Raw genomic sequence first — 72,089 nt, 5'->3', positions numbered from 1 at the left:
CAAGTGAGCTTGACTAGCTTCTCTACTTAATGGTCTCGCAAAACCAATGTCAAAGTGTTGGCTACACTGGTCTTTTCATGTTATTGGCATGTTATATAACATTCATGTTATTGGCACAGTTTAGTTCCTTGCAGTTGTAGTAATGAGGTTCCCATTTCTTTGTTGACTATCAGCCTGTGGTGGTTGCTCTGTGCTTCTAGAGGCCAACTGCATGCCCCATCATGTGGGCCTCTTTGTCTTCAAAGTCAATTAGGATGTGCCAACTGCTTCCCATGCTTCCAATTTCTCCAGCATCTGTGTCACCAGCAGGAGAAAACTCTGCATTTCTGAAGGGCTAATGTACTTAATTAGATTAGGCTCACCTGGATAATCTCCTTATTTTAAAGCAGACTGATTAGTACCCTTAATTATATTTGCAACTAATTTGCTATATAATTATAATCAAGGAACTGTATCTCATCACCCCTACCAGTTGACCCACAATCAAGGGAAGATGTTTATATAAGCTGAGAGGGATATTGGAGGCCATTCTTAGAATTCTGCCTCCTGCAATCACATTGTGCTATTTTCTTTTTTTTAAACATAAATTTTAATTTTATCTATTAAAATTTATTTATTTGGCTGCACTGGGTCTTCATTGCAGCACATGGGATCTTCCTTGTGTCATAAGGGATCTTTTGTTGTGGCACATGGACTCAGTAGTTGCAGAGCACAGCCTCTCTAGCTATAGTGCATGGGTTATGGAGTGTGCAAGATCCTGGGCTCAATAGTTGCGGCAAGGGGTTTAGTCGCTCTGCAACATGTGGGGTCTTAGTTCCCTGATCAGGGATCGAACCTGTGTCCTCTGCATTGCAAGACAGATTCTTAACCACTGGACCATGAGGAAAGACCTCCACTACATTCTTATTCCCAAATATTCCACTGGCATTGCTCCATTGATGATCCCCATTGGCAAATCTCTCATCTCATAAATGTCTGTGTGTGCTCAGTAGCTCAGTTGTGTCCGATTCTTTGCGACCCCATGGACTGTAGCCCTTCAGGCTCTTCTGTCCATAGGATCGTCCTGGCAAGAATACTGGAGTGGGTTGTCATTTCCTTCTCCACATAAATATCTACTTATTAGAAAATCTTTCATTCATAAACCTATTAGGGAGAAAAATCACCCCATTAAAAAAAAACCCTTAAAATATCTCTTTTCATGACCCCTCTTGACAAACCTCTTCAGTGAGAAATAAAAACAATTGACATATCGGCAAATGTCTGCCAGTGAAAAATCTTATGCATAAACACCCATTGGATTCTTTATTTATAATCCTTATTGAAAAATCTTTTTATAAATAACCTCCATAATACATACTTCATTGTTGTTTGTCCATTGAAAAATCTCTATAGTCTTAAACACCCACCTGATGGTGTAATCTATGTATGACCTTTGATGACAAATTTCCCTGTTTTTTAAACACTTGTCTATTGGCATATGTCCTATTGCCCAGCTCGTTTTACAAATATACCCATCATAAATATCTTTGTTGACATATACCCCATTGACAATATCTATTGTATATCTCTCTATTTGTATTCACCTATCAAAGTATCCCTCATTGGCAGCTCCATATTTACCAGGATTATATTCATAAAAACCTCTCCTCACAACCAAGTATAACTTCATTAATGATTACTGGTGACAAATCACTTTATTCTTAAATACTCACCAAAGGCATATCATTCATTGACAACCCAATTTACAAATCTTCTGATTTGGAAATACCTGTCCGTTGGAATTTTTATACATTGAGAATACCAGTTGAACGTAAATTTTCACCTACTGGAGAATGTCTTACATTAAGAGCCTATATTGACATATCTCCCCTTTCTTATTAACAATATTTTCTTAATAAATACTTCTCAATCTATCCCACACTGATGAGCACTTAATGGATTCAAGTTTCCTGTTTATAGATACAGCCTCATTGGCATTCTTGTCTCAAACTCAGGTTATACTATTCCTCACTCATAAAAATCACACCAACTCAAATATATCTCTTACTGATGACGTCCATGGACAAATCTCCACATTTATAAATTCCTGCCTGTCACTTCCAGCCAACATGGAGTCCCAGGGCCTGGATTTACCCTCATGCCAGGAACAAACAGAACAAAAACCAGACAAAGTACACTGAGAAAAAAAATAAACTGTTTTCAATACACTAGAAATCAGGCAATAAAGAACAGCGATCCCTGAGAAAAGGGAAATAAACTAAGTGAGTCCTATGATTTGCCCAATATACTTCCTCGAGAAAGTTGCCAGGGCACTGCACAGAGAGGGGAAACTGAGGAAGATACTGGGGAATTCCCTGAGTTGAGAAGGAAGTGAGACTCTAGGGAGAAAAATGCAGCTAGAATTTGTAGGACATACCACCACAGTGGAGAAAACTGCACTGAAAGAAGATACAGGTGATCCGCCCAGGGTCCTCCTTGAGTATTCTCTATCGAGTACCAATCAACACATGTGTGTGAGGAAACTGAGGCCAAGAGGAGAACCATCTGAAAGAATAAGAAGAAATGGTGTCTAATGCTCACATAGGGCTGGAAATAGCGCCTGTTCTCAATAGCTGGACAAGAAAAATAGGGTATTGTGTAGAGAATTCAGGAAGCTATTGCCTCAGTAATGGGGAATAATTAGCCCTAGGCTGAGCACTGCTCCAGGCTTCCTTCATAGCTCAGTTGGTAAAGAGTCTACCTGCAATGCAGGAGACCCTGGTTTGATTCCTCGGTTGGGAAGATCCCCTGGAGAAGGGAAAGGCTACCCACCTCAGTATTCTGGCCTGGAGAATTTCATGGATTGTATAGTCCATGGGGTCGCAAAGAGTTGGACGTGACTAAGCGACCTTCACTTTCACTTTGAGCGCTGTTCCAGTTACACCTAAAAAATTATATTAGCAATATCTTCCAAGGGTCAAACTCCTTCCAAGAAACTTAGCTGTGTCCCAGAACAAAACTCCAGGTGACTTCTAGAAATGCATAAATATCTAGTACCCAACAAAATAATATTCACACCTGGCATTCAATTAAGAATTATCAGGGATGAAAAGAGTTAAGAAAATAGAAAGTGTAATAAGAATAATCAAGCAACCAACGAACCCAGAACTGACACAGAGGTTAGTATTAATAGACAAGGATATTTTAAAACTTCTTGTAAATGTATTCCACATGCTCAGAAAGTAAGTAGAGACTTAGGAAAATATTTTAAAATATCCAATTACAGGACTTCCATTTCTGGAAAAAAGGAGCAGATGTATTTTTTTCCTATTCCCCCTGCTAAGTACAATGAAAAACTTTGAAAATGATGTTTATAAAACAAACATAAGCTGACTCAGAAAGGTGGAGTGAAGGAGGTAGACCAGGAACCTCAGGACCCCAAAGAAAAGAGCATATTGGGAGTTTCCTGGTTGCCTAATGGTTAGGACTCGACACTTTTACTGCTGAGGCCTCGGTTTAATCCCTGGTTGAGGAACTGAGATCCCGCAAGCTGCACGGTGAGGCAAAAAACAAACGAAAAACAGAACACACCATCCCCCACCACAACAAACAAAACACATTGGTTCCATGGGTTTTCTTTTTGCCTTATATTCTGACAGTGGTGAAGAACTTGGCAACCTAGAAATACCAATGGACCCAGACAAGATAAAAGACCCTACAAAACCTAGTAAAGGAACCAGGAAATGGGTAGCCGTCTATGGGGTTGCACAGAGTCGGACCCTACTGAAGCGACTTAGCAGCAGCAGCAACAATATGGTAAACTTTCAGAAAATAGTTGCTTTACTGCATCTCAACAGTATAGAAAAAATGTGGCCAAATTCCCACCCATGCCAACAAATGCCAAGTGAGGAGCTTATATTTTCCCCTCAACAGACTGTAAGAGTCATTCCAAACTCCTGCTGAGGTGGTATCAGAAAAAATTGACTATGAAATCAGTACTCTTGTCCCCACTGGGTGGTAACAAGTCCTCCCCTATATGGTATCAGTGGAGACCATATGGAGAGCCTAGACTTCTTTCACATGTCAGCATGAAGTCACTCCTCCCTTTTTCCCCAGGATGGTGTCATCGGAGGCCATGTGGAAAGAAATAGGGAGGCACTGCTACCTCTTCCAGCCAGGGAAGTATCAGTGAAGCTCTACTTGTTTGTGGAACTCCCAGCCCTGCCAAGCAGTAGCAAGGAGCCTCTACCTTCTGTTATCAACTGAAGTTGAGTGGGGAAACAAGACTTCTCCTCATAGCTGGCATTAGCAAACTGGCACCCTCCACTCCTTTTCCATCTGGAGTGGTGGCAGAAAAAGCCACCTTAGTAGGAAAGCTTAGGGAATTTCCTTGTGGTCCAGTGGTTAGGACTCAGTGCTTTCACTGCTGTGGCCTGGGTTCAATCCCTGGTCAGGGAACAAAGATCCTGCAAGTCACATGGCTATATTTAAAATGGGTAACAAACTCAGTCCTACTGTATAGCACATCACTTCAGTCATGTCCGACTCTTTTCGACCCTATGGACTGATCCTGCCAAGCTCCTCTGTCCAGGGGATTCTCCAGGCAAGAATACTTGAGTGGGTTACCATGCCCTCCTCCAGAGGGTGCCCCCTACCCAAGGATTAAACCCACGTCTCCTGCAAATGCTGCATTACAGGTGGATTCTTTACTACTGAGCCACCAGGGAAGCCCTTATAGCACAGGGAACTCTGCTCAATGTTATGTGGCAGCCTGGGTGAGAGGGGAGTTTGGGGGAGAATGGATACATGTATTTGTATGGCTGAGTCCCTTTGCTCTCCACCTGAAACTATCACAGCAGTTTTAACTGGGTATTCTCCAGTATAAAATAAAAAGTTTAAAAAAGCAAAATAAGAAGTTTTAAAAAAAGAGAAAAGAAAGAAGGCTTAAGAAAACCAGGATCTTATAATAATGAAAATGTTCATCTTTTTTTAAATTTTTTTTGGCTATGCAGCTTGTAGAATTTTAGTTCCCCAGCCAGGAATTGAACCTGGGCCACAGCAGTGAGGACACAAAGTCCTAACTAATGGACTGCCAGGGAATTCCCTGAAAATGTTCATCTTTCAGTTGGAAATCACTTGTTATACCACAAACCAGGAAGATATCAAATCGAATGAAAAGAACAACCAATACATGTGAACACCAAGATTACAGAGTTGTTAGAGTTATCTGACAAAGATTTTAAAGTAGCCATAATAAAAATGCTTCCACTTGAAACAAATGACAAAATTGAATCACAGAAAACAAATAGAAAGATCCAGCGAAGATATAAAATAAAAACCAAATGGAAATTTAGAACTGAAAAATAGAATGACCATAATAAAAAAAAAATCAAAAGATGACCTCAGTGGAGAAACAGATGAAAGAAGCAATGAATTGGAAGAGGAAGAACAGAAGTTACTCAATTCGAATAACAGAGAGAAAACAGAATTTGAAAATGACTGGATCTTCAGGGACTTGTAGGATTACCATAAAATATTCAATAGTCCTGGAGGAGAGGAGAAATAGGGCATGCCTGAAGAACTACTTAAAGAAATAATTGCTGAAGACTTCCTAAATTTGGTAAAAGACAAACCTACAGATTCAAGAAGTTGAGTGTTTATCTGCGAGCATGTTTATTCTTCCTTCATTTTTAAAAGAAATTTTTGCTGGATATAAGATTATTACTTGGTAGGTCTTTTCTTTTGGTACTTTGGATATGTCATCCCATTGCCTTCTAGCCTTTGTTGTTTTTGAAAAGAAGTCAGTTGTGAATGTTATTGGGGTTTTCTTCTATATGACGGGTCATTTTTCTCGCTACTTTCAAGATTTTCTCTTTGTATTTGCCCTTCTGCATTTTTATTATGAAGTATCTGGGCATGGATCTTTTTTAAAGATTTATTTATATATGGCTGCACTGGATCTTTATTACTGTGTGTGGCTTTCTCTAGTTGCTTTGAGTGGGAGCTACTCTTTCACTGTGGCTTCTCATTGCAGCAGCTTCTCTTGTTGCAGAGCATGGGTTCTAGGCATGTGGGCTTCAGTAGTTACAGCACATGGGCTCAGTAGTTGCGGCTTGTGGGCTCTAGAGCACTGGCTTAGTAGTTTTGGCACTTGGGCTTTTAGTTGGTCCATGGCATGTGGAATCTTTCTGGACTAGGGATTGAACCCATGTCCCCTGCATTGGCAGGCAGATTCTTAACCACTGGACCACCAGGAAAGCCCTGAATCTTTTTAAACTTATCCTACTTGGAGTTTGTTGAGCCCTTGGTTATGTAGACTAGTGCTTTTCAACAATCTGGGAGTCTACAAATGGGTCCTGACAGGAATACACTCTGAACTGAGCTGTGTATATCTGGTGGTAAATGCAAATGTTCATAGTACTATAAAAGGACCAGAACAGAGCACAATGTATTGATTTGTACCACTGAGTTACATTCTTCAGACCAAGGAACACACTTATTTAAAACTGTATTAGTCTGCTTGGACTGCCATAACAAAACAGTACAAATTGGGTGACAAAAACCAGATCTATTTCCTTACAGTTCTGGAGACTGGGAGTCCAAGATCAAACTGCCAGTAGGGTTGGTTTCTGCTGAGACCTCTGTTTCCAGCTTATAGATGACCACCTTCTCACTGTGTCCTCACATGACATTGTCTCTGTGCATGCACACCATTGATGTCACTTCCCCTTTTTATAAGGACATCAGTTCTATTAGATTAGGGCTCTACCCTTATGAGCAGCGAGTGGCGGCTGTGCGGGGCTGGAGCAGCGAGTGCCTGAGAGGAGATATCTGACGTCCAAGGTCAGGAGCGAAGGCCATGAGGAGGAGATACCCCACATCCAAGGTAAGGAGCAGCAGCTGCACTTTGCTGGAGCAGCCATGAAGAATACCCCACGTCCAAGGTAGGAGAAACCCCAGTAAGTCAGTAGGTGGTGAGAGAGGGTATCAGAGGGCAGACAGACTGAAACCAAATAACAGAAAGCTAGCCAATCTGATCACATGGACCACAGCCTTGTCTAACTCAATGAAACTAAGCCATATGGGGTAGGGACACCCAAGACAGATGGGTCATGGTGGAGAGTTCTGACAAAATGTGGTCCACTGGAGAAGGGAATGGCAAACCACTTCAGTATTCTTGCCTTGAGAACCCCATGAACAGTATGAAGAGGCAAAGAGATAGGACACTGAAAGATGAACTCCCCAGGTCAGTAGGTGCCCAGTATGCTACTGGAGATCAGTGGAGAAATAACTCCAGAAAGAATGAAGAGACAAAGCCAAAGCTTTGTTTCCAACACCCAGTTGTGGATGTGACCAGTGATAGATGCAAGGTTCGTTGCTAAACAAGACCAACAACAACAACAACAAAAAAGAGCAATATAGCATAGGAACCTGGACTGTTAGGTCCATGAATCAAGGCAAATTGGAAGTGGTCAAACAGCAGATGGCAAGAGGGAACATCAACATTTTAGGGATCAGTGAACTAAAATGGACTGGAATGGGTGAATTTAACTCAGATGACCATTATATCTTCTACTGTGGGCAAAAATCCCTTAGAAGAAATGGAGTAGCCATCATAGTCAACAAAAGAGTTCGAAATGCAGTACTTGCATGCAATCTCAAAAATGACAGAATGATCTCTGTTCATTTCCAAGGCAAACCATTCCATACCACGGTAATCCAAGTGTATGCCCTGACCAGTAATGCTGAAGAAGCTGAAGTTGAATGATTCTATGAAGACCTACAAGACCTTTTAGAACTAATACCCAGAAAAGATGTCCTTTTCATTATAGGGGACTGGAATGCAAAAGTAGGAAGAAAATAAACACTGGAGTAACAGGTAAATTCGGCCTTGGAGTACAGAGTGAAACAGGGCAAAGGCTAATAGCGTTTTGCCAAGAGAACACACTGGTCATAGCAAACACCCTCTTCCAATAACACAAGAGGCGACTCTACACTTGAACTTCACCAGATGGTCAATACTGAAATCAGATTGATGATATTCTTTACAGCCGAAGATGGAGAAGCTCTATACAGTCAGCAAAAATAAGACTGCGAACTGACTGTGGCTCAGATCATGAACTCCTTATTGCCAAATTCATACATAAATTGAAGAAAGTAGGGAAAACCACTAGACCATTCAGGTATGACCTAAATCAAATCCCTAACAATTATACAGTGGAAGTGAGAAGTAGATTTAAAGGACTGGTTCTGATAGACAGAGTGCCTGATGAACTATGGACAGAGGTTTGTGACATTGTATAGGAGACAGGAAGCAAGACCATTCCCAAGAAAAACGCAAAAAAGCAAAATGGTTGTCTGAGGCGGTCTTACAAATAGCTGTGAAAAGAAGAGAAGCAAAAAGCAAAGGAGAAAAGGAAAGAGAAACCCATTCGAATGCAGAGATCCAAAGAATAGCAAGAAGAGATAAGAAAGCCTTCCTCAGTGATCAGTGTAAAGAAATAGAGGAAAACAGTAGAATGGGAAAGACCAGAGATCTCTTCAAGAAAATTAGAGATACCAGGGGATCATTTCATGCAAAGATGGGCTCAATAAAGGACAGAAATGGTAGGGACCTAACAGAAGCAGAAGATATTAAGAAGAGGTGGCAAGAATACACAGAAGAACTGTACAAAAAAGATCTTCAAGACCCAGACAACCATGATGGTGTGATCACTCACCTAGAGCCAGACATCCTGGAATATGAAGTCAAGTGGGTCTTAGGAAGCATCACTATGAGCAAAGCTAGTGGAGGTGATGGAATTCCAGTTGAGCTATTTCAAACCCTAAAAGATGATGCTATGAAAGTGCTACATGCAATATGCCAGCAAATTTGGAAAACTCAGCAGTGGCCACGGGACTGGAAAAAGTCAGTTTTCATTCCAATCCTAAAGGAAGGCAATGCTAAAGAATGTTCAAACTACTGCATGATTGCACTCATCTCACATGCTAGCAAAGTAATGCTCAAAATTCTCCAAGTCAGGCTTCAGCAATATGTGAACCGTGAACTTCCAGATGTTAAAGCTGGATTTAGAAGAGGCAGAGGAACCAGAGATCAAATTGCCTATATCCGTTGGATCATCGAAAAAGCAAGAGAGTTCCAGGAAAAACATCTATTTCTGCTTTACTGACTATGTCAAAGCCTTTGATTGTGTGGATCACAATAAACTGTGGAAAATTCTTCAAGAGATTGGAGTACCAGACCACCTGACCTGCCTCTTGAGAAACCTGTATGCAGGTCAGGAAGCAACAGTTAGAACTGGACATGGAACAACAGACTGGTTCCAAATAGTAAAAGGAGTATGTCAAGGCTGTATATTGTCACCCTGCTTATTTAACTTAAATGCAGAGTATGTCATGAGAAACGCTGGGCTGGATGAAGCACAAGCTGGAATTAAGATTGCTGGGAGAAATATCAATGACCTCAGATATGCAGATGATACCATCCTTATGGCAGCAAGTGAAGAAGAACTAAAGAGCCTCTTGATGAAAGTGAAAGAGGAGAGTGAAAAAGTTGGCTTAAAGCTCAACATTCAGAAAACTAAGATTATGGCATCTGGTCCCATCACTTCATGGCAAATAGATGGGGAAACAGTGCCTGACTTTATTTTTTTGGGCTCCAAAATCACTGCAGATGGTGATTGCAGCCATGAAATTAAAAGACACCTACTCCTTGGAAGAAAAGTTATGACCAACCTATACAGCATATTAAAAAGCAGAGACATTACTTTGCCAACAAAGGTCCATCTAGTCAAGGCTATGGTTTTTCCAGTAGTCACGTATGGATGTGAGAGTTGGACTGTAAAGAAAGCTGAGTACCAAATAATTGATGCTTTTGAACTGTGGTGTTGGAGAAGACTCTTGAGAGTCCTTTGAACTGCAAGGAGATCCAACCAGTCCATCCTAAAGGAAATCAGTCCTGGGTGTTCACTGGAAGGACTGATGTTGAAGCTGAAACTCCAATACTTTGGCCACCTGATGTGAAGAGTTGACTCATTTGAAAAGACCCTGATGCTGGGAAAGATTGAGGTCAGGAGGAGAAGGGGACGACAAAGCATTAGATGGTTGGATGGCATCACAGACTCAATGGACATGAGTTTGAGTCAATTCCAGGAGTTGGTGATGGACAGGGAGACCTGGCTTGCTGCAGTGCATTGGGTCGCAAAGAGTCGGACACGACTGAGGGACTGAAATGAACTGAACTGAACCCTTACGACCTCATTTAAACTGTAATTACCTCCTTGAACTTCAAATATAACCACATTGAGGGTCAGGGCTTCAAAATATAAATTTCATGGGAACCCAATTCAGTCCACAATAATAATTCATAATGTGCAAAAATGAACAGAGATATTCTTTTTTTTTTAAATATTATTTTATTAGTTGGAGGCCAATCACTTCACATTTCAGTGGGTTTTGTCATACATTGACATGAATCAGCCATATAGTTACACGTATTCCCCATCCCGATCCCCCCTCCCACCTCCCTCTCCACCCGACTCCTCAGGGTCCTCCCAGTGCACCAGGCCCGAGCACTTGACTCATGCATCCCACCTGGGCTGGTGGTCTGTTTCACCCTAGATAATATACTTGCTGTTCTTTCAAAACATCCCACCCTCACGTTCTCCCCCCGAGTTCAGAAGTCTGTTCTGTACTTCTGTATCTCTTTTTCTGTTTTGCATATAGGGTTATCACTACCATCTATCTAAATTCAGTATATATGTGGATATTCTTAAGAGCAGTGCTTTGATGGAGAGCAGGCAATTGAAACATTTGTTGTCTAAAACTGGTGGAGAGGGACTTCCCTGGTGGTCCAGTGGCTAAGACTCCGTGCTCCCAATGCAGGGGTCCCAGGTTCGATCCCTGGTCAGGGAACTAGATCCCACATGCCACATCGAAGAGTTTGCATGTCATGATTAAAGATCCTGTATGCCACAACTAAGACCTGGTGCAGTCAAATAAAAAAATAAAAATGATAGATATTAAAAAATAAAACTGGGAGAGATAAAAGCATGAAGGGCTGACTTTCACGTCTTCACAAGTGTGTGCTCACACTCAACATGAGGATGGCCAAGGGGAGTTCTCCAATAGATAGATTCCTTCACTTTTGGGAAGAGTCTGGGGAAAAGAAGGAGGGGGAGGATACCACTATGACCATACATTTCTCCCTCCGTCCCCAACAGCAGCTCAATGTTGTTTTATTCCTACCTGATGCAGTGGTCCCAGGACCAGGGCCACAATTGCAGGGGCCAGAAGCAGGGATGATTCCTAAGCAAGAAACTTTCATTGTAGTTTCAAACTTTAATATCAGAATTTGTAATGGCCTAATGTGATAGACTGTGCCTTCACTCAACTTGGAAAATTGGGGTCGATGGTGAAAACAGCTGTATTACTGAGTGGTTAAGACAAACCATGAGTTCCACACCTATGCAATGATACCCTATACAAATGGGAGTGGGCTGAAGGGGAAGTATTTGCTAGACTGATATGGCTGATGACCATCTGAACCAGCACAGTGGCTGAACCTACTGTCTCTATCAAAGATGGAAAAATTTGGGTCAAATTCAATGACAAATGGAGAGAACAAGAAATATAGTTGAAAGTAAAAGAATGAATAAATAAGTTATGTAACAAGGGAAATCCATTACACTGGTGCCCTGAGAGGCTCAGAATAAGAGATAATACTGTCTCAATTCAATTAAACCAGATACCAGAGAGAATGAAGCCACTTGTTGCCAAGACTACTCTTATTTTTGAAACCTGAGAAGGTCAAATGGAAGTCTGCAAACCTGAGCGATATTGTTCTGGGTGATGAACTGGACTAATTGTTGATGACCTAGTGGGACTCTAGTAATGTGCCAGTATCTTTTGATATACTTTATTTTGGAAAAACACTTAACAGGACATCTACTCTTTTGAAAAATTTTAAATGCAGAGTATATAATGTTGACTATAGGCACAATATTGTATGCAGGTTACATATATTATCAGTGTTGTATGCAGGTTACACTACTATCACGGTGTCACTGGCATTGTTGCTAAGATTATATTTGTATTGATGGTCAAATATATGGGGAAATTGAATTAAAGGGTTTTTCAGGATATAATACTGATGGCAAATGACTAGCTTGAGGAACAACTGGATTTAGCTAATCATAAGCTAAATAGTTCCACATAAGTTTATCATAAGGTACAAACAGAGGCAGAACAGAGAGGAAGAATAATCATTGTTATAACATATGAAAATGTATTTAATGGCTTGACAGGATGGATTGGAATGATTAAAATTGAGGGTGTTCTTAAAGACCCTTGAACTTGCAGTTGGTGTTGGAAGTAAGGGCAGTCTTATGTAGGGACTGTTCCCTCTAACTTCTGCCCAAGATAAGCATACAAACATCAGTTGCTTTTCTGCGTACATGCTAAATAAGTCACTTCAGTTTTGTCTTACTCTTTGCGACCCTATGGACTGTAGCCCACTAGGCTCCTCTGTCCATGGGATTCTCCAGGCAAGAATACTGGAGTGGGTTTCCATGCCCTTCTTCAGGCAATTGCTTTTCTACATACTAGTAATTAACAATAAGTAATTGAAAAAAATAAGTAATTGAAAAAAATGAATGCTATACAATAAAGTGGAAATAAAACATCAAGTAAAATAGCATCAAAATATGAAATACTTAGGCAACAATTTGTCAGAAGATGTAAAAGACCTGTACACTGAAAACTACAAAATACTGTTGAGAGAAATTAAATGGAGAGATGTGCCTTATTTATCGGTCAGAAAACTCAATATTGTTAACATTTCAATTCTCCCCAAATGGATCTATAGATTCAAACCAATCTCAATAAAAATCACAGCAGGTTTTTATGTTGTTGAAATGAACAAACTCATTCTACCGTTTATAAGGAAATGTTAAGGACCTAGAGAGCCAAAACAACTCTGAAAAAGAAACAACTTTATTGAGGTATAATTTAGGTTCCATATTTAAATTGTACAGTTCAATGACCTTTTTTAAAAAGCTTATTTTTAAATGTACAACAGGCTCCAAGCCAACACTTCATTCTAGATATGGGTGGCAATAGATGTTATGGCAGGGAACCCAGATGCTTAAACAGGAGTGGAATTGAGGATCACTTCAATGACCTTCATTAAACTTACCTAGTTGTGCAACCATCGCCACAGTCAAGTTCTGTAACATTTTTATCTCCCCAATGAGATTCCTCTTACTAATTAACAGTTAGTGATGATTCCCATTCTTTTTTTTATTAGTTGGAGGCTAATTACTAGCAAGCATCACCCTCAATGGTGAAAAATTGAAAGCATTTCCCTTGAAATCAGGAACAAGACAAGGGTGCCCACTCTCAGCAGACACCATGATTCCCATTCTTACCCCTATGGTCAGTAGCTCAGTCGTATCCTATCTGTGACCACATGGACTCCTCTGTCTATGGAATTTTCTAGGCAAGAATACTGGAGTAGGTTGCCATTTCCTTCTCCAGGGGGATCTTCCAGACAACCACTGATCTACAGAGCTTTATAGATTTTACTTTCGTGGGCATTTCATATAAATGCAATATTCAAATATAATACTATATGTTTTGCATTGCACTTCTTTCACTTAGCATTTTTTAAGTTCATCCATATTGTAGTATTTGTTTTTTTATTGCTGAATATACCATATTTTGTCTACTTGTAAGTTGATGGATATTTAGATTGTTTCTACTTTTCTGTCTTGTATGAATAAGGCTGTTATTAATATTCAAGTGCAAGCGTTTGTATGAACACATGTTATGTATCTTTTGGGTAGATAATAGAAGTGGCAGCACTGGGTCCTCTGGTAAATTTATCATCAACTTTTTAAGAAACTGCCAAACTTTTCCAAAATGGCTAAGTCATTTTAATACAGTCACACCAGAAATGTAGGAAAGTTCCTGATTTTCCCTATCTGTGCCAACATTTGTTATGACTATCTTTTCTTTATAGCCATTTTAGTACATATAAAGTGGTATCTCATTGTGGTTTTAGTTGCTGTTGCTTAGTCACTAAGTCATGTCTGACTCTTTTGTGACCCCATGGACTAGCCCACCAGGCTCCTCTGTCCATGGGATTTTCCAGGCAAGAATATTGGAATGGGTTGCCATTTGTTTCTTCACGGGATCTTCCTGACCTAGGGATTGAATTCACATCTCTTACATTGGCAGGCAGATTCTTTACCACTGAAGCCACTAGGGAAGCTTGTGGTTTTAGTTAGAATTTCTCTAATGCCTAATGATGTTGGGCATCTCTTCACATGTTTATTCATGTATATATATATATACATATATATATATATATATATACATACACACACACACACAAATATATATGCTGTGCTGTGCTTAGTTGCTCAGTCTTGTCTGACTCTTTGTGACCCTGTGGACCGTAACCTGACAGACTCCTCTGTCCATGGGGATTCTCCAGGCAAGAATACTGGAGTGGGTTGCTATGCCCTCCTCCAGGGGATCTTCCCAACCCAGGGACTGAACCCAGGTCTCCTGCATTGCAGGCGGATTCTTTACCATCTGAATCACCAGGAAAGCCCAAGAATACTGGAGTAGCTTAGCCTATCCCTTCTTCAGGGGATCTTCCTGACCCAAAAATTGAACCAGGGTCTCCGGCATTGCAGACAGATTCTTTACCAGATGAGCTACCAGGGAAGCTGGTAGCTTCCAAATATAGTTTACCAAATACATATCTCTTCAAATCTTCTGCCTGATTGTAAACTGGGTTGCGTGTCTTCTTTTTATTGAGTTGTAAGAGTTCTTTATATATTCCAGATACAAGTTCTTTATCAGATAAATGTTTGCTCCCAGTCTGTGCTTTGTGTTTTCATTTTCTTAATGGTATCTTTTGAAGTTTGAACCTTTTTGGTTTTGATGAAGTCTAATTTATCATTTTTTCTTTATGGATCATGCTCTTGGTGTTGCATTTAAGAATTCCTTGCCTAAAACAAGATCACAGAGATTTTTCTCCTGTTTTCTGCTAAACCTTTTGTAGTTTTAGCTTTTTTATTTCCATCTCTGATACATTTTGTTAATTTTTAATATGATCTGAAGTAAGATTTAGATTCATCTTTTTGAAAATGGATATGTAATCATTCCTGCACCAAATGTTGAAAAGACTTTTCTTTTCCCAATGAATTGCCTTCACATTTTTGTAAAAAACTATGTTTACCCTAAGTATCAGAGTTTATTCCTGGATTCTTTTCTATTCCATTGATCTCTATCTCTCTCCCTACACTAGTACTAAACTGTCTTGATTACTGTAATCAAGAAATTGGGAAGTTACTGTTCTTCTATTTTGCTTTTTGGTAAATTCTTATTTGCTATTTTTGGTCTTTTTTATTTCTATATAAATTTTAGGATTAGCTAATCAATTTCTGGGGAAGAAAGCCTGCTGGAAATTTGATAAAGTTGTATTCAATATGTAGATTATGTGCTTTATGTAATTTTTCTTTTTTTTTACCTTGTATATATAATACGGTAGGTTGCATCGACTGATTTTTGAATGCTGAAGCAAGCAGTCTTGCATCACTGGAATAAATCCCATTTGGTCATGATGTATAATCCTTTTATATGTTGCTGGATTCAATTTGCTAATATTTTGTTGCAGATTTTTACATCTATATTCACGAGAAATGTTGCTTGTACTTTTCTTGTGATACGTTTGTATGGCTTAAGTATCAGGGTAATCCTGGCCTCATAGAATTTGGGAGTGTTCCTTCCTCCTCTATTTTCTGAAAGATTCTACTCAAATGTTTAATGCACTCAACCAGTCAAACCATCAAGCTTTGGGCATTTTTGTGTGGGAATATTTAAAGTTACTAATTGCTTACTATTGTTGGTGAGATGTAAAATGGTACAGTCACATGAGAACCATGCATAAGTTTCAGATCTGAGATATCAGGCAACTGTCTTGGCAAGATACTATGGTGGGGTTGAAGGATAAGAAAATAAAAATTAAATCACACTGAGATATCACTATACATCCAGCATAATGGCTATAGTTTAAAAAAAAGATGGAAAATACCAAGTATTGACAAGGAGTAACTAGAATTCATATACTATGCTGGTGGGAGTGTACATTGGTGCAGTCACTTTGGAAAACTAGTTTCATAAACTAGCTGAGCATATGGATACAATATAATCTGGCAGTTCAACTCCTAGATATATGCCTAACAGAGTTCATAAATATGTTCACCAATAGATAGGTACTAAAATATTTATATAAGCACTATTTTCAATAGCTCTAAGCTGCAAACAACACGTCCATTAACAATAGAATGGATAAATATATTGTTGAATATTTACAGAGTGTAATTTAACATGACAATAAGGATGAATTATCTACAACTACATTTAGCGATATGGACAAATCTCACATTTATAATGTGAATGAAAGAAGACAGATACTTAAGAGTACATTACCAATATATGAAATATAACTACTGAATGAATTTATACAAAATACCAAGCAGACAAAACTATTTAAGTCAAGATAGTGCTTACCTAGTGGGGGAGGTGGACCTGGAAGGGAGAACAGGGAGTTTTTCTGGGGTGCTAGTCATGTTCTGTTTCTTGATCTGAGTGTGTTCAGTTTGTTAGAATTCATTGAACTGTATGCTTATGATATATGCATTTTCAGTATGCATTATACTTTAATTATAAAGTTTAAAAACAAAATAAAACTACATGATAGAAAGAAAGCCCCTTTTGAGTATTGTAAAATTTTTTTAATTAAAAACAAGAAAGTGTTTACATATCAGTGCTTAAAAGAAGCAGTGTTCTTTTTAGAGAAGTCTTCCAGTTATTCAACTATAATTATAATCATATCTTAGGCTAAATAACTAATGCAACATGACTTTATCCCATAGCAATCCACATAAAATTACTCTCAATGTGCACATAAAATGAATATATCAAATTAACTAACTTGGAAGAAAACCCACCATTTTATGTATTGAAACCCAATTTCTTAACTGTTGTTTTTCAAACAGGAATCCCAAAGAAAGCAGAAGCTTCAGTGGAAGTCCAGAGTGCTGGGGCTCAGTTTCATTGTCTTAGGTTCAGTTACTAAGGGGATTAGAAGTTTATGGTCTGCAGCTTACCTAAATGATAGCTTTGGGAGTACAGATTAGAAGGTATGCTCACTACTTTCAAGTGTGAATCACCTGCTGCCATGGCATGGAATTGATAAGGGAACAACTGCCACCTTTAGGCATATGTAACATTTAATAACTACATTCCTGTAACATAGGTTAGAGCTATGCTTAATTTGCCAATGCATAAAGTCAGAGATTAAATTTAAAAATTTTATTTCATATTTTAAAATATGGTGATGTCTCAAAGGGAAGAAAAAGAGCGCTTCCTCAGGGCAATCTTTTCTGTATCTTAAATGTCAATTATCAAAAAACTTCCAGCTTCTACTCATAGATCTATTAATATATCCCCAAATTGGTTTTTGCCTTGACTTCAATGCTTTAGAAGTGTTTGGACAATGAATGCTCTTCTCCCCACACTAGAAATTTGAAAAAAAAATTGGTCAGTATTGAGTAGTTTTACATTTTAGGGTGTGAAGAACAAATCAGTGCTGAATTTATAAAGCCCTTTATCCAAAAAGTGAAGCATAAGAGATTACAAGTCATCTCCTGGGGTCTCTATTTCTACCATTTGCAGGAGAATGAGAGTGTCTGTGAATCATGAAACCAACCAGGGCTATTGCTCAAATGCTTTACCAAAGTGGCTCCCTACACATATAATTGCATATCAACTTGTATTCCACCTGACTGAAGAATACTTGGCTTTGTTGACCTTCTGTTCACTTAAGCCATTTGTAGTCTGTCATATCTACTCCCCCTGTGCAATGATTGCAGCATCAGGCACTCCTTGTTGTCACTGTGAGACAGCTGATGCACATTCCATTATGATTTTCAGCTGAAGGTATTTTCAGTCACTGGATTTATAGTTTTTCTTCACTATGAGCTTTCTGATGTGTAATAAGATTTGATCTGTCTGTGAAGGCCTTCTGACATTGTGTGCAAGCATAAGCTTTCTTTCTTGTGTGAATTATCTGATGCATACTTAGTGTTGCTTTCTGGATGAAAGCTTTCCCACATTTACTGCATTCAAAGCGTCTCTCTCCAGTATGAGATTTCTGATGGATAGAGAGGCGTGACTTCCAGGTGAAGGTTTTTCCACAATCACTACATTTATAGGGTTTCTCTCTAGTATGGATTTTCTGGTGTGTTATGAGATTCGACCTGTCAGTGAAAGCCTTTCCACATTCAGCACATATGTTGGGTTTCTCTCCTGTGTGAATTTTTTGATGCACTCGGAGTTGTGACTTCTTTGTGAAGCATTTCCCACAGTCACTGCATTCATAAGGCTTCTCTCCAGTATGAATTCTATGGTGTGCAATGAAGTGTGATTTTTGGATGAAGGCCTTCCCACATTCAGGACAAGCATAGGGTTTTTCTCCTGTATGGATTCTCTGATGCACATTGAGTGTTGATTTCTGGATAAAGGCTTTTCCACATTCATTGCATTCATAGTGTCTCTCTCCAATATGAGATTTCTGATGTATTTTGAGGCGTGACTTCCATATGAAGGCCTTTCCGCAGCCATTGCATTTATAGGGTTTCTCTCCAGTATGAGTTTTCTGGTGTTTAATGAGATTTGACTGATCGCTGAAAGCCTTCCCACATTCGGCACACATATATGGCTTTTCTCCAGTATGAGTTTTCTGATGTGTAGTGAGATTTGTCCTATGAGTAAAGACCTTTCCACATTCTGTGCATATATAGGGTTTTTCTCCTGTATGAATTCTTTGATGCACATGGAGCTGTGATTTCTTAATGAATGATTTTCCACAGTCACTGCATTCATAAGGTTTTTCTCCAGTATGAATTCTCTGATGTGTATTGAAATGGGATTTCTGGATGAAGGCCTTTCCACATTCAGTGCATATATAGGGTTTTTCTCCTGTGTGAATTCTCTGATGCATCCTGAGTGCTGATTTTCTTGTGAAGGCTTTCCCGCATTCACTGCATGCATAGTGCTTCTCTCCAGTATGAGTTTTCTGATGTATACTGAGGTCAGAATTCTGAGAAAATCCTCTTCCACATTCATTGCATTCATAAGGTTTTTCTCCTGTATGAATTCTCATATGTCTAAAGAGATATGATCTGTGGAAAAAGGCTTTTCCACATTCACTGCATTTATAGGGTTTCTGTCCAGTATGAATTTTCTGATGTGTAATGAGGTTTGACCTGAGGGTAAAAGCCTTCCCACATTGAATACATATAAAAGGTTTCTCTCTTGTGTAAACACTTTGAGGTACCTCAATTTGTAGCTTCTGAGTGAAGATATTCTCATCCTTATTGCATTCATGGGATTTTTCTCCAGCATGAATTCTCTGATGCTCAAAAAGATGTGACTCCTGGGTAAAGGTCTTCACATATTCAGTACATACACAAAGTTTCTCTCCAGTATGAATTTTCTGATGGTGGGCAAGAACTTGTTTGTGGTCAAGATGTTTTTCACATTGATTAAGTTCATAGGAGCTTGCTCCTGTATTAGCATTCTCATTCTTAGTAAAGGAAGAGCTATGTGCAAAATTGTTACCATTTCCAAAAATCTTATCAAAGTTCTTTGTTGCATTGCTTTTATTGTGATTATATAAATTTAAAGTATGCTTCAAACTTTTTCCAAATGTATCAAAGTTATGGAGTCTTTTAATTGAAGGAACAAGCCTGGTACTCACATGAATTATTTTTTCAATGTTTTTAAATTCATAGTCCCTCTCCTTAGTCAATACTTTCACATGACTTAAAGGGTTATTTTGGTTTTCTTGATTTCTTTCTAGCTGGTCATTACCTTGCCACAGTTCTTCTAAAATGGAACACAAAGAATCTTTTCCTATGGATTGACCAATTTTCTCACAGTGGAATGAAACTTCTCCAGAAATTATCTGTTGTTGAGTTTGCCCAATATCCTCATCTAAAAAGAAAGAAAAAAATGAAAATGACTTCAGAACAGTTATCATGAAGTTTGAACAGGATGAACAAAGAAATGGAAGAGTCCATATGACAATAATGAAAATTCTTCTAGAACACTTAATATATGCAAAACAATTATATACCATTTATTATGTACCCAGTACTATTTCCAAATGTTTTACACAAAATAGCTCATTTAATCTTCACTAAACCCTAATGGGTAGCTATCATTATCAATCATGTTTCACAGATGAGAGAACAGAAGCACAGAGAGGTTATGTAAATTGCTGAAGATCAAATAGCTAAATAAGTAAGAGATGGGGTTTGAACCTTGGGAATCCATATCCACTATGTAGGAAGTCAGGAGAGTGAGTAGGGTAATCAGAAGAAGAAACTGAAGTCTGTTATGGGTGAAGCATGAAAGGAAGAAATATTCCAGAATGCATGTCCTTATTATACATTAGCTCTAAAAACTTAATAATCTCTCTGCTTCCTTTTGTTTTTCCCTCTGAATTATTATGAGCATCTCCATTAAATTTATAGTCCTCAAATACCAATTCCTCTATATCTATAGGAAAAACATATGCTTTCAACAACTGTCAAATAAGGCAAGCCATCCATCTATGGTACAGATTGCAAGCCATCCACCAGTTATCTATTCACCTCTTCTTTTACAGAAATAGAACATAGCTGGGCATTGCCTTTATCAGTCTCACTTTGTTCTTACCAGTAGAGTGTGAGCAGAAGTGAAATTTGCTGCACCTAGGCCAGGCCTTAAGATAGTGGGCAAACCTCCATTTCTCCCTTCCCCAGCCCAGAGGACTCAACAATGACCCAATATCAACTACCCAGCTGACAACAATGGCCTAGGAGATGGCAGAGCAATAACTTGGAACATGGTTCCCGAATAACCCAACAGGATCAGAGTTGATTTGTTGAATGGACCCATTCACCTGAGATTGCTTATGTAAGAGAGGATATAGCTATATTAAGCTTGTTGCTTTGCTCCTCTGTGCATATTCAAAACGTATTGCCCTTGATATCAGCTCTAATTTCAGTACACCTCTAGGGAAGTGTATAAATGAATGCCTGTTATGAATGTATAAAGCAGATATGGTACCACTCATACTGATACTCAATTTGGCACAATTCTGTTATAACATAAGGAATTAACACACAAAGGCTGAAATTATGAACATTTCATGTAGTTATCTTCCCTTTCTAAATATAATCTATGGTCTTTTGAATTCCTCTGAGCATACACTTGGAGAATCCTTCTGAAAGAGAACAAAGTACCTTCCTCTGACTCTCTCCAAATTCAATAAATTTAAGTTTAATAAATATTCTCCATGCTTTGCTTCAGAAAAATTGAAGAATAAGTGCTCCAGCTATCAATTTATTGCCTTTTAACCCCGAATCACACCTCCTTGCCCACTCTACAAAAATGGATCTGAGTCTCTTTTCCTTTGGTAGCTGGCATGATGTTGAACCTTGTCAATACAGGGTGATGGAGAAACACTGGAAAAAGGGGTTTTGCTTCCTGGTTCTAGTGAGCTCACTCAGCAGGCTCCTCCAGCAAGGGCAGCTTGTTTAGCACCAGGCTGCAGAAGTGTGGTGGCTTCAGCAGCATCTGGCTCCTGATGCACATGCAGTTTCCCAGGCACTTAGATCTTGAAGTGCAGGTGATTTCTTTAGCACCCAACTCCTGCTGCTCCTATGGCTTCCCAAGAACCCAGCTTCTGCAATTCTTTGCAGCCAGAAGCACCCAGCACTTCTGGCACTCCTCTCAAATGATTTGCAGTGGAATATTTCCAATGAGACACTGCCCCATGATCAGCTTTTTCTGGAACCAAAGAGGACAGGTTTCCAGCAAGTTCCACCAGCGCAGCACAATAGCAACTCTTCTGCCATGCCATGAGCCATGGATATGCCCTCCCTATACGGTCTGTATTCATCTGTGGGAAGCAGAGAAGGCTCTTCTTTGGGTGTTCCTTCATAGCCCTTGAGGTACTCTCACACACTCATCTGCTATTTCTTTATTCATTAGAGTTCTCTTTACTCTTGCTGGCTAATCCCTTATTACTTCAGTCCCACAATAGCCAATAATTAATGCTAAACTTTTCCTGTTCAAGTTAGTATGTGGTTTCTTGCCCTGATTAGGCCCTAAGTTATGCAATAAGAAACTGGCTTTCTTTCTTCGTGTAAGAATGGATTTTTTAAAAAATTCTTTTTTCATTATGGTTTATCATAGGCTATTGAATATAGTTCCAAGTGCTATACAGTAGGACCTTGCTATTTTTCCATCCTATATATAATAGTTTGATCTGCTAATCCCAAACTCCCAGTCCACCCGTCCTCCACCTGGCAACCACAAATATGTTCTCTATGTCTGTGAATCTGAGAAGTAGGCTCTTAATTCTGGGAGCTTTCTAAAAACATACAAGTAAAAGCCTTAGTTGGGGGCCTACCTGGTGGCTCAGATGTAAAGAATCCACCTGTAATGCAGGAGACCCAGGTTTGATCCTTGAGTTGGGAAGATCCCCTGGAGAAGGGAATGGCTACCCACTCCAGTATTCTTACCTAGAGAACTCCATAGACAGAGGAGATGGCAGGCTATATATATAGTTCATGGGTCTGCAAAGAGTCAGATATGATTGAGCAACTAACACTTCACACAAAAGCCTCAATTACCACACAGCCTAAAATCCTATGTTTTCCCTGAGTTCCTGTGGGATGGAGGATGAGAAAAAAGAAAAAGCCATACATTCTGGAATACTTAAGAGCAATTTCATGAAATAGTGAAATCTGATCACAAGGTGAAAATGTATCATCTGGATAGAGAGAGCACAAAGTAGGATCAGATTAGGGAAACACTATCAAATACGGCAGACATCAAGAAGACATTAAAAATGTACACCAAAAGAAACAATTAACAAAATGAACAGGCAACCTCTGGAATGGCAGAAGATATTTACAAATCATATATCTGATAAGGAGTTAATAAGCAAAATATATAACGAACACACACAGCTCAATAGCAAAAAAGCAAAAACAAAAAAGCCAAACAAACCAATTAAAATGGGCAGAGAAACTGAATTCACATTTTTCCAAAGAATCTGTGCAAATGACCAATAGTTACATGAAAAGGTGCTCAATATCAGTAATCCTCAGGGAAATGAAAGTCAAAACCACAATGGATATCATTTCACATCTATTAGAATGGTCATTATCAAAAAGACAAACAATAGCAAGTGTTGGCAAAGAGGTGGAGAAAAGGGGACCCTTGTGCACTGCTGGTGGGAGTGTAAATTGGTGCAGCCACTGTGAAAAACAGTATGGAGGTTCCTCAAAAAATTCAAAGTAGACCCACGATTCCACTTCTGGGCATATATTCAAAGGAATTGAAATCAGGATCTCTCAGAGATATCTGCTCTTCCCATGTTCACTAGAGCATTATTCACAACAGCAAGTTATGAAAACAACCCAAGTGTCTATCAACACTGAATGGATAAAGATGTGGTGTACATATAAAATGGAATATTACTAATATCATATATGAAAAAGAAGGACATTGTACCATATGCTACAACTTGGCTGAACATTGAGGGCATCATGCTAACTGAAATAAGTCAGAGAAAGACAAATATTGCATGGTATTATCACTTGTATATGGAATCTATAAAAGCCAGACTCAGAGAAACAGAGTAGAGTAGTGATTCCTGAGGACTGGAGGGTGGAGAGAACGGGGAAATATTGGTCAAAGAGCACCAACTTCCAATTACGAGATGAACAAGTTCTGGGAACCTATTATGCAGCACGGGGACTATAGATAATGATATTGTATCATATCCTTGAATGTTGCCTAGAGAGTAGATCGTAAATGTTTTTACCACAAAAAAGAAATAGTAACTGTGATAAGATGGAAGTGGTAGCTAACCTTATGGTGGTAATCAGTTTGCAATATATAAATGTATCAAATCATTTATATATCTGAACTGAAAGAGTTGATAATATTAAGATGTTAATTCCCCTCCAAACTGATTAAATTTAATCACAATCAAAACTCACTTTCATAGCAACAAAAAAATGACTATAAAATTCAAATGGATACACAAAGTACTTACAGTAGCCAAAAGAATTTGAAAAAGAACAAACTTGGAGGACTAATACTACATGATTTAAAATTTATTACTTAGCTACAGTAATCAAGACTGTGTGGGAATGGTGTAAAGACAGATGAATACTTCAGTGGAGCAGAATGAAGGGTCTAGTAAGAGACCCACACACATATGACAACTGATTATCAATAAAAGTGCAAAGGCATTTCAGTTGAAAGGATGGTTTTTAAATAAATGATGCTGAAATGATTGAATAGCTATGTGCAAAAACAAAAAACAAACACAAAACTTTGATCCATACTTTAAATTACATACAAAAATTAATGCAGGAGGGAGGTGGGAGGGGGGATCGGGATGGGGAATACATGTAACTATATGGCTGATTCATGTCAATGTATGACAAAACCCACTGAAATGTTGTAAAGTGATTGGCCTCCAACTAATAAAATAATATTAAAAAAAAAAAAAAAATTAATGCAAAACGCATCATAGAACTAAATGTAAAACCTAATTTTTCTGTGACCTTGGATTAGGTGAAGATTTCTTAGATGCAATACCAAAAGCACAATCCATAAAACAAGAAAAAAGATAAATTAGACTTTGTTAAAACTTTAAATGCCCCATGAAAGATATTGATAAGAAAATAAAAAGAAAAAATTTGCAAAACACATATCTGATAAATAACTTGTGTCCTGAATATACAATGAACTTTAAAACTCAACAATAAGAAAACAATGTTTCCTATAGAAACTAGGCAAAAGATTTATAAAAACACTTCACCAAAGAAGATATATAGATGTCAAATATTAGATATTATGGAAATACTAATTAAAACCTCAGTAAGATACAACTATCTTACTGTTAGAATGGCTAAAATTTTTTAAATGGACAATTCCAAGTGCTGGTGAGAATGTAGATCAACTGGAACTCTCATACATAGCTGGTTAGAATTTAAAATCGTATAGTCATTTTGGAAAACAATTTGGCAGTTTTTAATAAAGTTAACATATCCTTATTATACAACCCAGCAGTCTGACTCATAGATATTTACCCATGTGAATGAAAACTCATCATCACATAAAATATGTAAACATATTTATAGCATCTTTATTCATTATCACCCAAACTGGAAACTATCCAAATATCCTTCAGATTATTGAAGATGGCAGAGTAGAAGGGTGTATGCTCATCTCCTCCTGTGAGAGCACTGAAATCACAACTAGATGTTAAACCGTCATTAACAGGAGGACACTGCAACCCACCAAAAAAGATACTCCATGTCCAAAAACAAAGAAGCCACAACAAGATAGTAGGGGGATTGCAATCAGGATAAAAATCAAATCTTATACCCACCAGGTGGGCAACCCACAAACTGGAGAACAATAATACCAAAGAAGCTCTCCCACTGTTGTGAAGGTTCTGAGCCCCATGTCAGGCTTTCCAGCCTGGGGATCTGGCAAAGGGACTAGGAATCCCCAGGGAATCTCACATTGAAGGGCAGTGGGATTTGACTGCAGGACTTACACAGGACTGGGGGAAACATACTCCACTCTTGGAAGGCACACACAAAATCCTGTACACAGCAGGACTTAGGGGAAAGGAGCAGTGACCCCACAGGAGACTGAACCAGACATACCTGCTAGTGTTGTGGGATCTCCTCTGCAGGTGTGGGTCGGCAGTGGCTTTCTATGGGGATGGGGGCACTGGAAGTAGCAGTCCTGGGAGTTACCCCTTGGTGTGAACCCTCTTGGGAGTTTGGCATTCGTCCTACCATAGAGCTTGGGTTGGGTCGCCACAGCCTAAACAACTACCAGGAGGGGAGCACAGCCCTTACCCATCAGCAGGCAATCAGATTAAAGTTTTACTGAGCACAGCCTGCCCACCAGAGCAAGACCCAGTTTTTCCCACCACCAGTCCTTCCCATCAGGAAGCTTGCACAAGCCTCTTAGCCTCATCCACTGGAAGGCAGACAGAAGAAACAGAACTACAGTACTGAAGCCTCCAGAATGAAAACCACAATCACAGAAAGTTAATCAAAAAAATGCAAAGGCAGAGGATTATCTCCCAGATGAAGGAATAAGATAAAACCCCAGAAAAACAACTAAACACAGTGGAGATAGGCAACTTTCCAGAAAACGAACTCAGAATAATGATAGTAAAGATGACCCAGGATCATCCAGGATTTTGGAAAAAGAATGGAGAAGATGCAAGAAATGTTTACCAAAGACCTAGAAGAACTAAAGAACAAACAGAGATGAACAATACACTAGAAGGAATCAATACAGAATAACAGAGACAGAAGAATGGATAAGTGACCTGGAAGACAGAATGTGGAAATCACAGCCACAAATATAGAAATATAGAAAAAGAATACAGAAAAAGAATGAAAAGAAATGAAGACAGCCTAAGAGACCTGTGGGACAACATTAAACACACCAACATTCACAATATAGAGTCCCAGAAAGAGGAGAGAGAGAAAGAACCACGAAAATATTTGAAGAGATAATAACCAAAAACTTCCCTAACATGGGAAAGGAAATAGTCAACCAAGTCCAGGAAGCACAGAGAATCCCAAGCAGGATAAACCCAAGGAGGAACACACCAAGACACATACTAATCAAACTGACAAATATCCTTCAGTTGGTGAATGGATGAACTGTGGTACATCCATGCTATGGAATACTACTCAGCAATAAAAAGGAATCAAGCTATGGAAAACACAACAGTAGGAGTAAGTTTGAATGCATTATGCTAAGTAAAAGAAGCCAGACTCAAAAGGCTTCATACTGTATGATTCCATTTATATGACATTCTGAAAAAGACAAAACTAGAGAGACAGAAAAGAGATCAGTATTTTCCAGGTCTGTAAGCAGTGGGAAGGAGTGACACAATAAAGGATCTGAGGTAATTTTTGTTCTATATCGTGGTGGTTACATGACTGTATGCATTTGTCAAAACTCATAGAATTATTATTTTATTTTGTCCACACTCTGAGGCTTGTGGGATTTTTATTCCCCGACCAGGAATTGAACTCAGGCCTTCAGCAGTGAAAGCACTGGGTCCTAGCCACTGAACTGTCAGGGAATTCCCCAAAACTCATAGAATAATTAATAAAAATAAACCTCATAGAATCATAAGATATGTTAAAAGTGGAATTGTGCAAAGGTTATACAAAACATACAGACACACGTTTGAATTGGAAATACATGGCCATGTTGTTTGTCTTTTTGAATGAACAGTTATATGTGAGTAATATTAGGATTTTTTTCATAAAGCTAATGTCAAAATAAATAAAAAGATTTTAGGCAATGAAATCTGTCATTAGCATTTGAAGTGAACTAATAAAAAGAATGGAATCAGCAACTATAATCAGTAATAGAAAAATTATAATCCAGGCATAAGAAAATATGGAGCTGGTTTTGGATGGAACTGAGAGGGTAACAGGCAGGAAGGCTAGGGGTCTCCAAACGGAGGAAATAGGCTGCAAGTGTCAGACATTTTTTATCTCTGTCTTAAGCTGCAGGAGGAAACAAACTATAAGTGTCAGGTTTTTTCCTTTTTCTATACAAATTTAAAAGGGGGTTTCTTTTAAAATTCTGTGCTGCCATGACAACACCTGGTTCCACATGAATTTAACTTTTCTCAAATGTTGAGCTTATGGAAATGTTTTTCTTAAGCTATGTTAATGAATGTATTTACCCTAGACTCTGTTTTTATTCAAGTCAGTTCTGTCTAAGCCTCAGAACCGACTTGACAAACCAGTATGTTTTACTCATGCAAATGTTCTCTTAAGCTATGTTAATGAGCCTATGTCTTTGCTTGGAAACGTGCCTTTCTTCAAGATTCATGTCAATTGTTTTATGGCTCGGGACAACTCACCTTGTGCCAATATTATCTCAAAATGCATGTTGTGGGTGAGGGGCCTGGTGCCAGTCTCTGAGTTTTGAGACATTTCCTTTCTCTAATTAGCAGCTTGCTTAGTTCAGTTCAGTCTCTCAGTCATGTCCGACTCTTTGCTGGTAGCTATATAACTTCCGGCTAAAGACTAGAAGCTTTCTCTCTTTTATACTTTAATAAAACTTTATCACACAAAAGCTCTGAGTGATCACACTGACCCTGGATTGAATTCCTCTCCTCCAGAGGTCAAGAATCTTGGCATCTTTAACGGCTCAGCAACAACCTTTCAGAACTAAGAAGATGGGGACTAAGAAGATGAATTGAGAACTAAAAATGATATTTGCAAAAATGAAAAAGCAGTAGGAACTGTAGAGTGATTAATTTAAAATGACAAAGATTTAAGAAACACTGACAGAATATGACAAAAGTTGGAAGGTGAGAATGGCTTTTGATATATGAGGTAATGATTTCAATTTCTGATATACTGAGTAGTAAGAGAAACATCTCAAGGGAACTTTCTGAGTAGCTGAATATAGTACTAAAAAGTACTAGGGAAAAACAGACTTGAGATGTCAAAAGCAGAGTCATCAGAATTTCAGGATGGATGAATCCCTGCATATATATAAGACTGGTGAACAGTAGACAGTCTCCATAGGGCAATCTCATTTATAAGGATAAAGAGGAGATGCCTGGAAAAGTGAGAAAATAAAAAAACTGGGTGCAAATCAGTATGAACCCAAGTAAATTTAATCAAAACAAGGGGAAGATTAGCAAGGTCACTCAAAGGGGCGAAACTCAAGAGACCACAACAGGTCACTGACGAAATGCTCAAACTAAGTACTGGAGAAATGAGAAATAAAAAATGAGATTCCACTTTATACCCACTGTTGGCCAAAAAATGAGAAACTTTGGTGCTATTAATTGTTGGCAGAAACTTGAGGAAAGCAAGAATCCTGTGCCCTACCCTGGGAGTATAGATTAGTGTAGCCAATTCAAGAAGAATACAGTGGTGCTTGGTCAAATTCAGGATGAGAGTATACAATGATCAGGCAAACCCTCTTTTCTATATACATACCTGAGAAAATCTCACACTCTATAAAGGAACATTTGTGTAGAAATTTATTGTAGAATTGTTTATCTTAGATGGGCATTAATGAAAACTTAGGTTCCACCATTGGATGAATGGTTCAATAAGATGTGGTCCCGGCACACTGTGGGATACTATGCAGCATAGTATTCTACTGTAAAAGACCCAGATGTTGGAAAAGATTGAAGGCAAAAGGAAAAAGGGGTGGCAGAGGATGAGATGGTTAGATAGCATCACCAACTCAATGGACATGAATCTGAGCAAACTCCAGGAGATAGTAAAGGACTGGAGAGCCTGGCATGCTGCAGTCTATGGGGTCACAAAAAGTTAGACACGACTTAGTGGCTGAGCAACAACCACAAGTAACCTCATACTTTAGGCTTTAAGAGAATACCACACAAATTCAAAGATCAAATACATTAGATGTGTTACCAGTGGGAGGAGGCATAAGGGATGGATATGAGAAATTAGAATAAAAGGGAAGAAAAATCAAAATACCTGAATGTACAAGGAAAGAACCTAAGATAAGAGGGTGGGAGTGGAGTCGGAAGAATAAAAGTTCCCAGGTAAGACAGTTTCCCAGGTAGCACTAGTGATAAAGAATCCACCTGCAATGCAGGAGACATAAGAGACATAAGAGACACGGGTTCAATTCCTGGGTCGGGAAGATCCCCCAGAGAAGGAAATGGCAACCCATTCCAGTAAGATAGGGTGCTATATATGTGCTGGTACAGAGGGTACGGAGGTCAGAGACAGTTCTTTTATCAAAAAGCAAAGAAGACAGTGGATATTGGCGAGGGTCATACTTGGGAGTTGGCCTTCTGTTTTGGCCTTCTGGGCTTCTGTTAACTCTCTCCAAGTGACTGCAAAAGTTTAGAGCCTTCAAGACAGGTTATCTTCAGAGCCTTTCAAAGGTATCAGCCTCTCCTAGAAAAACAGATCTACTCTACATCCCCCATTTTCTCAGGTCACACTTACTCACCTGAGCAGCTGTGATGTGGAGTTTCTTTCTCCAATGTCCATGACTCCTCTCCTTGCTCCAGTCTGAAGATGACTTCTGGTTTGGGAACTTGGTAACCTGTGAACAGGACATGATACAGGATTGGGTCCAGTTAATTGGGTTTCTAGGCCTTTCAACCATGCTTCTATTTGTTCTTCAGGAAAGTAATCCCATTCCCTGAGAATACAGTAATAATCACAGAAGTGCAAAAGGACTGAAGAATCTCAGGCAAATCAAAGATGACACTTACACACTTTAGATGCCCCAGAGCTTTCAGCAGCAGAGAACGGAGGCAGCCTCTCTGAGGCCCCCGGAAAGTGCAGAGGGCAGCTGTGCTTACCCACTGCGCACAGGTGGCTGTAGGTCTCCAGTGTCACATCCCGGTACAGGCACCGCTGAACAGGGTCCAAGTGCTGCCACTCCTCCTGGCTGAAGTCCACGGTGACATCCTCGAATGACACCTGTAAAAATATAGTCCCATTCAAGATGACATGGTGAGCACTGGGCGATGGAGGGAAGAGGACTAGGAAGTTAGCTCTTTCTAATGATTTTTACCATAATGTATCATGTAGGGTTTTCACTCAGCACCCAGTTTTGCATTTTATTTTGTGAGAGAAAAACACATTAAAGTATCTTGACATTCACTATGTATTACATTCATTCACTTATTCATTCAGTCCCTGTTTTTTAAAAAATAAGGATTAAAATAGGCTCCCTTTAAGTCCTCAAGTTAATGTAGAAACTATATATGTAATACATTTATTGGTTGATTATGTGCCAGCCAATGGCAACATAGAATTGACTAAAATAAAAAACAACTTGAAAAAAAAAAACTTGGACAACCAACATAAGAAGATACAAAGGGGTCTAAAAGGCATTTCAAAGAAATGTAATGAGAGGAAAAGCAAAACAGTAAAACCTTTAATAGGTAACAGGAAGAAAACAGTATAGATGAATATCTTCATGATCTTGGATTGTGAAAATAATTCTCAAACAGGACGCAAAAAACACTAACCATAAAGAAAAGATTGATATCTGTCTACAATAAAGTTTAAAATTTCTATTTTTAAAAGACCATATTATAAGATAAAAAAAAGAAAATTCACCAAATAGAAGATATCTCCAATAAATATTACTGGCAAAGGGCTCCTATCTAAAGAAATGTAAAGAACTCTTAGAAACCAATTTTAAAAAAAGAGGTCACCTAGTAGAAAAGTGGGCAAAAGATTTGAACAAGCATTTTATGAAAGAGGAAATGTAAGGCATTAATAAACACAAAAAGAGTTCAACCTCCTTAGTAACCAGAGAATGTACATTCAAGTAATGAGTTACCATTACACAACTTCTACAATGTCTTCAATGAAGAAGACTGGCAATATCAAGGATGTGGAGAAAACGTACCCTTAGATACAGCTGTTGAGAAGGTTAATTGGTACAGCCACTGTGGAAAAGAATTCCTGAAAAAACTAAAAACAGAACTACCAAATGATTCAGCAGTTCCACTCCTGGGTATATATCCAAAGAAAATTAAAACACTAATTTGAAAAAATATGTGTGCTCCAATGTTCATAGCAGCACTATTTAGAATATCCAAGGCATAGAGGCAACCCAAGTGTCCATCTGCAGAGGAATGGATAAAGAAGATGCAGTAATACACACACACACACACACACACAGTGGAATACTACTCAGCCATAAAAAAGAATGAAATTCTGCCATTTGCAACAACATGGATGGACTTGGAGGGTATTAGGATAAGTGAAGTAAGTCAGACAGAGAAAGCCAAATACTGTATGATATCACTTATACGTGGAATCTAAAAAATAAAACAAACTAGTGAATATAACAAAACAGAAACAGACTCACAAACATAGAGAATAAGCTAGTGTTTGCTGGTGGGGAGAGGGAAGTGAGGAGGGGCAAAGTAACGGGCAGGGATTAAGAGGTACAAACTACTATGTATAAAATACATAAGCAACAAGGATATATTGCACAGCACAGAGAATACAGTCAATATTTCATAATAACTATAAATGGAGTATAATCTTTAGAAACTGTGAATCATTATGTTGTACGCCTGAAACATTTATTACAAATCAACTACACCTCAATAAAATTTTTTTTTAATATTATTTTATTAGTTGGAGGCCAATCACTTCACAACATTTCAATGGGTCTTGTCATACATTGACATGAATCAGCCATATAGTTACACGTATTCCCCATAAAATTTTTTTAAAGACTGGAAATATGAAGTGTTGAAGAAAACACTGTGCAATGAGAACTCTCATATGTCTTATGGAGGCGTAAATTGGTACGACCACATTGGAAAGCATTTCGGCTTCACCTGGTAATGTTGAAGCATGCATATCCAAGGACACAGTAATTCCATCCATGGAAATATGCCCAACTGGAATATGTGCTCATGTGCAACAAGAGGCATGTCCAAGAGTATTTACAGCAGCATTATTCAAAATGTATGTAATATTTCATGATAAAAAGTTTTAAGTTAACAGTAACATAACAGTACCTACTTTGTGGGAAAATATCAAGGATATTTTCTTAGTTGCTTTTATCTGTGTAATCTCTAAGCATATACCACACACCCACCAACCAATCAAGACTGGTTTTTTGGATAGGGAGATCTGTAGGATTGGGGGAGAGAACCATACGAATGTATTACTTATTTAAAAATTAAGTTAAAATTTACCAATGGGTCCAAAATGGAATAGACAGAATTCTCCCGATTTCTGGTACTAAGTACAGCTATGATCTCTGGACATTACATATTAAACAAGGAAGACTGTCACTTGGAAAGAAGGATGTTACCTGGTTAGGGACCTTGGAACCTGAGGAGTGATGCAGTGGTGATTTCCCTGAGTTTTCTTTTTGTTCCATGAATCTTGGACTCGGTGATGGAGAATTTGGCAATCCAGAATGCCAAATGGTGCAGATAAAAAACAGCACCAAGAAAGTCTGCTCTCTCTAGCTAAAGTACCAGGAAAGGGGCAATGTAACAAGGGAGAAAAATTTAGATAATTACTGCCCCATCCCCATTCCCATCAGCAAAGGCTGAACAGGGAGTCCTGGTTTTCATCCCTGCCTGGGAATAATGAGGCCCCTCCCTGAAAATTTAGGCCACTGTAAATTTGGGGGAGGTCCTGAACTTCTATTCCCAACCCAGTAATAAGGTGCCTTTTTTGTCTCCCCAAGAGGGTTGTGTCAGAGATAGTCTGGTGCGGAGCATGAAATTCCACATCCACCCAGCAGCAGCAAGATGCTTGTCCCCTCTGGGGTGTCAAAGGAAGCCAAGTAGGGACCTGAACTTCCACCTCCACTTGGCAGTAAAAAGGAGATTCTCCTTTTTTTTGTAGAACAGTATTGGAGGGAGCTTGCTAAAAAACAGGATTTAAATAGTATCCAGAATCTCAAGAGTTCTCAAAATATCCAGGACATAACTGAAAATCAGGCATCATGTGAAGAAGCAAGAAAATCTCAACTGGAATAAGAAAAGACTGAGATAACACAGATGTTAGAATTATCAACATTGTAAAGTAGCCACCATAAAAATGCTTCAATGTATTTAAATAGTCTCATAATAAAAAAGGATATAAAGAAGAACAGAATGAAAATTTCAGAACTGAAAAATATATAACTAAAATTTTAATACTCAAAGGATGAGCTCAACAGCAGAATAGAGAGGACAGAGGAAAGAATTAGAGAACTTGATAAAACAATAGAAATGATCCAATCTGAAGAACAGAAAGAAAATTGATGGGAAAAAATGAGCAGAGCCTCAGGGAAATCTGAGACTATAATAAAAGATTTGGCATTCATGTCATCAGAGTCCCAGGGGAGAGGAGAAAGTATGGGGCTGAAAAGTATTTGAAAAAATTATAGCTGAAAATTTCTCAAATTTTGTAAAAGATATAAACAAAGTTTCAGGATGCTGAGTAAACCCCAAAAGGATAAGCCAAAGAAATTATACCAAGACACATTATAGTCAAACTTCAGAAAACTAAAGACAAAGAAAAAATCTTGAAGTCAGCAAGAGAGAAATGATACCTTACCTATAGGGGAAAAAAACATTGACAGCATCTGAAACCTTGGTAGAGAGAAGTGGCACAACATTTTTCAAGTGCTGAAAGAAAAGAACTGTCCACTCTGAGTTTCATACCTGGCAAAATTATCCTTAAGAAATAAAATATCATGGCAAATAAATATATGAAAAGATGCTTAGCATCATTGATTATCAAGGAAATGCAAATCAAAACTACAATGAGATACTACCTCATACTCATTAGGATGGTGAGATCCAAAAACTCAGATAATAACAAGTGCTGGTGAGGATTTGGAGAAACTGAAAACTTCACACACTGCTGGTGGGAATGTAAACTAGTGTGGCTGCTTTAGAAAACAGTCTGGCAGTTCCTCAAATGATTAAACAGAAATTCTACTCCTAGGTGTATGTATACTTGAGATAAATGAAAATATATGTCCACATAAAAACATGTACATGGCAAAAACCACTACAATATTATAATTAGCCTCCAACTAATAAAAATAAATGAGAAAAAGAAACATATACACAAATGTTTACAGGCAGTATTACTTATAACAGCCAAAGGGTGGAAACAATCCAAATGTACATTGGCTGATAAACGAATAAACAAAATGTGGTACACTTGAACAATGGAATACTATTCAGCAATGAAAAGGAACGAAATACTGATACATGTTACAACATGTCCATGCTACACTTCTTCCCTCTTTGCCTACTTACATATATACCTACTGAGCTATCATATGGACTGGTGACTTTCTAGTTTATTTGGTGGGTTATAACCTATTATTATCATGATTTATTTTGCTATTCAAATTGTCCCAGACTTGGCCAGAGGGAGTTCCTTGAAAACATTATGCTGAGTGAAAGATGTCAGACACAAAGATCACATGTTATATGATTAATTAATGTGAAATGTCCAGAATAGTGAAGTCTATAGAGACAGAAAGCATATTAGTGATTGCTTACTGTTGGAGGAGGCAGGGAGGTGAGGTGGAGGAGAGTGATGGCTAAAGGGTATGAGGTTTCTATCTGAGGTGATGAAAATGTTCTAAAATTGATTTCAGTGATGGTTGCACATATCCATAAACATACAAAAAACACTGAATTGGACACTTTAAATGAGTAAATTATATGGTAGGTGAATTATATCTGAATAAAGCTGTTACTAAGAAGACACAAAGGGAGAAATCAAGATATTCTCAGATGAAGGAGAACTAAGAAAATCTGTTGGCAGCAGATGTACCCTTAAAGGAAGCTTTTTAAACAGGAAGGAGATGATAAAAGAAGTCTTGCAACATCAGGAAAGAAGAAAAATGGAAAAAGAAAAAATATGAATAAATACAATAGACTTTTCTTTTCCTGCTGGGTTTTCTAAATTACATTTGAAGGTCAAAGCAAAAAGTATAACATTTTTTTTTAGTATAACATTTTTATGATGTGCATCTCCATGTACATAGAGGAAATATTTAAGACATTAGTAACAGGTGAGGGTAAAGGGACTTACATGGGAACTAAGTTTTCTACACTTCACTCTAACTGATAAAATGTCAACAGCAGTAGAGACCTATACAGTGATGGAATAATTCTGTATCCAGATTATTGTACAGGAATCTATACATGTGTAAAATGGCAGAGAATGACAAGCACACTGCAGAAATGTCAATTTCTTGCTTATGATAATTGTACACAGGATTGTACTCAGACACAGGATGTAACCATTGCGGGAAACTGGGTAAAGGGTCACATGAGACCTCTCTGTACCATCTTCACAACTTCCTGTAAATGTATAATTATTTCCAAATAGAAAGTTTTAACAAACTAATAAATTATCCTCAGAAAGACTGGAGTAGCGGCACAGCAAAAAAGATCAAGATGTTATTAAAAAGGAGCCTTCACAGGGGTTCCCTGGTGGTCTAACGGTTAGGATTCCAGGCTTTCACTGCTGTGGTCGGGGTTCAATCCCTGGTCAGAGAACTGAGATCCTACAAGTTGCTCAGCACACCCAAAAACAAAAACAAACAAACAAAAAAACAAAAGGAGCATTCACTTCTTTCCTGTTTATCTGCCTACCTGTGTACCTACCTACCTACCTATTATAGGGACTGGTCACTTTCTACTTTATTCAGTAGATAATAATCTATCACTATTATGATTTCTTTTGCTACTCAAATTGTCCCAGATTTGACCAGAGGGAGCTCCTTAAAAGTGGCTCCTGTGTCATTCTGACATGTTCCCATCTTTTTTTTTTTTTAAATATGGAACGCTTCATGAATTTGCATGTCATCCTTGCGCAGGGGCCATGCTAATCTTCTCTGTATTGTTCCAATTTTAGTACATGTGCTGCCGAAGCAAGCACTGTTCCCATCTTTTGAGTGCTTCATTACTTCCCAGTGTAATGAGTTATTCTATAATCATTTTGTACTTTTCTCTGTTCTAACCCAGGAGTAAGTCATTTCTCCAAGAAGTACTAGTTCCTATTAGTGACAAATGGTAAATCAAGGTGCGCTCATTGTACCTGGCATATAATCGTCCTTTCAGCACTCAGAGCAAGGAATGTTTTTCCTTATGTGAGACTGCCAACTAATCAATAAAGAAGAAACGATGGAATCAGAAAAACGCCATTAGAAAAATAGCACAGTTATTAATTGCTACAGGCAAGAATCATTGCTTGATGCTATAATCAATGGACAAAAGCATGAGAAATAGGATATTCACATAGTCCTGAAGTATTTTCCCACAAAATATTGGGTTGGCCAAAAAATTCATTCAGGGTTTTCCACAAAATATTACAGAAAAACTCGAATGAACTTTTTGGCCAACCCAATAGTTATTTTTTTCCCAATAGTTATTAATTACAAAAAGAAAGATAGTAACTTTATATAGTACCTGACAGGCAGCATCTTAGCCAGGTGATCAAAGTTAACATTATCAATAAAGGACAAATTAATATGGAATGCTTGCTGATATGACACAGCAAGCATTTCTGTGATATTCCTGACAAAAATGAATAACCTGAATCTAATTATGAGGAAGCAAGAAACAAACCCAAATTGAGGGACATTCTTCCATATGATCAGTTGTGAAAGTCAAGGAAGGGCTAGAACTCTTTCAGGTAAAAGGCTAAAGGGACATGAGAACTAAACACAATGCATGTGCCTGGATTGGATCCTAAATCGGGCAGAAATGCCAAAAAGGACATATTGTGACAATTGGGGAAACTATTTACAAATGGTATGTTAGTAGAGAATTGATGCTTTCAAACTGTGGTGCTGGAGAAGATTCTTGAGAGTCCCTTGGACTGCAAGGAGATCAAATCAATCCTAAAGGAAATCAACCCTGAATATTCATCGGAAGGACTGATGCCGAAGCTGAAGCTCCAATATTTTGGACACGTGATGTGAAGAACCAACTCATTGGAAAAGACTCTGATGCTAGGCAAGATTGAAGGCAAAAGTAGAAGGGGGTTACAGAGGATGAGATGGTTAGATAGCATCACTGACTCAATGGACATGAATCTGAGCAAACTACAGGAGATAGTGGACAGAGGAGCCTTTGCATTCATGGGGTCACAGAGTCAGACACAATGTAGTGATTGAACAATAACAACATACACATAAATACATAAATTGAGAAGAGAAAGCAAATGTGGCAAAATGTTAACAGTTAGTGATTTGGGGTGAAAGGCAAAATAATTCAAGAGTTTCAAAATGATCAATGCTTTAAAACTCAGGAGAAGGCAAGCCCAGAAAGGGAACTGAGAAGAGAAGCGCCTGTGACACAAAATGGAGAAGGAGGAATGGAGAGGGGAAAGAAAAGAAGGAAAAGTGGGGGGAAGGAGATGGTTAAGCAGAAAAGCAAAGGGGTGACGGGGTAGCGATTACGGGGAGAAGAGCCGAGGGGCGGTGGGGCGTTAAAGGACAACAAACAGTTGACCAAGTAAGAGACGGAGGAGAAAAGAAAAAAAAAATAAATAAAACTCAGGAGAAAACATAGGGGAACATTCGTTTAGGCCTTGGAGTAGGCAAGGATTTCCTAAACAAGACAGAAAATGCACTAAATATCAAAACAAGATCCAGTGATTCAGCTATGAGGAAATGAGGAGCCTTTATTCACTGAAGGACCCTTTGTTCTTTGGGGGCCCTTATTAGTAAGTGTGCAGGGACACAGAGCAGGCACAGAACTCACTGTACCTGCTCCACCACCAGCAGCTACAGAGGCAGATCCATAAGCACTGGGCCATGCCCAGCACTTCTCCACCCACCAGTTCTCCAGAGCACAGCCTCGAAGGTTGCCAAGAGGAGGACCTCCACCTGAGCCTCTAGCAACACACCTGACCTGTTCTCCCTCACTGCCCAAGGGCACTTACCCAGGGGCAGTCCCAGGGTCTGGCTGGAGGGAAGCTCTCATTCTGCCCGCCCACCCTCCTGATCCTTGTTCTCTTGCCTGTGACCTGAGCCAGGACAGACTGGGAGGTGTGTAGGTGACACAGGGGAGGAGCCTCAGATGTGGGGGAGGAGTGGCTACTTGCCAACTAGTGTGGAAAAATTAAAACATTCTACCATTTGGCATTGTTAAACATTTTTCAAAAAACTTTTTTATTGAATGATAGTTAATTTACAATATTGTGTTAGTTTCAGGTATATATATATATATATTCAGAATATATATATATTTACGTGTATATTCATATATATGTGTGTATCATATATACATATATGTATTCTTTTTCAATCACTGTGAAACATTTTAACAACTCTGAGCCCAAGCTGGAAGACAAAAAGCCCATCTTCACCTGTCTCTCCCTCCCTTGGATTCACACAGGGAAAGTGTATAAAGATCTTTCCAGGCACAGATGCCCCACTTCCATCTCTTTCCCCACCAAAATAAGACACTTTGGACTCTACCCTGGCTGGGGGGGGTGGTTATGTGAGGTGATGGACAGGGGATTTTGGAGCTAGCAATTAAGATACAAACTTGCTAATACAGACCCATCCAGATTCTAGCCTCATATGAAAAGGTATGGTTTTTTGGCCCATTTCCACCATGGAGGATGGCCTGTGTCTCTGCCACCACCAGAACCCCTATAAGGACTTCCTCATCCTATGTGAGGATCCCTGCTAAGCCCCTGATGGCACGCCAGTGAACCACACAGCAATGTCTCCCTTCAGGGTCATCTCTGTCCCAGAACTCTCTGCACTCTCAGCTCTGGGGCACGCTATGCTGCCAGGATCCATCACTCACTGCCCATTTTGTCCCTGGCCATCTGCTCTGTCCCACCCCGCAGTCAGCCTGCTGGGGTTCAGTCCTCCAGCTTCAGGGCTGCTCTCACTCCTGCCCCAGCACACTTCTCCATCACCTCCTGTGAGATGATCCTGCCCTTCTAAACCCTATCCCAGTCTACCAGATGGGTTTTCAGGGCACTTACTAGGCTGCCTGAAAAAGTGTGCAATGTAGTTCACTCTGCCCTTACTCAGGGCTAAATACCCAACTTCTCTGCATGTTCCTACCAGAGCTGGGGGTGCTCTGGTCTTTCCCTCTGGCTGTTTCCTTTTTCATCAGATTGTTCTCTGTGTACTCCTCCCTCTGTCTTTCCCTGCTTACCCTGCCCACTCCTGTCCTGAGTTCTCCTGTTCCTTCTGCTGGTTCTTGTTTCCTCTGCATGGTTCCCGTTCTGACTTTTCCTTGGTCCCTCTGTTTACTGTTCCCTCTAAATGTTTCTTGTTATTTCTGAGTGTCCTCTGGTCTCTTTCCTGATGCCTCTCTTTATTGTTTCCTCTGATGGTCCCTTGTTTCATTGTTCCATGCCTCCTGTTTATTCTTCCCTCCGACTGATCCCTGGTGCCCTTGACTGTCCTGTGTTTCCTTTGGCAGCTGCCCCTCTAGCTGATCCTTAGTCTGTGGCACCATTCTGGTTGTGCCCAGTCCACCTGGCTGCTCCCTGGTCCTGATGAGGCTTTCTCATTCCTTCTAGTTGACACAGACTGACTGCCCCTTGAGTCTTCTCTCTAGACTCAATTCTTTCCTGTCCCTTGGGTTTTCCTGGAATGCATTTCTAATATGCTGTCATCTGATGCTCCTGTGTCTAGTCCATGGACCACACTCTGTGGAGCACTGGTCTACCCGGCTCCTAGTCTAGGCTCTTGATCCTCAGTGTAGACTACTTCTGTGTGCTCCGTGCCACTGTACTTTCATCTTCTCCATCACTTGCATTATGTCTGACCTTCGGTTCCTTTGACTGTTTCTTGGGCAAGGTGAACAACTGCCCCGGTATGCCCAGGACTTTCCCTGTTTTAGCACTGAAGCCCCACATCCCAGGAAGCCCCTGTTGCCCTATCCCTCTAGAACTCTGGATGTTCCCTGGCTTCTGCAACTCTCTGTTAACCCCAGTGCCCACTAAACAGGGCCTCTGGCTTTGGGAATGGATACTAGGCCTTCCAGCTCTTCTCTAGTCCCTCTAGTTGTTTACTAGTAAGTCAGGCTACTGTCCAATACCAGATACGCTTTTGACGCCCACTGTGCTGTTCCCTAGTCCTCTGGTTAGGTCCCAGAACTTCTAGAGGACACCCAGCACAGCTTTGCTGTTCCCCAGCCCCCGGGACTGTTCCTTGTTGCCCCTGGTGCCCTTGGCTACTCCTCAGCTTTGGAGGCCCCTTTCTGTCTCTCCAGCTGTCCCATGGGTCTGTCACTTCCCTGCTCCTCCAACCTGTTCTACAACTTCAGCAGCTGGTACCAGCTTCCTCTGGCTGCTGCCTACTCCCAGGCTTGTCTTTCCCATTTCTCCCCATTTCCTGTCCCCCGGTACCTGTGCCTTTCCCCACTCCCTCAGATTTTCCATCTGACCCCTGGTATCTCTTGAAGTGACTTATCTGGCAGGCTCTTACCCAACACATCAAACCTTTTTGTTTTTTCCATCTAACTGAGTCTTCTGTTTCCTCATCCCTCTGGCTGGTCTCTGTTTCCTCTGGCTGCTATCTGATTCCTCTATCTCCTGGTCTCTCCTCCTATTTTGAAATCTTCCTGATTGTTCTCATACCTTCTGGCTCTTGCGTGCTCCCCACTATTACCACTTCTCCAGCCTAAACTACTGTTTCTTGGTCTCTTTGCTGCTCTCTGGCCTCTGGCTCTTGTTTTTCCATCGCCTCTGTTTGTCCCACTGCACTCCCACCTATCTCCTGTGCCCCTTGGCTATCTTCTATCTGGAGTATGTGCACCATGGTCCCTCTAGATGTTCCCTGTGGCTATTCCCTATCTCTCTTTCTTTTACTGACCCCTCTTCCTGTTTTTCAGCTTCAGTCACTATTTCTTAGCCCAACTGGCTGTTCCCTACCCCCGGGGACATTTTTATTGGTTCTGTGGTATCTCTGCCCATTTCCTGCTTCTTGACATCTAATGAAAAAACTAAGAACTTAACAAATAAAGACGTGAATAAATAACATTCACCAGGGTCTTTGTCATTTCCATCTCTTCTTGAAAAGGGGGCATAGGTCTATGGTTGGCAAACAAAAACCTACTATATAGCACAGGGAACTTTGCTCAGTGTTTTGTGGGAGCCTGGATGGGAGGGTGGTTTGGGAGAGAATGGATACATGTATATGTATGGCTGAGTCCCTTCACTGCTCACCTGAAACTATCACAACATTGTTAATTGGCTATACCCCAATGCAAAAGTTTTTGGTGTTAAAAATATAAATTAAATTTAAAAATAAGTCTATGGTTGGGAAGGAAGACATGAGTCTTGTGCCTTGCAGAGACCAGAATCATTCATCCAGAAATTCCCACACATTGGCTGGGCAAGGGGCCATGTGAAGAAGGACTAGGGAGGACCACATTGCTGTGACCCCAGCTCGTGGGTCTGTGCTGATCTGATGGAGCAGAAACCAGACAAGAACAATTTTCCAGAGTGGAAGTGCCCTACTGTTAGGCAGCGGTTTGTTTATCATTCAATGTCCCTATACCTTTTGCTCAAAATATAACTTCAGTGACTTGGGCAAAAAGATTTAAATGTAAGAATTTCACCACAGCAGTTTTCATCACAATAAAAAACCTTGAATGCCCTAAGTTCACACACAGTGGACTGGTTAATGATAGTTTATCTAAAGGATAAAAAGCTACTATGTTATGTATCATGTGAAGAAAAATATTTACTGTCTAGAAAATTATACTGAAGTGCTAAGTTAAAAAGGAAACAACAAAATACTATAATTTCACTTTTAAACATGAGCTGTATCATGTATATGTGTGTGGTATGTATGTACACTCTCAGCCCCACATGTGTATATCCACATACCCACATACATGCACATACAAAGGGAAAAAACTGTAAGGAAATATAGCTAAATGTTAACAACGGTTAACTTTGACTAATGCTGAAATTACAAGTAATGTTTTATTTTCTTCTATTTGCTTACCTGTATATTCTAAATAATGAAATTATTAAATAATAAATATTAAAATAAGTTTTAAAAGCTTAATGTTATTCTAATGACCACATGATCCTGAGCCCCTGTGACAACCAGCCTGTCCCCAGAGTTGACAGTAGACTCAGGACAGTTGGAAGGAGGGAGCTGTGGGGCAGGGTCTGACTCCCTTGTTTACACAATTTCCAGGGAACTTTTAGTGGGAAAGCTGGTCTTGGCTGGAGTGTGGTGAGGGTAGAAGACACAGTCAGGAGACCTGGTACCAGTCCACTGCTGTCACACAAAATCCCAGGGGCCTGGGCAAGTCATGTACCTTCTCAGGCCACTTTATTCATCTTTGAGAGGAGAAGGAAGAACTAGAAGGACCCTAGAGACTGTGCTCACCCTACTACCCTGCCATCCTCTAAGCTCCAAAAAAAGGGACTTTTCTCCCAAGATCAGGATAAAGGGGGAGTCAGCAAATCCCCAAGGATCAGCTGAGTGTGTGCACAGAGCCAGTGGGTAGTGGAGGGTCTATGCTGGGCATCAGGGATAGTGTCTCCATGGCTGGGGCTGGTGGTCACCTCTACCTGGATCTTACCCAACTCTGCAGGGAGCTGCTTCCCCTTCCCCCAGGCTGTGCAGCTGACCTTCCATCCCACCTTTCCTCCATTGGTTGCATCATATTTTCCACTGAAACAGGAAGGGATCTGGATGCAGGACACCAGCCACATGGTGCCCACCCTCAGCAGGGGGGTGGTGATTCATTTCAGGGGCAGCAAGTCTGGAATTTGCCCCTCCTGTCCCCGCCCTAAGTCCCTAGCAACAGGTCAGAGCCATCTCCTCACTGAATGAACTCCTGCCCCTGAAGCCCTCTCCCTCCTCACCTCACACATGCTGCCTTGTCCCTCTGCAGCCAGGTCTGGGGACCACTGGGGATAGCTCTGGTTAGCTGGCATCTTCCTCAACCCTTGGGCTCTCTTGCTCACAATGCTGCTCTTCCTGGGACCCTGAGGCCAGGCTGATCCGTGGACTCAATGTGAGCTTCTGAGGCTGGAAGGAAGATCCGGCAGCCTTCACTATGGGGTCTGGTCCAAGGGCTCCGCAGAGATTCCAAAAAACCTGGAAAGGCAGTGTCCATGTGGTCAATCATTCAGCATTCAGCATTCAACCCACAAGCATTTCCTGGGGGCACCAAAGAATAGTTAACACTGGATAGTGTGGAAAAGTTCAGTAACCAACACCTATGTAGAATGCGGACAAAACTCATGCAAAATGAATGAGAGTTTTAATTCCAGCTCTTCTGCATTCTAGCTAGAATCTAGGGAAGTCACTTTAGTCTGAGTTTTTTCACTTTAAAACTGAGGATGAAAACACCCATCTCACAGGGCTATTAGAGTTAAACGACATGATACTTCAAAAGCACTTGCTCTTATTTGGTACTGGGAAAACATCCCATTGATATTAAATATTGCTATTATTATAAGGTGCAAGGAATGTTTTGTTAGTACTTCATTTAATTTTCAAACTCATCATATGAACTAGGTATTACTTTGCCTATTATTCTCTTTACCATCAGATACAGCTGTTTGTAACTATTAAGAAATTTGCCCCTGATCAAGGAACTAAGATCCCATGAGCCACGTGGTGCAGCTATATTAAAAAAAAGTTACCCCAAGATTACTTGGACTAGGGGAAGGACAGGGATTCAAACCCAGGTCTGCCTAACTCCAAAGTACATTTTCTTTAACTACTGGGCCATATGGTATTCTATATGTGGAAGAATCACAATAAACATTACTTCTGTTTCTTGCTGCCTTTAAAGTGCTCTGGCTGAAGGGTGACCATATCACATATGCATAAACCAATATTCTGTATAATTCAGTATACATTCTGGGAAATTTATAGAGCGCACTCTTTTTTGCCAAAGATGGAAACATAAACTCTTTGTACCCTCTCCCCCAATTCCCATCTGGCCCTGAAAGTCAACATGTCTGCACAGGCTCCTAAATTGGTAACCTACACTGCTTGACAAAAACTATGTCCCAAATGGTGCTATCAACTGGTTTCCTTAGGCTCTTCAAATAATCACCAACACAGGCAACACAACCTCAATAGAAAATCAACTATTAATCTGTTCAATGGGTCCAACCTGACTTCCTGTAGGACTCCATAACTTACAGCCCACATATAGAGTCAGTGATGCCCATAAACCCCTCAAGAATAGACCATCACACACTAAATCAAAGGTCCTGCAATTACCAATGTTCATAGGTCCCAATCAATCACTCCTATAGGGCTCCTAAAACTGACACCCAAAGACCTGAAATCCCAGGCTTGAAATGAATCTTTTACTACCTCAGTGTCCTAATCAATAACTCTCATGAACTGATCAATGACTTCAGATCTCCAACTCTTATAAAACCTCAAGAATTTCTACAGAGGTCCCAATTACTTACCACATATATCTAATTATGTTTCTTCAATGATTTCCCAAGATTATCACTCACTGATTCAACATGAATGCAATCTATAGGCCCCAAATTATCTAATCTTCAGTTCAGTTCAGCTCAGTTCAGTTCAGTTCAGTCAGTTGTGTCCGACTCTTTGTGACCCCATGGACTGCAGCACGCCAGGCCTCCCTGTCCATCACCAACTCCTGGAGTCCACCCAAACCCATGTCCATTGAGTTGGTTATGCCATCCAACCATCTCATCCTCTGTCGTCCCCTTCTCCTCCTGCCCTCAATCTTTCCCAGCATCAGGGTCTTTTCCAAGGAGTCAGTTCTTTGCATCAGGTGGCCAAAATATTGGAGTTTCAGCTTCAACATCAGTCCTACCAATGAACACCCAGAACTGATCTCCTCTAGGATGGACTGGTTGGATCTCCTTGCAGTGCAAGGGGCACAGAATCACGGCAGCTGCAACGGCGCAGAAGTGTGGCTGAGAGGAGCTACCCCACGTCCAAGGTCAGGGGTGGCAGCCGAGAGGAGCTACCCCACGTTCCAGCATCAGGGTCTTTTCCAATGAGTCAGTTCTTCCCATCAGGTGGCCAAAGTACTGGAGTTTCAGCTTCAGCATCAGACCTTCCAGTGAATATTCAGGACTGATTTCCTTTAGGACGGACTGGTTGGATCTCCTTGCAGTCCAAGGGACTCTCAAGAGTCTTCTCCAACACTACAGTTCAAAAAGCATCAATTCTTCATTGCTCAGCTTACTTTATAGGCAAACTCTCACATCCATACATGACTACTGGAAAAACCATAGCTTTGACTAGATGGACCTTTGTTGGCAAAGTAATGTCTCTGCTTTTTAATATGCTGTCTAGGTTGGTTATAGCGTTTCTTTTGAGTGAGAGAGTCAATTCCTACACAGATTGATAAGAAGTCTGGGGTCCCCAAGGAGGAGAAAGGGGCCTGGGGCTCTCGAAGCAGAGACAGGGGTCTGGAATTCTCAAGGAGGAGGAAAGGACAAACATCATTTTTTCTCTACATTTCTTAGTCTTAGTCACATAAAACATTTTTTCTTTAAGTTTGAAACTGATGATTATACCACAAACAGCTCAGTTTAAACTCTGTACTAGTGATTATACAACAGCAGTGTATCCTGACTGAGGATAGTTTCTCCTTCCTGAAAACCTTCTGACTAATCCTGATATATTAAGAGTGTAAATTATGGGACTGGGTCTGGTAAAATTTTCACAGACTTGAGACATTCTTTTGATTTATTGTAATAAGTAACTTAAAAGTATATAACTCCCTTGCTAACACTTGCGAGGGGGTGGCATTCTCTGTCCCCCTTCTGATGTCTATGTCAGAAACTTTCTCTGTCCCTTTTCTTATTTTAATAAAACTCTGCTACACAAAAGCTCTTAAGTGATCAAGCCTGGTCCCTGGTCCTGATCTTCTTCGGAGATCATGAATTGGACATCGTTCACCATAAGCTATCACAAGAAGCAAGCGTCTTTTAATTTCATGGCTGCAGTCACCATCTGCAGTGATTTTGGAGCCCAAAAAAATAAAGTCTGTCACTGTTTCCCTATCTATTTGCCATGAAGTGATGGGGCCAGATGCCATGATCTTAGTTTTCTGAATGTTGAGGTTTTTTGTTTTTTTTTTTAATGTTTTAACTTTTTTTTTGCCTTTTTATTTATTTATTTATTTTTAATTTTTTTTTTATTTTTTATTTTTTAGTGGGTTTTGTCATACATTGATATGAATCAGCCATAGAGCTGAATGTTGAGTTTTAAGCCAACCTTTTCACTCTCTTCTTTCACTTTCATCAAGAGGCTCTTTATTTCTTCTTCACTTTCTGCCGTAAGGGTGGTATCATTTGCATATCTGAGGTTATTGATATTTCTCCTGGCAATCCTGATTCCAGCTTGGGCTTCATCTAGCCCAGCATTTTGCATGATGTACTCTGCATTTAAGTTAAATAAGCAGGGTGACAATATACAGCCTTGACGTGCTCCTTTCCCTATTTGGAACCAGTCTGCTGTTCCATGTCCAGTTATAACTGTTGCTTCCTGACCTGCATACAGATTTCTCAGGAGGCAGGTCAGGTGGTCTGGTATTCCCATCTCTTTAAGAATTTTCCACAGTTCATGGTGATCCACACAGTCAAAGGCTTTGTCATAGTCAATGAAGCAGAAGCAGATGTTTTTCTGGAACTCTCTTGCTTTTTCAATGATCGAACGGATGTTGGGAGTTTGATCTCTGGTTCTCTGCCTTTTCTAAATCCAGCTTGAACATCTGGAAGTTCTCGGTTCACGTACTGTTGAAGCCTGAATTGGAGGATTTTGAGTATTACTTTGCTAACGTGTGAGATGAATGTAATTGTGCAGTAGTTTGAGGATTCTTTGGCATTGCCTTCCTTTGGGATTGGAATGAAAACTGACCTTTTCCAGTCCTGTGGCCACTGCTGAATTTTCCAGATTTGCTGGCATATTGAGTGCAGCACTTTCACAGCATCATCTTTTAGGAGTTGAAATAGCTCAACTGGAATTCCATCACCTCCACTAGCTTTGTTTATAGTGATGTTTCCTAAGGCCCACTTGACTTTGCATTCCAGGATGTCTGGCTCTAGGTGAGTGATCACACCATGGTGATCATCTGGGTCGTGAAGATCTTTTCTGTATAGTTCTGTGTATTCTTGCCACCTCTTCTTAATTTCTTCTGCTTCTGTTAGGTCCATACCATTTCTGTCTTTTATTGTGCCCATTTTTGCATGAAATGTTCCCTTGGTATCTCAAATTTTCTTGAAGAGATCTCTAGTCTTTTCCATTCTATTGTCTTCCTCTATTTCTTTCCACTGATCACTGAGGAAGGCTTTCTTATCTCTCTTTGCTGTTCCTTGGAACTCTGCATTCAAATGGGTATATCTTTCCTTTTCTCCTTTGCTTTTCACTTCTCTTCTTTTCACAGCTATTTGTAAGGCCTTCTCAGACAGCCATTTTCCCACTGCTCCAGCGCCTACCATCTTGCTGAGGTTTCTCTGACCTTGGGCATGGGGTATCTCCTCACAGCCGCTCCAGCGAAGCACATGGAACAGAACAGAGGACACAGATATCGCCTCCTACAAATACATCATGTAAATTTTTTTTACAAAGGTACAAAAACAATTCAGTATCTTTTCATCAAATGGTGCTAGAGTAATTGGATATTCTCAAGCAAAAAACCAAACAACAACAAGACAAAAATAAACAAACAAATAAAAAACCCAAATTAATCTCATTCTAATTGTTCCACTGGGGTTTCCACAGTGGCTTAGCAGTGAAGAATCTGCCTGCAATGCAGGAGACGCTGGTTCAATCCCTGGGCAGGGAAGATCCCTTGAAGGATGGCATGGCAATCCACTCCAGTATTCTTGCCTCGAGAATCCCATGGACAGAGGAGCCTGGTGGGCTACAGTCCATAGGGTTGCAAAGAGTTGGTCAGATATGACTAAAGCAATTGGGCACGAGAATGCATAAAAAATTAACCCCAAATGGATCATAGATTTATGTGCAAAATGTAAAACTGTTGGAAGAAAACAGAAGACAGAATTGTCAGAACTTAGGGCTTAGTGAACAGTTCTTAGGTATGACACCAAAAACATGATTTTTTAAAAAGAAAAAAAATAGATAAGTTTATCAAAATTAAAAATTGTAGCTCTGCATAAGACACTCTTAAGTGGATGAAATGACAAGCTGCATACTGACAGAAAATATTCACAAACCCCTTATTTGACAAAAGACTAGTATTTATAACATATAAAGAATTAAATGGGCAAAAGACATGAATAGACATTTCACCAAAGAGAATATGTGGAGGGCAAATAAGCACATGAGAATATGTTCAGCATCCACAGAAAAGCATATTCTAAAATTTATATGGAAAGACACGACTCCCAGAATAGCTAAACCAGTCTTTTTTTTTTTTTTTTTTGGCCATGCCATGTGGCAAGCAGGATCTTAGTTCCCCAACCAGGAATTGAACCCACACCCTCTGCAATAGACTTCAGAGTCCACTGGACTCAGAGCTAAACCAGTCTTAATGAAGAAGAATAAAGTGGGAGAATCATCCTAATAAATATTAAAAGTTTACTACATGGATATATTAATCAAAACTGATTTGGGCAGAGGGACAGACACATATCAATGGAACAGAATAGAGGATCCAGAAATAGCCCCACATAAGTATGACCAACTGATTTCTTTTTGTACAAACATGTAAAACAACTCAATGGTGCTAGAACAACTATACATCCAGAGCAACCTTCCAGGTTGAATATAGATGTTCTGTGAGGAAGGCATGTTCAGAGAGGGCATGGAAGCTCTGTACCTCTCCCCCCATAAGTTTCCCTGTGGATCCCTTCCATCTGGTTGTTCTTGAGTTGTATCTTTATAATAAACTGGTAAACAGTGTTTTCTTGATGTCTGAGCTATTCTAGCAGTTACTAAACCTGAGGGAGAGGTCCTGGGAACCCCCAATTTATAACCAGTAAATCAGAAGTATGGATTGCCTGGGACTTGCAGTGACTGGCATCTGAAGTGGGGGCAGTGGGATTGAGCCCTTTAATTTATGGGCTCTGATGCTAACTCCGGATGGTTGTTGCTTAGTTGCTAGGTCATGTTTGACTCTCAGATCCCATGGACTGTAGCCCACCAGGCTTCTCTGCCCAAGGGATTTCCCTGGCAAGAATACTGGTAGGCAGTGTCAAAACAGAAAGATGGTAACAATAACCCTATATGCGAGATAGCAAAAGAGACACAGATGTATATAACAGTCTTTTGGACTCTGTGGGAGAAGGCGAGGGTGGGATGATTTGAGAGAATAGCATTGAAACATGTATATTATCATATGTGAAACAGATCACCAGTCCAGGTTTGATACATGAGACAGGTGCTCAGGGCTGGTGCACTAGGACGACCCAGAGGAATGGGATGGGGAGGGAGGTGGGAGGGGGGTTCAGGATGGGGAACACACGTACACCCATGGTGGATTCATGTCAATGTATGGCAAAACCACTACAATATTGTAAAGCAATTAGCCTCCAATTAAAGTAAATAAATTAAAAACAATTGAATTGAGTTGTTAGACATTCAGTTGGTGTCAGAGAATCAGAGAACGGCAAAGTTTTTAGATTGGACACCAAAAGCATAATCTATAAAAGGAAACACTGATAAACTGAGTCTTGTCAAAAATTTAAAAACCTTTGCTCTGAAAAAGACCAGAGGATGGAAAAGATGAAGAGAATGAAATGACAAGCTACTGACTGTGAACAATACATGAAGATAACATATCTGACAAAAGACTGGTATGTAGAATATATAAAACACTCTCAAAACAGTAAAATCATCCAAACAATTCAATTAGAAAATACTAACAGACATTTCACCAAAGAGGATACATAGATGGCAAATAAGCATATGAAAATAGTTCCCATATTATCTACCAGGGAAATGCAAATGAAAACTACAATGAGATATCACTACACATATATCAGAATAGCTAAAATAAATACTTACAATGCAAAATGCTGGTGAGGAGGCAGAATAACTGGATCTCTCCTACACTGCTGAAAAAATGTCAAAAGTTTATATACTGTATGATTTGATCAATACAACAATTTTGAAGTGACACAATTTTAGACAAGGAGAACAGATTAGTGGTTTCCAAGGGTTAGTAGAGACAAGAAGTGAACAGTGTGTTTATAAAAGGGCAATGCTAGGGATCACTGTGATATTGGACTATGGTGATGGATACACAAAGTTTCACAGGTGATAAAATTGTATGAAACTTAGTACACACATATACACATACATGTATGAGTAAGACTGAGGAAATCTGACGAAGATGGTTGAATTGTATCAGGGTCAAAATTCTGGCTGGTATATTATACTTTAATTTTGTAAAATGTCACAACTGGAGGAAACTGAGCAAAGTGCACAAGGGATCACTTTGCATTACTTTTTTACAACTGCATGTGAAATCCACAGTTATCTCAAAATATATTTCAATTAAAAATTTTTTAAATGATGTTCAATGTCAATGTTTAAAAAACTGTTCAAAGCTTTTGTAAGCAAAGGAAACCATTGACAAAATGAAAAGACAACCTACTGAATGGGAGAACACATTTGCAAATGATATGACTGATAAGAAATATCCAACATAGTATATATAAACAGCTCATACAACTCAATATCAAAAAACAACCCAATTTAAAAATGGGCAGAAATGATACTGTGTATAGTACCAAACCCTATATATGCTGTATCTCTTATACACATGCATACCTATGACAAAGTTAATTTATGATTTGGGTACAATAAGAGATTAACAACAACTAATAATAAAATAGAACAACTATAACAATATACTGTGACAAAAGTTAGGTAAATGTGGCCCCTCTCTCTTAAAATATCTTATTGAATGGAAACGCAGATATGGAGAACAGACTTGTGGACACAGTGCGGGGAGGAGAGGATAGGACAAATTGAGAAAGTAGCACTGACATATATACATTACCACGTGTAAAATAGATAGCTAGTGAGAAGCTGCTTTATAACACAAAGAGCCCAGCCTGGTGCTCTGTGAAGATCTAGAGGGGTGGGATCAGGTGGGGAAGGTGCAAGAGGGAAGGGATAATGTATATGTATAATTATGGCTAATTCACATTGTTGTAGAGCAGAAACCAACACAACACTGTTAAGCAATTATCTTCCAATTAAAAACATACACACAAAATGGGCAGAAGAACTAAATAGACATTTTTCCAAAGAAGAAATGAAGATGGTCAATAGGCACATGAAAAGATGCTCAACATCATTAACCATCAGGGAAATTCAAATCAAAACCACAATGAGATATCAACACACACCTGTCAGAATGACTATTTTTTTCATTTATTTTTATTAGTTGGAGACTAATTACTTTACAATATTGTAATGGTTTTTGCCATACATTGACATGAATCAGCCATGGATTTACATGTGGTCCCCATCCTGAAACCCCCTCCCACCTCCCTCCCCATCCCATCCCTCTGGGTCATCCCACTGCACCAGCCCCGAGCACTTGTCTCATACATCCAACCTGGACTGGCAATCTGTTTCACACTTGATAATATACATATTTCGATGCTGTTCTCTCAGATCATCCCACCCTCGCCTTCTCCCATAGAGTCCAAAAGTCTGTTCTATACATCTGTGTCTCTTTTTCTGTCTTGCATATAGGGTTATCGTTACCATCTTTCTAAATTCCATATATATGCGTTAGTATACTGTATTGGTGTTTATCTAATAGAACTACCATATGATCCAGCAATCCCACTCCCCATCACTTTACTTAGAGAATATTGGCTTAAACAACAAATATTTATTTCTTACAATTCTGGAGGCTGGGAAATCCAAGCTCAAATGTCAGCAGATTTGGTGTCTAGTGAGAACCTGCTTCCTGATTCATAGACAGCCATCTTCTTGTGTCCTCACATGGCAAAAGGTGGAAAGGAGCTCTATGAGGTTTCTTCTATAAGGACACTAATCCCATTCATGAGGGCTTGACCCTCATGATCTAATCACCTCCCAAAGGCCTTGCCTCTTAATACCATCACACTGGGATTTAGGATTTCAAGGTGTGAATTTGGGTGGGAGGGGGCACATAAACATGCAGTCCATTGCACTCATCAAAAGAGTCTCAACATTCATTAGGGAAATAGAAATCAAAACCAAAATGAGACACCACTTCACAATCATTAAGATGGCTAGAATTAAAAAATTAAAAAACCAGACAATAACAAGTGTTAAGAATGACACATTGGAACCTTCATATATTGCTGGTAGCATGTAAAATGGTGCGACTATTTTGAAAAACAGTTTGGCAGTTCTTTAAAGGTACTGTATGACCCAGCAATTCTACTTCTGAGTGAAATGAAAATATACATCCACACAAAAACTTGTACACAAATGTTCATGGCAGCATTATTCAAGGTAGCCAAAAAGCGAAAACAACCCAAATATCTATCAACTGATGAATGGATAAACAAAGTGAGGTATATTCACACAAAGGAATATTATTCAGTAATAAAGAATGAAGTACTGATACATGGTATAGCATGGATGAATCTTGAAAACATTCTAAGTGAAAAAAGATAGTCACTGAAGAGCATATATTTTTGATTCCATATATATGAAAGGTCTAGAACAGGCAAATTTATAGAGACAGAAAGTAAACAGTGGCTGCTTGCAGCTGGAGGCATGGGGTGGGAATGTGGAACCAGTACAATGTTTCCTTCTGGGGGTGATGAAATGTTCTAAAACTGGATTATGAGGGTGATTTGCACAACTTGAACATACTAACAACCATTGAATTGTAAGCTTTAAATGTTGAAGTTTGTGGAAGGTGAATTATATCAATAAAGCTGTTAGAAAAAGAAAAGATCATGTAGTTAGTAAGTGGCCATGCAGGATTTCAAATCCAGTATCTGGAAAGGGGAAGGTATTCAACAAACATTTGTTGAATGAATGAATGAATGAATATCCTTCACTTCCAAATTAGCAACAAGACAGAGGTTCTCTCTATCAAGTATCATTCAACATTGTTCTGAAAGCTCTAGCTAATGCAATAGAAGATGAAGTAATCAGAAAAAAATATTTGAAAGGAAGAGAGAGAGTATCATTGTTAACTGAATGTGACATGATATTATATCTAGAAAAACTAAGAGACCATAAAAGGCAACTATAATTCACATGAGAATGTGACAACTGGATTGGATAAGAAATAACATATAAAAAAGAAAAAAAATTAAATCAATACTTCCCCCCATGGAAATAGAGAAATGTGCTATTTATTGTGATAATGAAATCAAGTGTAAAATATCTAAGAATGAACTTTAAAAAAAGGTCCTGAATCTATAAGAAGAAAACTATAAAATATAGTTTTAAATAAATATATATAATATATATATTTATATATATATATAATATAATATATATAATAAATATATAAAATATAGTTTTAATGGTTGCTTTTGAAGTAAAATAAAATGGTTTTTAACATTCATATGAAAGAATAAGTGCTAAAAAATATTAAAGAAAACAACCAAAGAAAGGAAGAGTGAGGGGATTAGCACTATTAAAAGTATTATTAATACTATTAATACTATTAAAAGTATTCCTAAAGTCACAACAGTTTTTTGAAAGGGAGTAGACACATATATAGAAGAAAAATTGAGTTCAGAAATAGAACAATATACATCTAGGAATTTATGGGACAAAAGTGGCATTTAACTGAGTTTGAAAGGGTATTCATTTAATGATTGGTGCTGTCAAATTTTCTAACCAAATGGAAAATACAAACTTTAATCTCTTCTCATACCACACACCAGAATTTTCCAGTTGGATTAAAATTTAACCCTAAAGCAATGAAAATTTAAATTTAAGTCATATAATTACTTAAGCACCAAATCTGGGAGAACTCATTAGGCAAGACACGATATTTAGAACTTGTAAAGAAAAATTATCTAATCAGATGACTATTTTTCTAATTATATATGAAGACACATTTCAAAAATCAGGATATAAAGAGAGATAAAGGGGAAAATTACAATAAATGACAGAAGGTTAATATCCACAAATTAGTGAGAAAGACAAACTACATAAAGGATAAAAAGAGCAAAGGATATAAACATTTTTCAAATACATTTCAATGGCCAATAAATATGAGATGTTCAGCCACCAGTTGTCAGGAAGATGCACATCAAAGTAAGCTACATACTGTTCTGTTTGGCCCTCAGAGCAGAAATTTAAAAAGCAGCAACAATCAGTGTGGGAGATGATTTTGGAGTGAGCCCTTTTATATGCGGCTAGTGGGAGATGTAATTTTACAAAAGTTTTGGAAAATAATTTAACTGAAATTTCAATACATACCATCCACTTTAAGGAACATCCATTCCTGCAACTAATGATCACTCAGATGACAGTGTCTGACTATAATTTAGAAATCAATAACAAAAATTTCAACTTTGGGGGAAATCAAAATCTCATACCTAAATAACTAAGGGATCAGAGAGAAAGCCACAACAGAAATTAGAAAACATTATTAATAAACTATGGTGGAAGTGTTACATATAAAAACTTGTGACATGAAACGAAAAGTGTTCTTAGAGAAAAATTCATGAACTTAATGCCTATACTATAAAAGAAAATTATGGGATATTAATTGAGATAAGCATTCAATTTAGGAATTAAAAAAATAGGAATAGAAAAAATCAAGAAACAATGAAATCAAGGGCAGAAACTAATGACACAGAAAACAAAGATAAAGGAGGACCAAGAAGGTCAAAAGTAGGTTTTTGAGACAATCACATCTCAGTTCTAAAACCACCGATCACTGATCCCATGAAGCAGCGTGGGGTCCATAGGCCCCTCTATCACTAGCAACAGTCCCAAATAAACGTATCATTCATCCCACAGAGCTCCATCACTCACACCACAGAAACCTTGACCATCCACCCAATAAACCCAATCATATACCTTATAGACCCTGCCAACACTCATCCCACGGCCCTCATCACTTACCTCAAAAACTCTCTATCACTCATTCTCCAATCCTCATCTCACAGGCTCCCCACCACTCACTCTACAGACCACCCATTACTCTCCGAAAGACCATCATCACTCACATCACTGAACCCCATCATCTATCTCACAGACCGCTCCATCACATACCTCAGTAATTCCCATGACGCCTCACAGAACGCCAATGATTCGCTGCACAGGACCGCCAAGCACTAACCTCACAGAGCTCAAATCACATCTCTGACACCAGATCACTCACAGCACAGTCTCCTTTCCTCAGTCCACTTACCCCTGATCACTCACTCCACAGACTTCCACTGCTTATCCCACAGACCCAGTCACTTACCCCATCAGTGGCCTCCAAGGAGGCTCCTCACTCACCCTACAGACTCCTCATCGCTCACCTCATCAATGCCCCCTGCTCATCCTATAGACTCTATATCACTGACCCCACAGATTCCCCCAAATTCAGCACACAGACTGCTTATTACTTTCTCTACTGCCTCCATCATTCACCCACAAACCCCTGTGTCGCTCTATGCACCACCTCACAGACTCCAGAGAAGCCCCATTACTCACCCCACAGAGTACCACCACTGAGCAAAGAAGCCATGTCCTAATGCCCCCATAATTATATCAATGCTTTACTGGTGCTAAATCGCTGTCTCAATTAAACTCAGTCCCAGAGCCCAAAGTGTTGAAACTGCCTCTGCGGGACGCTGACGTTTCTGGACTTCACACTGCACATGCTCAGTGTCGGCGCCGAAGCGGCCATCCACCCCAATTACACCGGGTGCACTCACGAGGTGTCAGTGCGTGCGCGTGTCTGTGTGTGTCGGAGGAGAGGCGGGCTTTCCAATTTTCTTTAGTGACTTTGTCAGACCACTAACATGGCTGTCCTCTTGGGAGTGTCTCTCCGGGAGTCGCCATCTTGGGAGGGTGGGCATCTCTGCAGCTGCGGAACCAGCGGTCCCTCGCCGGACCTGTCTCGGCGGGGTTTCCTGGGAGCCGATCCGGCCCAGCAGGTCGGGCTGCGGCTCCCAGACTCTTCCCTCCCGCGCCGCATCCTTCACTGTTACCCCAAGCGTAGGCCTGGGGTCTTCCCATCTCTGAGTCCTGGGGCCCCGCCCTCCGGCCGTATCCCCAGGGGCCGAGGCATCTTCACACGTAGTAACTCCCCGTGCCCCCTCCCCAATCCTAGCTAGAAAGACACCTCCAAGCCACCGGCCAGACACTGGCGCCCCCTCCCCAGCCCCCACCCCCGCTCCACTTCTCCAGGTGCGGAAAGGGCCCCGATCCGTGCAGGCGGCTCGCGGCGGCAGAGCCCCGGGCGCCGCTGCGTGCCCACCTGACGGCGCCACTGTCCACCCGTCGGCTGGGGGCATCGCCCGGCTCCGGCTGTCACCGACCCTGGGTATTTGCGACGGGGGGAGTAGTACGTGTCAAATTTAGGCCAGGAAGCGGAAGTCGCCCGCAGCGAGAGTTTAACCACTGTGGGCGCGGGGAGCTGAGGTGGTTGAGCGCCAGAAACCAAGTATCTGTGCACGGAGCAGTGGGGGACGGGGGAGGGAGCTTGTGACATCAGTAATGAGACATTTCATCCATTAAAACAAGAAAAACAAAACTCGAGTACTCAGGCTTCCCTGTTTCCTTATATAAGCATGAAGGCTACAGCTCTCTTCTAAATATCCAAGGTTTCAAGGTTTTTTGTTTGTTTTTTAAGATTTATTTATTTAATATTAGACTGCTCTGGTTTTCTTTCTTGCTGCTGCGGGTTTTCTCTAGTTGTGGCGAGTGGGCTTATTGTGGTGGCTTCTCTGGAAGCCCGGGCTCTAGACACCAGGCTTCAGTAGTCGCGGAGCTTTGGCTCAATAGTTGGGGCACAGGGGTTTAGTTGCTCCTCAGCATGTAGGATCTTGGAGCGGGTTTCCGCTGCATTGGCAGGTAGATTATTAACCACTAGACCACCAGGAAAGCCGGAAGTTCCAAGTTTTTATTTGATTCATTTTCATTAGTATTCAGTTTCAAGTGCTAATTTGTAACCTTTTCCCCCTTTTGACCCAAGGATTATTTAGAAATCCAGTGTCAAACTTGCAAAACTTCTCCAAGACTCAAACTTGCCTTAAGCCTCAAGTATGGGACCCAGTTTTCGACAATGTTTCATTTCTTGATTGAAAAGGCTGTATTTTCCAGCTGTTGGGTTTAGCATATGTGTTTATTGGTTTGAGCTTGTTAGTGTGTGTGTTAGTTGTGAAATGAAAATATCTCCTGCCATATTAATAAACAAGGAGGAAAGAGACAGAACAGGCTCCATCTTGAAAGCAAGACTCCATCTTGGGCCAGACTGTGGACTTTGAGCTATATGCCCAGTATCTATGGAAACGACATACCAACTGGAAAACCAGACCCTTGGGATGGAAGAGCCCCAGGGCTCGTACCTAGACTCTCCGTTGCCTAAAAGAATACCCTAATTATTTGTGTAACCAAATAGAATCATAAATTCTATAAGCGTAAGCTTATTGGGGTATGGCCACAGGCCTATTGGTAATTGTACACTGTTAACTACCTAAGCTTAAGGCATGCAAATCACTAGATAACTTTGTATCTTTCTTTTTATTTGTTCAGACTAGTTTCAGAGAATTTGAGGAGGTGGGTTTGAGCATGTTCACTTAGGGTATATAAGGTTTCCACAAAAACTGGTCAGGGTCCTTAGCTAAGAGGAGACTCTGCCTTGGGCCCGCCGGTGTAATAAATTGCACTCCACTATCTATCTGCATTGTCCTTCTGAGTGAGTTTGTTTCCAGGAATGGGAGGCTACAACAATGTCACAGCCATCAGTTATATCTGGCCTCCAAATGTGAATGATCGCTCCCAAAACTGCGATCCAGCAGGTGTTGCCACCTCCCCCCACCCCATAGTGATTGCTGAGGAGCTGGAGGAATACAAGAAGCAAGGTGAACAAGGAAACAGGATTGGCCCCAAATAGCTGAGGTGCATATGAAAGAAATGAATTCAGTGAGCCCAGAGGCTTGCATCTTTCCACACACAGAAGGCTAAATTCCTTAACTTGATACCTGATATGTGGTGTTCAGACTACCTGCTCCCTTTGTTGCAAACTTGCATATAGCCTGACTTCCCTTCCTGCCTCCTCGGAGCAGTTTTCTCGGAGCTACTGAGATGCTGTCTCCCTGGCTCAGAGTCCTAAACATTCCCACCAAATAAAATAACCCTCTACTTTCAGGTTGTGACTATATTCTTTTAGTCGACATAGTGTTAGTTGCTCAGTCGTGTCCAACTCTATACGACCTCATGGGCTGTGTGGCCTGCTAGGCTCCTCTGTTCATGGAATTCTCCAGGCAAGGATACTGGAATGGGTAGCCATTTCCTTCTCCAGGGGATCTTCTAGACACAGGGATTGAACCGGTGTCTCTGTGTCTCCTACATTAGCAGGCAGATTCTTTACCACTAGCGCCACCAGGGAAGCCCCTGAGCTATTTAAAATGATGATTTTTTCTGCTTGCTTCCTGATGATTTTCTTCTGCTTGCTCTCTGAGTTAGTGAGAGAGATCTCCCACTGTACTGGTAAGTCAGATTTTCATTGCACCAGTCAATTTTTTGCTTCCTATATTTTGAAGTTTTACTATTAAATCCAGGGGTATTGTGTTGTTGAATAGATACAGCCAAATCACATCCCCCAAATATTTTAACATTTTCTACTCCCACCAGCACAGTATGAATCCACCAAGGCAAATCTTTAGCACTGAATGTTCATGCTCTAATTTGTGCCAATCTGAGGGGTAATTTAATTGCTTTAACTTGCACTACCCTTGAAGGAGGAAACAGACAGAGCTGGACTCCATCTTAGGCCACGCTGTGAACATTAGGCTACATGCATGGTCACCCTCCCAATGGACTCTGAACTTTGTGCCCGGTGTCTATAGAAATGACATTCCATTGGAAAACCAGAACCCCCCAGATAAAAGAGCCTCAGGACTTGTATTTGGACTCTCCGTTGCCTAAAAGAATATGCTAATTATCTCTGTAACAGAACAAAGTGGCAAATTCCATTATGTTTATCAGGATATGACCACAGGCCTATTGATAAATATCCACTGTTTATCTAATCTTGTGACACATGAATCATGGGTTAACTTGAATCGTATGTCTCTTTTAGCTTGTCCAGACTAGTTTCAAGGAATTTGGGGAGGTAGGTTTGAGCAAGTACATAGGGTATATAAGGTTTTCACAAAAACTGGTTGGGGTCTTTGGCTAAGAGGAGACTCTGCCTTGGGCCCGCCTGTGTAATAAACTGCACTCCACTATCTCCATTGTCCTTCGGAGTGAGTTTGTTTCCTGGAACGCGTGGCTACAACACCCTGACCACTTGTGAAACTGAGGCTCTTTTTCTGTTTGTTGACAATTTAGATTTTCTCTTTGGCAAATCTTCATATCCTTTGTTAAGTTTTCTTTGCAGTGATTTGTCTTTTTCTTATCAATTTGTAAGAGCTCTTTGTAAACTAGAGATATTTTTGGCATTGCAATATTTACCCCTAACTCATTCTGTCCTTTGCATTTTGTAGGTGTCCTTTTATCTGTAATTAGAAAAATGTATTCTTTCATCAAAAATAAGCTTTCTTGGACTTCCCTGGTGGTCCAGTGGTTAAGAATCTGCCTGCAGGGGACATGGGTTTGATCTCTGGTTCAGAAAGATTCCACATGCTGTGGAGCAACTAAGCTCATGCACCACAACTACTAAGCCCATGCACCTAGAGCCCATGCCTCACAAGAAGAGAAGCCACTGCAATGAGAAGCCCACATACTGCAACAAGAGCGGCCCCCACTCACCACAACTACAGAAAGCACAGCAACAAAGACCCAGTGCAGCCAAAAATATTTTTTTTTAAAAAAAAAGCTTTCTTTTCCGACTTCTGTGTTTCCTGCCTTGCATGGACCCCTTCTCCATTCCAAGTACTCCTAAAAAGATACTCTTAACATTTATTTCATTTTTTGTTTTAAAATATTCTACTTATACCTTTAATATAGTTGAAATTGACTCTGATGTATGGTATGAGATTAAGATCAAGCTCCATTGTTGCTGCATCAAATAGAAACAAATCCAGACTTGGATAGGGAGAGACTAGAAAGAAAAGCTATTGCAAATAGGGAGAGAATCCCCATCTCAGAAATCTACAAGCATCTCAAAACCAAACAGAAAAAGGCTTTTCTTTTATAGATAGGATAAGGAGGAGGCAAACCAAGATAAGCAGTCTCTGTGGAAAAGAACCTGCACAATCAGGGAAATGACCAATGGAATCTGACAGGAAAGTGTCCACTGTCGTCAGTCAGTTCTCAGGAGATGCTGAGGAAAGGGCATGTTCCACATTTTTTTTGAGCTTCTTCAGGCTTGAGGGCAAGCAGAGTTCAGGAACCTGTAGGAAAGAGAGAAGCTTGGCTAAAGTTTGGCTAATAAGCATTTTGTTGTGGTTAATCAATGTTTATGGGGGAAAAGAATGAGAATTTGGAGGGTCTGTGTCTGGCCGTGTTATCAACAAACAGGTGGTGTCCGTGAGTCCAAAGTCACACAGGGAAGGGGGGATCTTTGCTGTAAGCAAAGAGTGACACAAAAGAGCACAAAAGAGTAAGGGAATTTCTTAACCTTCACTATTTACCAGGATCACGGGGCTCAGGTAAAATTCAACATTATCAACTGGCACCATTTATGGAACATATTACCCAAAAGCCCCTGAATTAAATGTCATTTCTGTCATATAAGGTCACAAATATTTAGCTTAATCTGAACTCTATCATGTCTCTGTAATCTATATGATTTCAAAAGATTTTTGTTCTCACAAATTTACTTTTTCTAGAAACTTTGAAGTTTAAAATCATTTTATAAAGTTTAAAAATGAATACTACCCCTCCTCAAATAAAAAAAAAACCCTCCACAAAACAAAACTATTGTAATTCTGATTGGAATTGTATTATATCAATATTATACTTTGGAAAGAGTTAATGCTTTTTATTATGACTTTGAGGAGATACCTCACATCCAAGGGTAAAGGGGACCCCCCCAGCAAGATGGTAGGAGGGGTGAATTCACATTTAGTATCAAACGCCATTCCTGCCAGAGACGCTCAGAGGGCACAAACAAACCTTGTCTGCACCAGGACCCAGAGACCCCACAGAGACTGAGACAGAACTGTGTTTGAGCGTCTCCTGTGGAGGTACGGCTCAGCAGTGGACTGCTGCAGGGGCAGGGGCTCTGGGTGCAGCAGACTTGGGTAGGACATATACCCTCTTGGAGGAGATCGCCATTAACCCCACCATAGAGCCGCCAGAAATTACACAGGACTGGGAAACAGACTCTTGGAGGGCCCAAACAGAACCTTGTGTGCACCAGGACCCAGGAGAAAGGAGCAGTGACCCCACAAGAGACTGACCCAGAAGTGCCCGGGAGTGTCCAGGAGTCTCCAGCAGAGGCATGGGTCTGTGGTGACCTGTTGCAAGTTTGGGGGCACTGAGTGTAGCAGTATATGCATGGGACCTTTTGAAGGAGGTCGCCATTATCTTCATTAACTCCACCACAGTTTGAAATGAAAGTGAAAAAGTGAAAGTGAAGTCCCTTAGCCGGGTGTGACCTCCATGGACTGTAGCTCACCAAGCTACTCTGTGCACGGGATTTTCCAGGCAAGAGTACTGGAATGGGTTGCCATTTCCTTCTCCAGAGGATCTTCCCAACCCAGGGATGAAACCTGGTCTCCCACATTATAGGCAGACACTTTACCATCTGAGCCACCAGGGAAGTCTTAGGGGCCACCAGGTTTGGCCCCAGGTAAATAACAGGGAGGGAACACAGCTCAACCCATCAACAGAAAATTGGATTAAAGATTTACTGAGCATGGCCCCGCCCATTGAACAAGACCCAGTTTCCCCCTCAGTCAGTCTCTCCCATCAGGAAGCATCCATAAGTCTCCCATCCTTCTCCATCAGAGGGCAGACAGACCAAAACCACAATCACAGAAAACTAACCAATCTGATCACATACACCACAGCCTTGTCTAACTCAATGAAACTATGAGCCTTGCCGTGTAGGGCCACCCAAGACAGATAGGTCATGGTGGAGAGTTCTAACAAAATGTGGTCCACTGGAGAAGGGAATGGCAAACCACTTCAGTATCCTTGCCTTGAGAACCCCATGAACAGTATGAAAAGGCAAAGAGATAGGACACTGAAAGATGAACTCCCCAGGTCGGTAGGTACCCAATATGCTACTGGAGATCAGTGGAGAAATAACTCCAGACAGAATGAAGAGACGGAGCCAAAGCAAAAACAAAACCAAGTTGTGGATGTGACTGGTGATAGACGTGAAGTTTGACCCTGTAAAGAGCAGTATAGCATAGGAACCTGGACTGTTAGGTCCATGAATCAAGGCAAATTGGAAGTGGTCAGCAGGCGATATAGCAAGAGTGAACATCAACATTTTAGGAATCAGCGAAGTAAAATGGACTGGAATGGGTGAATTTAGTTCAGATGACCATTATATCTACTACTGTGGGCAAAAATCCCTTAGAAGAAATGGAGTAGCCATCATAATCAACAGAAGAGTCAGAAATGCAGTACTTGCATGCAATCTCAAAAATGACAGAATGATCTCTGTTCGTCTTGAAGGCAAACCATTCACTATCACAGCAATCCAAGTGTATGCCCCAACCAGTAATGCTGAAGAAGTTGAAGCTGAATGGTTCTATGAAGACCTACAAGACCTTCTAGAACTAACACCCAAAAAAGATGTCCTTTCATTATAAGAGACTGGAATTTAAAAGTAGGAAGTCGAGAAACACCTGGAGTAACAGACAAATTTGGCCTTGGAGTACAGAATGAAGCAAGGCAAAGGCTATGAGAGTTTTGCCAAGAGAATGCACTATTCATAGCAAACACCCTCTTCCAACAACACAAGAGAAGACTGTACACATGGACATCACCAGATGGTCAATACCAAAATCAGGTTGATTATACTCTTTGCAGCCAAAGATGAAGAAACTCTATACAGTCAGCAAAAACAAGACTGGGAGCTGACTGTGGCTCAGATCATGAACTCCTTATTGCCAAATTCAGACTTAAATTGAATAAAGTAGGAAAAACCACTAGACCATTCAGGTATGACCTACATCAAATCCCTTATGATTATACAGTGGAAGTGACAAATAAATTCAAGGAATTAGATCTGATAGAGTGCCTGAAGAACTATGGAGGGAGGTTCATGACATTGTACAGGAGGCAGGGATCAAGACCATCCTCAAGAAAAAGAAATGCAAAAAAGCAAAAGACTGTCCATGGAGGCCTTACAAATAGCTGTGAAAAGAAGAGAAGCAAAAAATAAAGGAGAAAAGGAAAGATACCCATTTGAATGCAGAGTTCCAAAGAATAGCAAGAAGAGATAAGAAAGCCTTCCTCAGTGATCAGTGCAAAGAAAGAGGAAAACAATAGAAGGGGAAAGACTAGAGATCTCTTCAAGAAAATCAGAGATACCAAGGGAACACTTTATGCAAACATGGGCCCAATAAAGGACAGAAATGGTATGGACCTAACAGAAGCAGAAGATATTAAGAAGAGGTGGCAAGAATACACAGAGGAACTATAGAAAAAATATCTTCATGACCCAGATAATCACGATAGTATGATTACTCACCTAGAGCCAGACATCCTGGAATGCAAAGTCAAGTGGGCCTTAGGAAGCATCACTATGAACAAAGCTAGTGGAGATGATGGAATTCCAGCTGAGATATTTCAAATCCTAAAAGATGATGCTGTGAAAGTGCTGCACTCAATATGCCAGCAAATTTGGAAAACAACAGTGGCCACAGGACTGGAAAAGGTCAGTTTTCATTCCAATCTCAAAGACAGGCAATGCCAAAGAATACCCAAACTATTGCACAGTTGCACTCATCTCACACGCTAGTAAAGTAATGCTCAAAATTCTCCAAGCCAGGTTTCAACAGTATGTGAACCGTGAACTTCCAGATGTTCAAGCTGGATTTAGAAAAGGTAGAGGAACCAGAGATCAAATTGCCAACAACCATTGGATCATTGAAAAGGCAAGAGAGTTCCAGAAAAACATCTACTTCTGCTTTATTGACTATGCCAAAGCCTTTGACAGTGTGGATCACCACAAACTGTGGAAAATTCTTCACGAAATGGGAAAAACAGACCACCTTACCTACCTCTTGAGAAGTCTGTATGCAGGTCAGGAAGCAATAGTCAGAACTGAACATGGAACAACAGACTGGTTCCAAATTGAGAAAGGAGTATGTCAGGGCTGTATATTGTTACCCTGCTTATTTAACTTATATGCAGAGTACATCATGAGAAATGCTGGGCTGGATGAAGCACAAGCTGGAATCAAGACTTCCTGGAGAAATATGAATAACCTCAGATATGCAGATGACATCACCCTTAAGGCAGAAAGTGAAGAAGCACTAAAGAGCCTCTTGATGAAAGTAAAAGAGAGGAGAGTGAAAAAGTTGGCTTAAAACTCAACATCAGAAAACTAAGATCATGGCATCAGGTTCCATCACTTCATGGCAAATAGATGGGGAAACAATGGAAACAGTGAGAGACTTTATTTTTGGGGGATCCAAAATCACTGCAGATGGTGATTGCAGACATGAAATTAAAAGATGCTTACTCCTTGGAAGAAAAGTTATGACCAACCTAGACAGCATATTAAAAAGCAGAGACATTACTTTGCTAACAAAGGTCTATCTAGTCAAAGCTATGGTTTTTCCAGTAGTCATGTATGAATGTGAGAGTTGGACTATAAAGATAGCTGAGTGCCGAAGAATTGATGCTTTTGAACTGTGGTGTTGGAGAAGACTCTTAAGAGTCCCTTGGACTTCAAGGAGATCCAACCAGTCCATCCTAAAGGAAATCAGTCTTGAATATTCATTGGAAGTGTTGATGCTAAAGCTGAAACTCCAATATTTTGGCCACCTGATCCAAAGAACTGACTCATTCAAAAAGATGCTGATGCTGGGAATGATTGACGGTGGGAGGAGAAGGGGAAAACAGAGAATGAGACTGTTGGATGGCATCACCGACTCAATGGACATGAGTTTGAGCCAACTCCGGGAGTTGGTGATGGCCAGAGAAGCCTGGTGTGCTGTAGTCCATGGGGTCGCAGAGTCGGACACGACTGAGTGACTGAACTGAACTGAACTGATTATAATAAGTCTTTATATCTAAGGATTTGATGTGTATCTATTTGATTATGTCTTGTGTCACATGCTGCAATGATGTTTTCTGGTTTTCTTTTTATAAGTCCATCACCTTTTTGGTTAAATTGATCTTGTGCGTGTGTGTGTGCATACTCAGTCACTTCAGTTGTGTCCAACTCTTTGCAACCTCAGGGACTCTAGCCTGCCTGGCTCCTCTGTTCATGGGATTCTCTGGGCAAGAATACTAGAGTGGTTTGTCATGCCTTCTTCCAGTGGATCGTCCCAACCCAGGGATTGAACCTGAATCTCCTGCATTGCAGGTGGATTCTTTACCCACTGAGCCACCTAGGAAGCCCAAATTGATTCTTAGATATTTATAATATTTGTATTGTCATTGTTAAGACTTATTTTTGCTAATCCTATCTGCTAACTGCTAGTATAGTAAGAAAAGACCTATTTTTATGATTTTATCTTATATTCAGCTCCTCACCAAAACTCCCTACCAATTCTGGTAGCTTCTGGTAGTATAGTCTTTTAGGATTTCTAATTGTATAATCATATCAAATTTAGATAATAGTCTCTCTTGTATCTGCTAATTGATGTGATTATTTTTTCCATTGAATTAACTGTCCAATATGGTAGCCTCTAAGTTTATGTGACTATTTAAATTTATTGAGGCTATATAAAATTTATTAATAAAATTCAGTTTCTTAGTCACCTAGCCACATTTTAAGTGCTCAATGGCAGCACATGGCTTGTGGCTACTCTATTAGGCAGCTCTATATATAGAACACTGCATCATTGTGGCCAGTTCTTTCAGACAATGCTGAGATAGAACCTTCAAAATAATGTTGAGTAATAGATATGATAGAGAGCATTCTTATCCTGTTGTCACTTTTGATGGAAATTATTTTAACCATTTTACCATTTAGTATAAAGTTTTCTGGCAATTTTTGGAAAATTGGATTTGTCAATTTTAAGTAGTTTCCTTCTATTTAATATAATGGCTCACGAATTGCCTCGTATACCCTTTTATATTAATAGCGTTACATGACTTCTCTAAAGTGTTGGTGTAATGAAGTATGTCAATTGATTTACAAATATTAAACCATACTAGCCTTACTGGAATCATCTTAATGGTTATGGTGTTTAATTTTTTCAAGACATATCTGGATTTATTTGATATGTTGATATTTTATTTAGGAAAATTTAACCATATTCATGAAATATTATCTCTAGTTATCTTCTTTTTCAAGCAATATATTTTAGCTTTGGTATTAAAATTATTCTTCCTTTATAAAATAAACTAGGAAACTTCCATCTTTCTCTATGAACTAGACTCTGTAGACCCATTTAGTCCTGATTTATTTTAGAAAGTGTTTCTTAATTTCCAATTGATTAAGATATTTTGGTAACATTTGAATTTATTTCTGTTTTTGTTGGCTTTTATCAGAGGATGGGATCTGCCAAAGTCCCACTTTAAAAAAATGTATCAATCATTTCTCTGGGGCAAAATTAGACAATTGAATGTTTTTTAATGTTGTAAGGACGTAAGAGTAGAGATTATATAGTCTGCTTGTAAGATTCAAAATTCTTCTATGTCTTTTAAATGTGGCTTGTTGATTACAATGTTCATATCTTTTCTACTTTTAATTATTTTTGTTAGCTTTATATATCATATTCTGAAAGAGGTATAACCTCCCACTATAAATTATGAATTTAGAATTTTGTTCCTTTTCTATGAATTTTTGCTGGTGTTATTGGTGTTAGTGTAAATATTTATATACATTATTAAATATATCTTCATCTAATGTATGCTTTATTATTACACAATGTCTCTTTCTAGAAATCTGTTGAATGCTTTTGACCTTTGAGTTTCACCTGACAATTGTATCATCAGGCTTCCTTTATTCTGCTTGCATTTACCTGATGTATCTTTACTAGTGTTTAGTTTTGCCTCTTTGTGTGAAACGTTCTTTTAGGAAACAGTGCCTAACTTTTGTTTTTTAAACCCATTTCACAGTTTTGTATAGGAGAATATATGAAAATATGCCGATTTTGTCTTCCATCAGACTGTTTCCCTTTTTCTACTTTCTTGTTGACACTCTTTCAATTTCATTTGCTGTCTCTGTCAAGCTCCTATTCATTCTCCTTCTCCCTCTCTTAGTAATTTGGAAATTTGATTTTGCTTATCAGTTCTACTGGTGATTATCCTTCCATTACATGTAAACATGATTCAAATTTTCTCTATTGGTCCGTGAAACACACATACACTTTCATTTATTCCTAGTTTCTCAGGAAACAGTTATCATTTAGAAATTTTTACTTCTTCATTTTACCCTCACCCAAAATTTCTATTCTTTTCTGAGATAATTTTTAAAAATGGGAATGGAAGCTGGGAACATGGTGGCAGCAGAGCACTTTTTAAATCTCTCTTCATGCCAACATGCAAACAGACAGAGTAACCACGTAGCAACACCAAAACCCATAGACAATATTTACAATGAAACTAGGGGACAAAGTATCTCCAGCATGGTAGATTTTCTGCAGATATGGCTGCCAACAATATTTTTATCTCCATTAGGGCTTGCCATTCCTTCCATTAAGATATGGAGCATATTTTTTCACTCTTTGTGTCTGGGCTGGGCTTATTTTCTTTTTCACCAATAAAATGAAGTAGAAGTGGCATTCTGGGGCTTCTGAGCCTAGGTGTTAAGAGGACTTGAACTTCTGCTTTAATGTGAAAGGAACCTAGACACCCTGTAAAAAAAAGTCTTTCTATCTTTCTGAAGACCAAAGCTCCGAGACACCATTTTAAAAATGAGTCTATGTGCACGACAACTGAGGTCCAACTGACAACTAGCACCAAGGTCCCAATCATGTAATGACAGCACCTTGGATCCTCCAACCCCATACCAGTTGCTTCAGACATCATATGGGGAAGATATGGAGCCATCTTCACTGGGCCCTGCCCAAATTTTTGATCCATAGAATTGTGAACAATAAAACAGTTATTATTTTAAGCCACTAAGTTTTGGTGCAGTTTATTTCCACAGCAATAAATAGTCAAAATACCCATGAATCTCAAAATATATGAAGGTGAAGGCAGCTCATCAATAGCCACAAGAAATGTATAGTATAGTTATCCGTGTAGGAAAAAGCAGGGAGAAATAGGGGCATTTGACAGACCTGAGAATAGAAGAATGCCAAAACAGTCAACAGGGTTGGTATGCCAACTTGAATTCAGCAGCTGAAACTGAGAGATGTTTTATTTCATCTAGTAACAAGTGCATGTAAGAGGTCTGCAGTAAGATCTGAGGGGGGCTGTGAACTCTTAAGACTGACTGTGCTTGGGAGTCCCCAAGACTACCCTCCAATTCAATGATTCACCAGAAGAACTCAGAGAATTTAGCAAAACAGTTATACTCATTGTTAAGGTTTATTACAACAAAAGGATAGAGATTTAAATCAGCAATGGAAAAGATCACATGGGGCAGAGAGACCAAGAGCAAGCTTCCAGTTTTCCTCTCCCAGCAGAGTCATCTAGCCCAGTGCTTAATTCTCCCAACAAGATATGGGGTAACACACAGAAGCTCATATTGCCAACCAAAAAAGCTCATTTGAACTTTGGTCAGAATTTTTATTTGGAGTTGGTTATGTGGGGCAGAGCTGACCTTAGTTACTAAGTCCCTCCAAAGTTCAAGCTGATTCTGGATGGCCCAAGACCTCCACCATAAATTACAGCTTTAAAATAAACTATATGGCATGGTTCATGGATTCGGGCAAACAAAAATACCCTTAACAGACAGGCTATTTCAAGGGCTTTGAGGTTGTCTACCAGGAGCTGGGCAAGGACCAAATCTTTCTTTGGCAATGTATGACAAAACCCACTGAAAAAAAAATAATAAAATAAAATAAAAAAAAATCTTTTTTGGAATGTGCAGAGTTAATCCCTCATTGTACACCGGTCCACTAGGGCTCTCTTCCAGAACAAGGTTCTACACTGAGGAGAAAGCTCTGGGGGTAAAATCAAAATTGAGCAGCTTAGGACAATGGAGAGTAGGTATATTCATTTCCTATGGCTGCTGAAGCAAATTACCTCAAACTTGGTGGTTTAAAGCGACAGTAATTTATTCTCTCACAGTTCTAGAGGCAAGTAGTCTGAAATCAGTATCACTGGGCCAAAATTAAGGTCTCAGCAGGGTCCAGCTCCATCCAGGTTGCCAGCATTCCTCACTTCTGAACCCTCACCAGCAGTGCTCTCAGCATCTCTGTTTCTATCAGAAGTGTATTTTAGGCAATCTAGGCTTTTTCTGTCATGTTTTTTAAGATTCTTCCAGCCTCTGCATATTATCCGACTACCCTATTCCAAAGTCATTTCCACATTTTTTAGATATTTGTTATAGTAACACCCCACTTCAAGTACCAAACTCTGCATTAGTTTCCTATTGCTACTGGAACAAATCACCACAAACTTAGTGGCTTGAAACAGCATAAATTTATTCTCTCACAGTTTTGGAAGCCAAAAGTTCCAAATCAGTATCTCTTGGCCAAGACCAAGGTGTTGGCAGAGTCATGCTCCCCCTGGAAGCTTTAAGGAAGAATTCGTTACTTGCTTTTTCCAGCTCTTTTCCAGGTGGCTGCTGGCATTCCTTGGCTTGTGGCCACATCACTCCAAACTCTGCCTCTGTAGTCATATATCCTTCTCCTCTTCAATTTGTGTGATCTTCCTTTGCCTCTCTCTTATAAAGATACTTGTCTCCAGGGCCCGCCTGGAGAACTCTGGATAATCTCATCTCAAAATCCTTAATCACCTCTGCAAAGTCCTTTTTTTTGCCATATGGTAACATTCCTAGGTTTCAGGGATTCAGACATGGCTTTTTTTTTTTTTTAGTGAGCCATTATTTGGTCTACATCAGTAAGGAAAGAGAATGTCCAGGTAAAAGTAGGGGAATAGAGTTAAGAAATCTCAGAAATAACTTGCTATGATCTAGCACTATGCAAAAACAGAAGAGGGAGCTCTGACATTTGAGAAGCTACTCTGAACCTCTGCCTCCTTCCAAAAGTTAAGGAAAGCTAATTTCATACAAAGAAGAGAAAACACGTACAGAAGGCAAAAAAAGTACAGAAAACAAGTCCCATATAATGTGCTGTAAAATAAAAGAATAAGAAGGCAGAATATCAACCTTAGAGACAATGAAAGCATGACTGAAACTCATGCTTATGGAACACATCAAAGTTATAGCCAGCTTTTGTTTTGTTTTGGTGTTTTTTTTGCCGCACCACTTCTGAGCTCCAATCAGGGATTGATCCCCCAAGGCCCTCGGCAGTGACAGCATGGAGTCCTAACCACTGGACCACCAAAAAAATTCCTGAGGCAGCTATTTTGAACAAGCTAAAAGACATTAAGAAAATGGTACAAGGCAATAAAAGAATAACACAAACAAGTACTAGAAAAATTCAGCAATAACTTGTATGTTGGGAAATATTGGGGAAAAATGAAAAAGTAATTTCAGAATAGAAGATTAAACTATAAGGAGCACAAAGCAAATAAACACAATACATGATGGCTTAAGGGAAATAGAAGGCAAAAAGGAGGAACATTTAAAAAATATTTTATTTATTTCTTTGACTGCATTGGGTCTTAGTTGAGGCACAAGGGCTTAGTTGCTCCACAGCCTGTGGGATCCAGTCAGAGATTGAACCTATGTCCCCTGCACTGCAAGGTGGATTCTTAACCACTGAGCTACCAGCAAAGCCCTGGAACATGTTTCTTTAAGAAAAAAGAAAGAAAGAAAGAAACAGATTTGAGGACAAAAGATCAATGTTGAAGGCAGAAAAAGAATATCCAATTCATACTTCATAGAAGTCCCTGAAAAAGAAAACCAGATGGAGGGAACAAAACAAATATTAAAAAGTATAACTTCAGAAAACTTCCTAGAATAATTCTAAAAGATCAAAACAGCATATTAAGAGAGAACACCTGACTTCCTTCTGCTTCCGGCCAAGATGGAGTAATAGGGACCAGATTTACCCTCCAATCTGAAACAACTAAAATAATGATAAAAAGTATATGAAACAATAGATGGGAAAGTAGAAGCAGTGACAGATTTTATTTCTTGGACTCCAAAATCACTGTGGACGGTGACTGCAGCCATGAAATTAAAAGACACTTGCTCTTTGGAAGGAAAGCCATGACAAACCTAG

At 39.8% G+C, this 72,089-nt stretch overlaps 1 protein-coding gene and 2 non-coding genes across 3 annotated transcripts; 1 reads left to right on the top strand and 2 right to left on the bottom strand.

The window, feature by feature from the left end:
- Positions 1 to 10,820: 10,820 nt before the first annotated feature.
- On the top strand, positions 10,821 to 10,893 carry TRNAG-CCC (transfer RNA glycine (anticodon CCC)). Its single transcript has one exon. It is a non-coding gene; the product is annotated as a tRNA-Gly (tRNA).
- Positions 10,894 to 13,269: 2,376 nt separating this feature from the next.
- Positions 13,270 to 53,972, bottom strand: ZNF41 (zinc finger protein 41). Its single transcript, XM_065914855.1, is given in 8 exon segments — positions 13,270 to 18,019; positions 18,021 to 20,052; positions 30,136 to 30,231; positions 30,494 to 30,614; positions 43,503 to 43,737; positions 45,075 to 48,188; positions 50,623 to 50,672; positions 52,480 to 53,972. Coding segments are annotated over 5 exon segments (2,340 nt in total). The 5' UTR covers positions 43,575 to 43,737; positions 45,075 to 48,188; positions 50,623 to 50,672; positions 52,480 to 53,972; the 3' UTR covers positions 13,270 to 18,000.
- LOC136154853 (U6 spliceosomal RNA) lies at positions 36,469 to 36,575 on the bottom strand. Its single transcript, XR_010660560.1, has one exon. It is a non-coding gene; the product is annotated as a U6 spliceosomal RNA (small nuclear RNA).
- Positions 53,973 to 72,089: the final 18,117 nt, after the last annotated feature.

The sequence above is a fragment of the Muntiacus reevesi genome, chromosome X (assembly GCF_963930625.1).
Source record: "Muntiacus reevesi chromosome X, mMunRee1.1, whole genome shotgun sequence".
NCBI classification, from domain to species: domain Eukaryota; kingdom Metazoa; phylum Chordata; class Mammalia; order Artiodactyla; family Cervidae; genus Muntiacus; species Muntiacus reevesi.
This window is presented reverse-complemented; position numbering and strand designations above follow the sequence as displayed.